At 33.2% G+C, this 60,948-nt stretch overlaps 3 protein-coding genes across 3 annotated transcripts; all 3 read right to left on the bottom strand.

Annotated features, from left to right (window-relative positions):
- Positions 1-348: 348 nt before the first annotated feature.
- Positions 349-1,517, bottom strand: LOC108473024 (uncharacterized). The gene has a single exon (XM_017774592.2). It carries the CDS (start codon positions 1,462-1,464, stop codon positions 583-585), a length of 882 nt encoding a protein of 293 aa, XP_017630081.1. The 5' UTR covers positions 1,465-1,517; the 3' UTR covers positions 349-582.
- Positions 1,518-2,945: 1,428 nt separating this feature from the next.
- LOC108472023 (uncharacterized) lies at positions 2,946-3,866 on the bottom strand. The gene has a single exon (XM_017773550.1). It carries the CDS (start codon positions 3,864-3,866, stop codon positions 2,946-2,948), a length of 921 nt encoding a protein of 306 aa, XP_017629039.1.
- A 24,349-nt stretch (positions 3,867-28,215) lies between these two features.
- LOC108472672 (endochitinase) lies at positions 28,216-29,853 on the bottom strand. The gene is made up of 2 exons (XM_017774225.2): positions 29,214-29,853; positions 28,216-28,714 (listed from the first exon to the last, which is right to left on the bottom strand). Exons 1-2 carry the CDS (start codon positions 29,798-29,800, stop codon positions 28,345-28,347), a joined length of 957 nt encoding a protein of 318 aa, XP_017629714.1. The 5' UTR covers positions 29,801-29,853; the 3' UTR covers positions 28,216-28,344.
- Between the last annotated feature and the right edge of the window lie 31,095 nt (positions 29,854-60,948).

Raw genomic sequence — 60,948 nt, 5'->3', positions numbered from 1 at the left:
TTGGCTACATGGATGCTATAATTTACAAATGGAAAACTTGAAGAACTTTGATAACATTTCTTGCCTTAATTTACAAATGTGTAGACACAAACAAGCATGCAATGAGTTTCTCAACGAGTTTTATCAATAATCATGCCATATTCCAAAGTAAGTTCATCTATTCAATAGATAACGATTCATATGGAGTGTTCCTAATATTATTAGTTTCAACTTGATGGGATCAATTTTTGAAGGTGATTCTTGATTTGAGAAACTATTAAATAAAGGTAGTAATGATTTTTTTTTATTTTCTATTTTTTTTATTCTCCATTTAATTTTATTTTACCTTTTGAACTCTTAAACTTGTATTTTGATAATTTTTTTGTTAAACTTGTACTTTGATAATTTTCTTGTCAAATTACATGGAAGAAATTCAAAACACATGCCAGAATGATCCAATGACGTAACTTATATATCATTCTATAACAATAATTTTTGTGTGTAATGTACAAATTGGTTTGAACTCAGATTGGAATAAAAAATCTCTGGGCATGTCCTTTAAAATTTGGATGCCTCAGCACAAGAAATAGATTTGGGAAATCTCTATTGAGAGATTATGTTCAAGAGAGATGTCCTTGATTTGATCAACTGCCTAAACACGCATTCCAAACGCTTCTCTAGGCCTTCAATCCCACTTTCCAACTCCACCAATCTTTTGTGTGCCATCTGCATCTTCTCAACATCTGAAGTGTGTTTGCAAAGTGCAGCATCCACGCTTTCCAATTCATTTACATTCTCTTCACACGATATTACCCCCTTGTGCATCATCAACTTTGACACCACAGACCATCTTGTTTGCTTTGAGGAAACTGGTGGCGACAAAAATGAGAAAAATGATTGGAAGATTGAAGCACTGGTTGCATTAACTTGTGTTAGGACCCGAATCACAGCTGAGAAATGATGATACTGCTCCTCGTCCTGGTGCTGGTCCAGGAGGAGTGGTGATTCTCCAAGTTTGTTTCCCATTTGCTTCAACTCTGTGATCAATTTCTTTCCTTTCTTCTTCATTTGCTTCCTGAATTTAGTGTAGTTAACAATGTTATCCTCAATGCTCGAATCACCCTTTCTCCTTCGGAGAGCTGACTGAAGAGCATGAACATGTTCCTTGGTTTCATACATGTTATCCCTTGCAATGCCACAAATGTCCAAAAGCCTCACAGATCCATCCAACAATTCATCAACACATTTCTCATGTTGATGATACTGGGAGAGGACTTGTTGTGTCGAAGGCATGCTGAGAAGATCGTCCATGCATTGGTACAAGTCTTCCAATCCCGAAAGACATGTAAAAATCGACTCACATGTGGTCAAAGGTGATGATGCTTCCCAAGCTTTGAGCCTGTTGAGCTCATCTTCGATTCTAAGGGTGGTAGGATGTGACCTTGAAGGCAAGCTGATTGATCTTACATGGTATTTGCCACCCATATTTTTTAGTTTGCTTTTTTTCTTCTTTCGGAGCTTGAGAGTTTGAGATGGTCTCTGTCAAAACCACACCAGGGAATATCTATTTATATAAGTATTGAATGCTAAGCAATTCTAATGTGAGCAATCATGTGAGCCAGCATGGGCTTTCCCACCTTTGAATCCGGATACCATGTCACGTCATTCACCAAAATGATGAAGAAATATGCATGCATGCTTGAGGTGTCATGTTTTGGATGTAACCTAAAGAGTTTGCCTCCCTGCCTGCTTGCCACATTATCCCAACTTCCCAAATTATAAAAAATAGTAGCAGCTGTCTCACTTTCTACATATGTGGCTTACCTGGTGTGTCTCCATTTGTAAGAACCTTATAACAGCAAAAGGTGCTTATTAATAATATTTCTCGAGATTGGGATCTAGATCTGTTACATAAACCAAATGGCAAAGTGTAATAGTTTATTAGGATATTATAATTCCAAGATCTTGATAATAGCATAATTGGTAACCCTTTTTATGCTATTATATTGTGTGCACGAGTGGCTTGTACTACTCTTGTCTCCATCATTTTGTTTTATTTGCTCGCCCATTGGACGTTGTTTAAAAGCAACCCACCTTTTTTCTATCTTTTAAGCCATCCATGGCATATCTAATTCGGGTAATAAGGTAAGACCACGTATTGCTCTATGCCAACACGTGTGCCAATAATAAGGAGTGTAAATCATTGATTTGCCTTTTGTCATCACAGCTGTTGCTCTTTCCATGAAAATCTGGAAATTACCAATCCTCCACTAGTTGGTAGGCTAGCAATATTTAATTTTGAATTTTCTTTTTTAAATATTTAAAACTTAGGCTTCATTTTTTTTGGAAAAAAAAAAACCTAAAAGAACTGACTAAAACAAACAGTCAAACACCCTACCATTCCAATAATTTCTTAAAAGACATTTAACATCTAAGCTACTACCCTTAAAGAATGCCAAATTATTGATCGGACTATACTGTTTTGCTCAATTTATTGATATTTTAATAATTTTTGAAAGATTTCAAGATAATTTTTAAAATACGAATTCTTATTTTTAATTCATCATAAGTTGATACTCATATTTAACTTTTTATAATATTTTATTTAATTTAATGATTATATATCATATTATTATTTATTAACGATTTGCTACACTTATTCATTTTCGGGAAAAATAATTTACCATTACACCTTTTACGCTTTTAAGGCAATCATGCCATGGTACAAGAGAAGAAAATATTCAATGATAAGGCCTAAGGGGCTGGTCTTGTCTCTGCTGACTGCCTTTGTATTCTTATAGATTTAGCCTTAGCTTAAGTCTTTTGAAATTATAATGAAGATGTTTTATGCATTCAATGATTAAACAACCATACGAAAGCAAAATGGAGAGAATTATAGAAGTCTAATTCTATTTGTATTATATATCCAACTTTCAACTAAAGTATAACTACACAACAATTTGGCATCACTGATGAGTGATGATGTTGAGAAAAGTGACCCTGTTTTGAACTAGACACCTAAAAACGCAATCTAATCCAGTTTCAAAGCCATCAATGGTGGCACCAACAGCCTTCAAAGTCCTCTGCAACATCTCGACTTCGACCATGCCACCGCCATTCTTCAACTGTCCGTTGATGGAGTAGAAAGCAAGATCGACGGCCCCAACTTCATTTATCACCTTGTGCTCTCTTTCAGATGAAAGTAATGGAATCAATTTTGTAATCTTTGACCATCCTCCAACCCTTGTCTTCATCGAAGGAACTGACAGGAAGAACAGGAGAGATTGAAAAACAGAGATGGTAATGGAGGTTGTTTCTCTTAGGACTTTGACCACCATTAGCAGATGAGGGTCTACATCCAAGGGTGTGGACGAGGAAACGAATCTGCGTTCTAATTTCTTCAATGCTCCAAGGCACTTGGCTACTTCCTTTTTTACCGTCTTCCTGAAGTTGATGTAAGCTGCAATTTGAGTTTCAATGCTTGAATCTCGACGCCTTCGGCGTAGAGCCGATTGAAGGGTTTGTACATGTTGTTTCATCGCCAACAATAGATCCCTAGCTTTGCCACAAGTGTCTAGAAATGTGACGGACTCATCTAATGCCTCTTCTACGAGTCTCCCATTTTGATACTGAACAAGTGTTCTTTGGGTTTGAGGAGAGGTGATGGTTTCTCGGACACAGTTATACAAATCTGCAAGGTCAACTAGACCAATCCGAATGGTCTCACCGGAAAAACCAGCAGTACTGGTTGAAACTGAGGATGTTTTCCAGGCTTTTAGATGGTTAAGTGCGGCTTCAAGTTTAACACAAGTGGGATGGACCCTGGAGGGTAAACTAATTGACCTAACGGGTTGATGCACATCAGAGATGGGAGGTAAGGCTGCCATTTTTTAGTTACTTTACCAGTTCTGAAAGCTTAATTTGCAAATGATTCGCTAACTTAGCTATTTATAACAAGGGAAACCCTTGGCATATTCGTGTCAAGGTAACTAAACGCATGTGATGGCGTTGTGGGTGACCTAACTTTCTGTAGTATTTTAAGGCAACACCAGGTAACCCGTAATTCTTTTTTAATTCTTACGGTCATAAGATGGGCAACGTTAACGAGATGGAATATTTAGACAGCAAACACAGGCCAATACTCTAACTGCATGCCTCTTTGCCTCTCCAATAGTACCATGTTCTCAATTAACAATAAGTCATTCTGATTCTTTGATGATGATGATAATAATTACTCATATATATACATGTTGATGTTTGAAATTCATGTCTTTCTTCAAAGAACCAACAGCGAGTTGTACCGTCATAGACTAAAGAATATTGGGTTACCTTAAGATAAGATGTTGGAGCATTAAAAATATTAGCCCTAGTCCTTGAACGGAATCTATGGGTAATGGTTGTTACTGTGCAGTTGGTGTCCAAAAGGAGACAAGGAAGCATGAAGCAGAAGATTTTCATTTATCTTGGGAACTGAATAGAGATTATTATTTATAGTTTAATGTCGTATAGTTTTTTGAATGTAACAAGGTCCGGAAAGACATGCAAATTGAGGTCTTGTGTGTTGGCTTTGTAAAACAGAAGTGGAGAACCTGAAGAGATGAACAACATTAGCGGTTGCTTTAGTTGAGGACAAAGGGTGATCTGTAAGGAGTAGATTATGTATGATAAGGTTGCAAAGCACATGCCCATCTAAGAAGAGGAAAGCAAAGATGGGTGTGCAGCAGATGTTTCAGGCAGTCGGTCCCGTAAGGCACGAGGCATACATTAACATGTGAAGGAACTGAGTCCAGAGGTCACTGATTTTTTGTTTCTCAAACATGTGATAAGGCTGGAGAGTTGTGCAGAGAAGCACCTGGCTTAACAAAGTGAAGCAAACGACATTTTTTCTTCTTTTTTTATTTATAAAAAACAAGAGCATGCATGAGCCATGATGATCCGTGGGGTGGCTTTATTCTTTTTAACATTTTCGCTTTGTCTTCTTTGATTTGGCTGATGTATCGCCTCTTATCAGGTCATAAACTAAATTATGTACTATATTAAAATGAGAAACAAAATAATTGAGTTTAAAACCAAACTTAAACATGTATACATCATGTTAAGATTATTGAATGTAATACAATTATTTATCATGGTATTAACATAAATTTTGAGTCAACGTTGTGTTAATTTATAATATCAACTCAAAATAAAGCGTTAAGTAAGTGGTAAAGTTTTATCCATGAAAATGTCATGGGTTTAAATCTTACCATATGTAAATTAGTTATTGGTTTTCTTTGAATATATAAATAAAAAAGACTAAAGTACCTTAGAATAACATATCTTATTTTAAATATGAAATGACATTTTCATAATTTTTCTAATCGAGTTGGTGCCCGATTGACTCATGACACCAACTCAGTCAAAGGTTTTAATAATTAAATAATAATAATATGGTTAAGTGGTAAAGTTTTTCTAGCCCAAATGTCATGGGTACAAATCCTATTATAGTATATTAATTTATTGGTTTTTTTTAAAGATAAAAAATTAAAATACTCTCAAATAATATAATTTATTTTAAATGTAGAATTATATTTTGTAAGATCCTAACTTAGTTGATACCGATTAACTTATAAAACCAACATTATTATTATGGAAGAGTATGCGTAGTACCACTAATAACATTAGGGGTGTGCAAAATTCGGGTAAAACTGAAAAAATTCGGTTAACTGACCGAATTTGGTTAATCGGTCGGTTAACCGAATTAATTCGGTCGGGGGTCGGTTAATAATTTTTTGAGTTTTCGGTTAACGGTTAATTCGGTTCGAAACCGGTCGGTTAACCGAATATTTTCGGTTAATCAAAATATTAATAAATAAATTTATAATATATAAATAATCCACTATTTATTCAAACTCAATTCAACATAAACCCAAATACCCAATCTAATATATATTAACCCAAGTACCCAACCCAACCTAATCATAAAATTACAAATAATGTAATAAATAAAAATAAAAAATAAAAAAATAAAAAATAAAAAATATAATTTTATAAAAATAATTCGTTAATTCGGTAATTCGTTAATTCGATTAATTTTATACTTATTTTAACCAAAAATAAAAAATATATATTTTTTCATTAATTCGGTTAACCGACCGAATTAACCGAAAAAATTTTGGTTCGGTTAATTTTTTCGAAAAAATTTCGGTTCGATTAACGGTTAAAAATTTTAAAGGGTCGGTTAATTCGGTTAATGTTATTTTGGGTCGGTTAACCGGTCGGTTAACCGATTGAACACCCCTAAATAACATCACACAATATTGAAAAAACAAAAAGAAAATATTACTTATGAATAAATAATATTCTTGTAATCTTTAACATATTTTTAATTTCTTTAAATATTATTAACATATTTTATTTATTTATTTTAAAAATATGATAAAATGAGTTTGCATAGAAGAGGTTGCATGAAATACTTTAAGAAGAGGTGGCCGCTCATTTCCTAAAATCAATGGCCAGTGTCGGATTGCTACTTGCAAATTTATATTTTAAAAATATATAATTATTAGTTGTTGGATATGTATCATCTGCCGACTCTAAACATCCATCTTCCCCCACTTGTCAGGTCGGCCATTCATTTTTCACTAATAATCAAATAATGAGAGGCATTAGTCGTTAGCCGGTAGCCCATAATGGATCATCTAACCTGAATTAATGATTAATTAATTTATGTACCTGCTGCCTTGTTTTTGGAGAACCACCTCCTAATTCCATGATTAAAATTGATGATGCTATTATCATTCAAACTCTTTCTACATGTTTTCAACAAGAGAAAGATATATTAAATTTAAACAAACCAATGTTTGTCATGTGTAATCAGCAAATTAATTATAAAAAAAATACTATCTAAGATAATGAATTTAATATCAATTCAAGACCCAAATCAGTTGCATGTGGCTAAATTAAAACCCCTGGACTTGAATATATTGCATCCTTATCCCTCAATAATTTCATTCCGCATCACTGCATGTATTTGTCCAAACATAAGCTAGGTTAGAGAGGATGGCTTACGTGGATCTACCTTTCCCCTCACAACTCTATGTATTTATGTATTCCAAGTGGCATTTAAATAAATTAAAAATATTAATTTTCAAAGTTTGATTCCAAGAATAATTGAAGAAGAGAGAACCTTTGCATGTTTTGAGATGACGATGCATGGTGATAATGCCAACGATGCCCTCCGTCAATTGCCCACGTTGCCAACATGACTCAAAGTCAATGCATTTCACTTTTTTTATTAAAAGAATAGAGATAAGTAAAGGTAGTAATCACTAATTACTTAATTTGAGAGGTGCTTTATTGGTAACAAGTAAAGGTTGTAACTTTAAGATGTTTGAGGAGGAGGATTAACATTTTGAATACAAAGTATTTCTAGCTTGTTAGTTAGGTTATGTTCTTCTTCAAACGAAACTCACCAACCTAATTTAACATTTGCATGCCTTCCTTCACTTCAAATTGTTTGAAACTCTCTATTAAATATCTACGGAATATGACAACTTGCTGTTCCTTTAGGTTAATTGATCGTGAAATGAAATTTTAGACATATATATTTGTTAGCCACTTTTGTTTTAGTCCCTTATATTATCATTTTATTACGAAATGGTCACTCTATTGTTAAAATTTGTTATCTCCCAAATGATAGTCTGACGTGACACTTAAAAATAAATTTTAAATGCCAACGTGAAAGTCCAACTGAGATGAGAAAAGTTAATTTCTTTTTATGAAAATAGAATACAAAATTTTGCCCTAAAACTTAATTTTCCCAATTTAAAAAGAAGCAACAGTTGATTTTTTTTTTTTGTTACAATCAGAGAACAGAATAAAAAAGCAGAAGGACATAGAAGAAAAAGAAGAAGAAATGGACACTCCAACCTCTATACCTGCTTGCTTTTGTGGTTGCCCATAATATACAAATAAACAAAGGGGAAGCATGTATTTTTTGTCTGTCACATATACAAAAAAAAAATGAAAAGATAAACCACCTTTTTGCAAAAAAAAAAAATCTAAACCCAAAACTCAGGTAAATAACAAAACCCCATTACCTACTATAATCCATGCATGGACCTTCCATTGAATTGATTATTTGTTCTTCCATTTTGAATAAAAAAATTCAACTGATTGATGGAGCAGTCAATTTGATTTCTATTGTTTCGATTCAACAAAGATGATTATGAAAATGTATGGTTTTTTCAATCAAAATGGAAACGAAAACTAAAAGAATAAGGAGACCAAGGGTTCTTTTTTTCTAGTCCAAGGATTAATCCAATGCATTGATTTTGATTATTTCAAGAAACTAAATTAACTTTTTCCTTTAATTAATTAACAAAATTCAATTAATTAAATTTATTTAATTAAAAAATCAATTAATTTACTTGGCTGGACATCCACGTTGGAATTTAAAACCCATTACTGTCGTTTGGGAGGTAATAGATCTTGACGGTAGAGTGACCATTTTGAAACAAACGATAACGTAATATTTCAAACATAAGTGACTAAAATGTAACATGAGGCAAACAAAAGTGACTATTTTAGTAATTTACCCTTTTTTTATTCATTGCACTCTCAATGAAAGATTCGGGTTCGAACTTTAGAGATATTATTGGGAAATGTATTCACGAACTCTAAAAGAGTTTGCCTCTATGAACCGTAAAACAGACATAGAGGATACTTGATAATACCAAAAAAATATAATTTGAAACAAAAGACCCATCATGCTACACCCATCATCTTTCATCGAAGCTTAATACTTTTGCCGATAGAATGTCCTGTTGCAGGGATTTTTATTACATTTATTCTTCTCTATAACAAATTTTTTGGATATTATAGAAATGTAGTTGTTATATCCTAGTAACAACATTTGATATTTAGATTATATTTGAACTTTAAAATTTTAATTTTAAAATTATAATATATTAATAATATTAGTTAGTGAGCTTTTGATTATATCTTTAAATCAAATTACATTTATTAACGATTATTTTCATTTAATAAAATATGATTAATATATTTTATATAAATTTTAAACATTTTAAAAGTTAAAATACTTCACTTAAAAATAAAATTAATTTTACTAAAATTTGAAACATGAGGTTGTTACAAAAAATTAATTTAATATTGGTATTATAGATGAAATGTAATTGTAGAAATGCCTATTATAGAAATCACTAAATATATTTTAATCCCTTGAGTTTCTATGTTTAATTAAACAATAAATTGGGATCCTCTTCAAGTTTAGCTCTTTGGAGATTTTTATTTCTCCAATTAGAAAAATAAATTTATAAGCAAAACTTATCAATATTTTTATAATTTTGATTTGTATATAATAATTTAATTAATCTATAAATTTCATTAATCATCAACTTGATATAAGTTAATCATAAATTATTACTTGATATAAACTCAATTGATATATATATTTAGAGGTGCTCAATCGATTAACTGACCCGAATTATCATTAACCGAATTAACTAACAGGTTAATCGTTAACTGAAATGAAGTGAAACGAAATGAAGTATTGAGTTCGATTTTAAATGTAATTTTGATTTGATCATTATAATAATTAATCCCATCGCTCGTACTACCTTAAATCTTGCGGAACCAATCTCACTATCTATCTATACAAATGGATATTTTGAATCTAAAGTGAAGTATAAATATGATATTATAATAAATTGCCCTTCATTAGATTTCAACACGATTGTTGTACAATCGTATCTCTCACAAAATCTGGTTCATGAACAATGACCAATCCTTTAAAATACTGATGCCATGAACAATTAACGAGGTGTACAATTGTGTCCTCGACGTGTAAGGATATTGAAGTAACGACACCCTGTTTCTGATTAGGCATCTAAACAGGCAATTTGAACCTGCCTCTCACCACGTTTTTGTTTATACATATCTGTAACTCTTCCATCTACGTATAACAAAGCAATTTCATGCCGAAGCTAGGCCAATCATTGACCATGTGATGACACTTTACAATCGAAAAGATGCTTGTAGCATATCTAGCCAGCAACCTACAATTGTTTATCATTCTTTCAAGTTACGTTTGAGAGATGAACAATGTATGGTGTCAAATCGCCAACAACTCGTACAGGCTGTGTAAGCCGTATGCTGCCTTGCCTCCTCAATCATTTCCTCAACCACTGTCACGTCCTTAAAATTAGTTTAACGGTCTGGCAATTTCATGATCCAGAATCTTACATTTATGTATATAGGTCGGCCACGACATACAACAAAACCCCATGAATTCTGCAACAACTTGTATAGGCCACCTGCTGAAAAGACAGATTGATGGTTTGTTGAAGAAGGCATTCAATTTTTACAAGCTTGGAAGATGATTAATGTAAAACTAAATAGAAACAGTAGAATAACAAAGCTTAGTGGTTGAGAAAGGGCAAAGGGGCGGCAGAGTGTAATACTGTGATGCAAAAAGTGTAATACTGTAATGCAAAAAATGGCATGGTTCACATGCTCCGTTTCATAGTCTAGGGAAAGAAGCATTGATTCTCCTGATCATTAATTAATGGGGGCACTATTGAAGTTACCAAATGCATTGTACTCAACCAAAAACAATGTTGTTTTTTTCTACCTTTTGTCCAATAGTTTAATTTAGGAAAATGTTGGTGTTTTCCTTAATAACCTGTCGTAAGTCTTATCTACATACATTAGCAGAAGCAGAGGACATCAATCTACCATAAATTTTGTTGTCGAATTTGGATGTAGGTGGACATCTTTTTTTTTTTTAACGTATGCCCAAATGCCATCCGCAAATGAAGATCGGAAGAGGGTGAGGGTGCCAAGATTCTTTTTAGCGACTAAATCCACCATATCCGCGGTTGTCGTACCATAATTTTGAACGGTGCTTTTCTTTTAATATTAAATTTTGCAATTATGTTTTCCTGGATTACAAATCTAGAAATCTACCTTGGTGGTACGTACGGGGTCCTGCTTAGACTTGATTTCATTCATCAAGCTCACCAAGATATTGTTTGTACAGCTAGGAGCTTATATGCCTCAATAAAACTACACGTGATTATGCCTCAATAAGTTTTAAATTAACTGATGTGATTATGGTAATTAATTATGATTAATATCTCTCCCTCTCAATTTCAAGTTCATAATGACATCAAATTAATCTCGTCGCAACATTAACTTTAAAATTGATCATAATCTTTTGCAATCATATAGGGTAATCAGCAAAAACATTAAAATGAATTCTTAAATGATTGATTTCACCTAAAAGAAAGAAGAACTAAAAATTAAATGTAAAGACTTCAAATATTATTACAAAGTCGCACATATATAAATGTTGTCCCTTAATACATAATTATCTCATTTAGAACAATTTAATCAAGGCAAATCATCAATATTGAGCTTCTTGGTGAAGTAAAATATGTACACTAATGCTAATATAATTAGAATGGAATTATTATAGTTCGGTAATAGTACGAATTAGGCTTATGAACATGTAGGTTCAAGACTACTTGGAGTAAACACAAAATCAATTACTCCGGCTCAACAATTTAATATCACTTTGCACATTTTCTATAATAAAAGTCTTTAATTTAACATGTCAAAATGTTAGGCGTCAAATTTCAAGAATTGAAATCTTTTACTTTTCTAAGGGGTAGCACTATTAATAAATTTTTTAAATTAGATTCTAATATTTAAATTAGATAAGAAGAAAAATTAAATTTCTAAAATTAACAAATTTCAAATATACGGAGGATGCAGTTGAATTAGACGACTAGATTATTATGCCAATAAAAATAGGTGAAGTGGAGGTGCTGCTTAAATTTGATTTTTAGACCCAATTGTTTATCAGCCCAAAAAAAATCATCTCAGGCTGAGGATCCTTATTCTGGGCCAGCCGAAAGGAATATCATATTATAAAATAAGAGCCAACATAGCCTTACAAAACCCACGTACACTAGATAAGCAAATGAGAGACAGAGGGTCGAGAGCGTTGTCATTTCATTTTTCATGATTTCTGGATCCGGTTGTGTGTGAGGAGTTGACGACTGAGTACAGATGCCTCTGCTACCGCATCGGGGTCCTTCAAGAGATCACATTTATTGCTTCTCCTGCTGGATTATGGTTGTGGTTGCTGACAAAGTCAAGGTCAAGGTCAAGGTCAAGTTCAAGATATTTTTCGACAAAGAAATTAAAAAGTTTTTGAATTTAAATTCTTTAACATTTTATGCTGATGTCAAAGTTTACAAAATGAGACCACAAAATATTGTTTATTTAAACAAATACATTAAAAAAAACTTTTATCTTTTACCACATATCACAACTTTATTGATTTTAGAAGACAATCTAATTAGTTCAGTGATTAAAACTTGAAATTTCCTACTAATATTTTTATTGATTTAGGGTAAGTTTGGATAGGCGATGTGTTTACTTGCGATTAGTGTAAAAACAGCAGTGGCGATGAGATTAGATACTGTACCACACACCATCGCCTATCCAAATCCACCCTTCATCTTTTCAGTTATTCTCTTAGAGTGGGTAGGGCAATGTTGGAAAGTGGAATAAAAGAAATAAGTTTTAAAAAGGGTTTTGGTAAGAAAGACAAGAAAAATATTAGGATTGAAACTCACTTTTACTATGATTTTTTTTGCTTTTTGCTTTTGAGCATTCAACTTATATATACTATGAAGGCCCCAAGCATGAGTAACTTAGAAGGTATTTCAACTCAAGTGACATGTCCTTCTTGAAATTTTCAAACAAATTTAGATTATTTTCCGTAAAGATCAAATCGTCCACATAAAGACAAACAACCAAGATACCACCACCATCATTCATCTTGATGTAAAGAGCATATTCATGATGACACTGTACAAATCCATTACCTTGAAAGTACTTGTCGATGTGTGTAGAAGCCCAAATTGCCCGGGCCCGATTTCATCAAAACCCAACCAAACCTCTAAACCCACTAAAACCCTTAACTCATGACCCATTTACATCTACCCAAACCCATTACAAAACCTAAATATTAAACCCAATTCAAAAGCCCATTAAGGCCCCCCCCAAAAAAACCTAACCCCCAAAAAAAAAGAAAAAAGAAAAACCTAACCCAAAAAAAAAAGAAGAAAAAAGAAAAACCTAACCCCCCAAAAAAAAACTAAAAAAACCCTAGCCATCTAACCACTTTCCCACTTGCCCCATTTTTCCTCCCATTTTTGATATCCATTGTCTACCACCACCACCTACAAAATAGAAAAAGAAATAATAGAAAATCATGTAAAAATGGCTATAAAAAGCCATTCAAAAATCATGTAAGGAGAGGATTTTACAAAGATTGAAAAAAAAACACAAAATCCTTCAAATTTTGAACACAAAAGAAACATCAATAAAAATGTTGCATCTTTTTCTTTTTCCTCTTTTTTAATCTTTTTTTTTCTTTTTTTTGTTGTTTTTTTTTTTCTTTATATATACATATATTGTTAAAAAATTTACCTTTTCCCACCACCACCACTGGCCGGCATGGGTTGACGACGACGGCGATGACGACGACCGACCGTGACCCCCCCCTTGGCGGATTTCCTCCCCCTCCCTTCTCTTCTTTCCCCTTCTTTTTTTTTAGGTATTTTATATATATTATGTATATATTTTTTAATGCCATTAGTTATATATTTCTTATGTATATATTCTTAAATACTATTATATACATATATATATAGATATTTTAAATACCATATTGTGTATATATTATTATTACAAATTATTACTATTGCTAGTATTATTATAACTATTATTATATTAGTGTATATTTTATGTACATATGTATATATATATATATTTTGCACATATCATTATTTTATATTATTGTTGTAAATTTTTATGTATATATTTTTTATGTACGCTTCCTAATATTTTCTTTTATTGTAGATATTATTATTATTATTATTACATACTTTTATTATATGCATATATATATATGTATTTTATATACATATTATTATTTTATATTATTATTACCAAATATATCATTTTTCCTATTTTATTATTAGTACATGATTTGTTTTTATTTTGTAAATATCATTATTATTGTTATTCTAATATTCTAGTATTCCATGTTAATATTTTTCATTAATGATATCATTTTTTTAAGTCCTTTATCTATTTTTAATTTATCACTTTAGGAATATTTTTCTCATGTTTTAATTAATTTCAAAAATAAGTCAATGTACCGATTAATATTAAGCCATCGATTTCATCGCTATGTTGGGTGAAATTAAATTACTTGTGTTAAAAAACGGACACCCTTTCTAAAAAAATCGAAAACTAAAATTCTCATTTTTCAATCGGATCACGATTAAATATTATATTGAACTCGTATTTTGAAAATCAAGTCAACACATGTTTATGAGATACCAATTTTGGGCGTCGCGAGGTGCTAATACCTTCCTCGCAGAATCAACTCTCGAACCCAACTTTACTTTGGCTTTTGACGAGACCTAAATTCGCCTTCATTTTTGTGCAAGAATAAGTTTTCTTTTCTAAAAAGGATGATTTATTAGGTGTCCGGTCACACCTGGAAAAAAAATCGGTGGCGACTCCCTTTGTTAATAAAATCGAAAGTTGGTTTTCAAATGTTTAATAAATCGCCACAATTAGCGACCAAGCGAAACTAAAATTTTTTTTTTACGTCGTTACAATGTGACTATACCATGCTCGGGGTACTTATTTCAACCTATTTAGTGTCTTCTTTAGCCTTAGACATTTATCTCATTGCCTATTGACTTTGTATTCCATGGGTTGTTCAATATAAACTTCTTCTTCTTCTAAAAACCCATTAAGAAATGCCGACTTTATATCAAGTTGATGTATTTTCCACTTCATTTAAGTCACCAAGGAAATAAGTAAATAAATTATTTCAATTCGAGCAACAGGTGCAAATACTTCACATAATCAATCTCATGCTTTTGCTTGTAACCTTTAGCAATGAGTCTTGCTTTGTATCTTTCAAATTCTCCACTTGGATTCTTCTTTTTCTTGAAAACCCACTTAACTCCAATAGCTTAATGACCTTTTGGAAGTATTGATAACTCCAAATGTTGTTTTTCTCATTAGATTTGATTTTTTCATCCATAGTTACTTTCTATGTTTCTTTTTTCATAGCTTCTTCTAAGTTTAGTGGCTCACTACCTACAAAAAGGTAAAATAAGTCATTAATAACTTCAGTAGAATCATACAAATCATAGATACTTGTCATTTTTCAAGGTTTTTCAATCGAGCTTTCTTTGGAAATTTCTTCATGGATAGGAGCAGGTGAAGATAGAGGATTAACATCTTACACCAATGCCATGGTCTCCTCTTCTTCCTCAGTATATAGAAAGGAATCATAAGAATGTTCTTTTTGGACCTCCCAATTCCAACTTTGCTCATTCAGCAAGCTTAACATCTCGACTTACAATAATCTTTCCCTTGCTTGGGTTGTACAACTTGTAGCCTTTAGAATTTGAGTCATAGCCAATGAAAACATGTTTTGAACTTTGATTGTCAAGATTCAATCTTTTTTGATTGCTATATATGCATAAGGAATGCTACAAACAATCATAAATGACTAACAAATACTGCAAACACTTATAAATGACTAACACTTGTCTTTCTTCCACTCCATGGTTCATGAAGAGTTAGATCATTCATATTCTTCGTTGGTGAGTTACATAATAATAATCCTTTCTACAACTATATTTAGACGGTTACATAATTTATAAAATCATTTACATGTTTCATGACTAACACTTGGCTTTCTTCTTATACTAAACATGTTTTGAACTTTACAATATATCCTTTTTACAACTACATTTGGATGGTTGCATAATTTATAAAATGAATCTCTACATTACACCACTACCACAACACTGTATGCATAATAATCCAACGTGCCCCTTCCTTGGCGTATTCTTGGCAACGTCCCTCCAAACGCAACCTAACATCAATACCTGAAACATAAAGATAGCATAAATAAGTTCAAAGAACTTAGTGAGAGTTGAAATAAAGCATCTTAACGAATACTTATAAAACTAAAAGATCATCCATGCCAATTGCTCTTTTAATTCATTTACTGGCTTGGGCGAATACCATCACAATTTCAAACTTATACTTATACGCCAATTACTACACTTCTACTCTTACCCGTTCTTTATACTATTAAACTGAATTGCAATCTTTCCATTCCTTTCAGTACTCTTATATTGCTTAATACTCCAACAAAGATCTTTTCACAGTACATTATATACTGATCATATCTCCTCACATACACTTCTTTCATAATGGTAATTTACAATTTTAAATATTGGGCGAATAATTTCACGTTTGGAAGATACCTATACAATTTATATATTGTCAACTCTTAACCAAATAGCATTCAGTTCAGTCTCAATGCTTGCTATATACTGACAAAAAATTATTTGAACCAAAGTATCAATATGTCCCGAATAATGGAACTACTCAGATTCTACAATTTCAAGGTAATACCTAGTTTACTCAGATATGGCAAATACACTTTTCATATATACGAATTTTCATTGCTATTCACGAACATCTTCTTCTATCTTATACAATTACACACAGGTCTATTTCCCTCAGTCAACTTCAATTATCTTATCCTTATTATCATCTGATCAAAATTATACTGAATTTACCATACAACAGTCACTCACTTTATTTCATACTTAAAAAACTAAGCACATCAAAGATCTAAACATAATACACCATCAGACTATACCAAGAATACACCTCAAAGGAAAACATACGATAAAAAAAATATGCCATAATGAAATCATACAAAATACGCCACAAATGTGACATAAAGAGTCACGTATCTATTGTCCTAGTGGACTTCACAAAGTGTGCTATGATTTTCTTGTAACAACCTGATTTTTAGTGGTGACAGAATAGTGGTTTCGGGACCATAAATTTTTTTCTTGTTGACTCTTAAATATTGTTTTTAGAATATTTATAGAGTCATTTTAGTCATTTTAACTGCCCAATTTTGGGGCTAGTCGAAACAATGGATTCGAGACCACGAATTCGACACAGTAAAATTTGTTTTTATTATATTTTTATGGTCTACGATTTCACAGATGATTTTTTGAAAATTTCGTTTGAAAATTTTGACGTTGGGTAGTCAATTTAGTAAAAAGGACTAAATTATAAAAAGTGCAAAAGTTGAGTTCTACATGCTAGAGGTGTCCAATTGCTATGAGATTTTAAATTAGAGGTCATTATATGAAAATTAAACCATTTGTTAAGTTAGTGGACAAAAATGGACATGGTGAGATAAAATTTTAAAGAAAGGTATTAAGGGCATTTTGGTCATTTGGTAAATAAAAGAATAAAAAGGGAAAATCAAGTCAAAATTTGCTCATCTTTCTTCTACCTTGGCCGAATTTCATAAGGGCTCCATAGCTAGGATTTCTTCAACTTTCAAGCTTGATTATAAGTGCATCCTAGCCCCGTTTTTAATGTTCTTTACATTTTTGAAGTCCTCGTAACCCGATTTACCTATTTCTACCATTATTTTGAAGTAAGGTTCATGTTTAAAAATTTTCCCATGTGTGACATGCTTGTATTTTGATGTTTGATGGAAGATTTTGTATGTTTAAGGTGTGATAAACAATTTTTACTAAGTGATTTTTAGTAAAAATGCATAAAAAGGAATTATTTATAAAAGTTGTGAAAATGGGTGTTAGAAATGTGATTTAATGAAAAATGTGGGCTATTATGAATATGATTTAGGTTTAGCTAGGCTTGGGTAACAAAGAAAATAGATACATTTCATTTTACAAGCTTAAGGACTAATTTGTAAATATGTCAAAGTTTAGAGGCAAAAATATAATTTTGCCGTAAGTTGATTTTTGGACAGAATTAAGTAATGTGATAATTAAATAAGTTAATTTTTCTATTATAGATCAAGAAAAATGAAGTTAGGACCTTGATCGGGGGAAAAACAAGGTTATTGACGATTAGGTCCATTTCCAACTATTTTTTACCGAGGTAAGTTTGTGTGTAAATAACGCAACGTTATATTATGTATTTAATGCTTAATATTGCATAAATTGTACAATTGTTTCTATGGACATATTCAACTAAGTTTCGACGATGAGAAAATCCCGGTTGAACCTTAGGAATATATTAGGATACAAGTGACATGTCACTAGGAAACCATGTGTTACGTGATCTAATGAATCCGGGTGCTAGTCGTGTACGTCTTACTAGTGGCTGGGTAGTCCGGCATGTGTTGCGGATACTGAAAGCTTGTGTGAGCAGCCCGTGTAGTTACGTCTTGACTGACAGCTTGTGTGAGCAGGCCCGTGATTAGCTCGTATGTGAGCCCATGTGTTATGAGATATGAGGTAGCATTGGCTACGTATGTGGCACTTATGTGTGAGACCTTTCGTGTATCCAATAGTATTCCAAGTGTTCAACAGGTAATCCGAAGAGTATGTCAAAGATGACAAAGTATGTGACTAGGTTACAAGTTGGTACAGGTATGTATGTAAAATTCATGAGTATGGACTTTAGTATGAGATGAACTCTTGGTAAGAATGCAAATGAGTAAGCTATGCCTAAGATACATGATGATATTTATGTTAACTTATGTTAAGTAGTTATATATTTAATGAATGATTTATCTTGCTTATTATTTGCATGCAAACTTACTAAGCTTTAAAACTTACTCCTATTTTCTTTCCATTCCTTATAATATCGCCAGGCTAGCTTGGGGATCGAGGAACATCGGAGCTCGATTCACACTATCAAACGATTGTTTTGGGTATACTTGGTTTCTATATTTTAAGTACGTCATGTATAGGGACTTGGTCATTTTGTTATGTGTTATATTGGTTTAGCCAAATGTATTAGCATTGTAATGGTTAATGATTCATTTTGTATATGGCCATTGGAAGTTGGCTAATATTAATCTTATTGGCCCTTGGTATGTTTATGTGATGAAGCTTATCATGAAGATGAAATTGGCATGAATGGAAAAGAAAGTATATGATGTTAATGCATGATAAATGTTAGTATGTGCGAATGATGTATTGATATCTTGTTGTGGCTGATTTGGTTGTATGTGTATGCTTAGATTGGTGTGGCTTGTTGTTGTGTAGGTTGGGACAAGTAAAGGTGGCAAAATGGCTTGGTAAATAGCCTTATTTTTGCCCACACAGGCAGAGACAAGACCGTGTGAAGGACACGGCCTAGGGACATGGGCGTGTGTCTGGGGCGTGTGAAGTCTGCATTTATTTTATGAAAATTTTCAAAAATTAAATTTGCCACATAGCCTAGCACACGGGAGTGTGACTTGGCTTTGTGACTTCCTTGGGTGCATGATGTCATAAACAGAGAGTTATACGGGTTAGAGACACGGGCGTGTGTGACCACACTGCCTACCCACGCGGGCATGTCCCAAGCCACACAGGTGTGTGACGCTTGTTTTGATGAAAAAATTTCTAAGTATAGAGAAATTTTCTAAAGTTCTCGGTTTAGTCCCGAACCACTCTCAATGTATGCTTTGAGCCTCGTAGGCTCGTTTAAGGGATGATATGAATATTTTCGAAAAGTTTTAAATTTGAGTGGAAATTCATGTCTCGATTTTGAATGTTTGTTTGAGATTAAGTCCAGTAATGCCTCGTATCTTGTTCTGGCATTGGATACAGGTAAGCAGTGTTACAATCGTATTAAAATTTGGTCAAGAAATTTTAACGTTTAGATAGCTAATTAATGAAAAAAGACTAAATTATAAAAAAAAAAGTGCAAAACTTAGTAATTATTACATTTAGATGATTAAATAGTTTAAAAGTTAATTGAGAAAGGACCTATGTGGTAAATTACCCATAAGTATTTTGGTTGGACGACAACTTGAATAAAATGATAAAAAAAAATTAAACTTTTAATGGTAAAATTATAAAAAAGTTAAAATTAAATAATACAAATTGAATCAAAAGGCTAAATTCTTCATTTCTTTTTCTTCTTCATGGCCGAAACTCACATTAATGACCTAGGAAGCTTTGTTCATCTTTTATCCGTTCATTGTACGGAATTTGACCTGTTTTCTTGTAATTTTTATGTTTTTGAAATCATCGCAATTAGGTCCAGCTAGCTCGTACCTTCTTTTTAATTCTTTTAAAAATTTTGGAAGTTTGAATTGATGAATATTGAATGTTTTTTATGAATACCATGTATTTGGAATTTTGGTTGTGTTGTTTGATAATTTTGTAAAGTGATTTTTTGTTAGATTTTGATTTTAGGATTAAATTGTGAAAATGTTAAAATTTTAGGGTTTTATAGTAAATTTAATATTCATTAGGGACTTTTTAAGGGCCTAGTATATTTGGATAGAATTTTTACTTGAGAAAAATGATTAATTTGATGAATTTCAGGTTAAGGGACTAAATTGCAAAAATTGTAAAGGTTTGGGGTAATTGTGTAAATTTAAAAAATAAAAGGGTATTAATTGTAAAATGGATTGAAATGTAAAATATAAGCTGATAATTGAGAAATTTTACATTTTAGATTAAGATCTCGTAGATACTCATGGAAAAGGAAAAATGGTGAAATAGTCTCTGAACTTCTGCAACTATTACAATTAAGTCCATGTAAGTTCGTACGGTTTAGAATTTAATATATTTATGAATTGTTGAGTAAAATAACATGCTACAACATATATATATTAATTGTTGTTAATGAATGATTATTTGATATATACTTTTGAAATTTGATGCTCGGTTTGGATTGAACGCGGGATAGAGTACAGTCGTGATTTGGTGTGTTATGAGGGTTTGGAGTAGAGATGACTTTGGAGGGTTTGTATATTTATATTACCCGAGTAAATTGAGGTTCAGTATTTGTTGCGAACTCTCGTATTATACTCTTTATTTGGTGTGTTCAAGAGGGACTAGCTTTTTTGAGCATTGGTGTGTTTCAGTTGGATTGGCTCGTGTGAGCATCTAGTATGTTTTGGTTAGATGACGATGTACTAAGCTTCTTATAGCTTACTTCTGTTAATCTTGGTTTTTTTTTTTTGTAGATACTCGGAAGGTTCGACACTAAAGTCACACTATCCAACTTAATTTCGATAGTTTTTGGAATGCCCTTTTCAGTTTATATGGCATGTATTATGAATGTATGTCTTTATAAGTGGTTTGGATGTGTGTAATGTTAAGTATGACTTATATTCATGTTGTTAACTATAAGACATATGTGAATGAAGTGGATGTTACAATGCAAATAAAAATGGTATGTGTTATTGATATGTGTATTTAAAGTACCTATGTTAGGTACATTGGTTAAGTGTGAATTTGATGAATTGATAAGTTGTGTTTAGCTTTCATTTTGATATACAATTGTATATACTTGTGGTACTAATGAGGGTACATTGGTTAGGCATGTAATAGGTTGATTTGGTATGTTTTTGGCTTGATTAATGTCACATTGAGTAGGTATGTTTGAATGATTGAAATTGAGGTGCCTTGTATGGCATATTGGTTGAATGATCTTAGAATTTTGAATTGGTCATTTTATGTAGATTTTGGTCAAGTTTTGATGCATGGATGATATGTACAAGAGGTTTTTAAGTGATTGCATGATTTGGTATTGAGAATGGCTTGAATTTGGGCAATTTTGTGTCCACGCGGCCTGAAACATGGACGTGTAACTCAGTCACGTATGACACACGGCCATGCGACACGGCCATGTGTCCCCTGTAGGTTTCATGGTTTCTTTTTGAAAGTTACATGGCCTAGCAAACAGCCTGGCACACGGGCATGTGAGGCCATTTCGAAGGTTACATAGCCTGGCACACGGGCATGTGGCTTGGCCTTGTGACCTAAGTCAGAAAGTTACATGGGGAGGGACACGACTATGTGTCCCTATTTTGAAAGTCACACGACCTGAGACGCAGGAGTGTGCTCAGCCATGTAAGGCACACGGCGGTGTGACCCTTGCAGTCTAAATTTTTCAATTTTTTCTTTAACTTTCTAAATGTTTTTAATTTAGTCTTAGATTGTTTCTATAGTATTTTTAGGACCTCGAGGGCTCGATTAATGGGTATTATGAATGTATGTGAATGAAATTAGATTATGTTTGCATTGATGTATGAATTGAATGGTTTATTGTTCTGTTTGTTTGGTAATGCTCTGTAACCCTGTTTCGGCGATAGATACGAGTTAGGGGTGTTATATTTCTTCCTCATTGACTTATACATAGATTCATGTATCATAATCCGCCAATTCAATTTACATATTTCGAAAGCTACACTATGAACTATCGTATAGACATATCTTGCCATGGGTTTTAACCACATGATCTTATACACATTCATGTATCGTGTTCTGCCAATCTAGTATTCATTTTATTGGAGGCTACACCATGAATGTTTCCATATCATTTAAGATGCCATGAATCATAATCACATGGTCTTACTCTTGCTTTTCCAAACGTGATCCATCGATCTTGTTAGAAAGATAGTTGTTATACCAAAGACAAACACAAAAGGAACATTCTTATAATATTCACTTATCATACCATCCATGTTTCCTGATCATTCACATTGTCCTTACCTACGTACTTACCAATCATTGTTCTTGTCAAAAGAAACTTATACATTTTATCATGGCACTAAATTTCCCCTTTTCTATACTCTTTCATTTACCAAGTATCATATGCATTTTATCATCCTTTATGTATATACTTTACTTGTAATCTACACACAAGAGTCAGAGTAAAGACTCACTTGATAACTCACTTAAACTGTATCTCGAAGCTCCATACTTGAACATCCAACACGATCCAACAATCACAACTGCTTACAGAACATAGGTTCACCATTACAACTTATTCACATACTATATATTATCATCTCAAATGCTGACAACCTTCATGTAAAACCTTGCACTTACAATCTAACTATTATTATACTTCTTAAAGACTTATTTAATCAAAATCTAACATACAGAACTATCATATTTACTTGGAAATAGAATAACCATTGATTAAATCCAGAATAATAACTTCCAATTTAATCAGGAAAAGGTACATTTTAAATTTTTAGGAAAAGAACCAGAAAGTTACATTTCTCAAGAAGAAGAAGAATCTTCTATAGAACCTGTTGTAGGCCAATTTTGACCTCATACATAAAACCCACACCCAAAACCCAACTAACCCAAACAAATCAAACCCAAACTAAACTAAAACAGCCCACCTAACCACTAAACCAAACGTCCCAAAAATAAAACCTTAATAGCCCAACCCGAAAATAAAACAAAAAATAATAAACCCTAGCCCTCCTAGCCACTGTGATAGCCTAACCACCGTCCCATGCCGTCTGCCACCACCACCCACCGCCACTTGCACCTGCAAACCAAAGAAGAAAAGACAGCAAATAATAAAAAATTGATGTAAAATGGCTATAAAAAGCCAAACAAAAATCATTTGTAGGGATTCGGCAATTTTGGAGAAATACAAAAAAAAAGATTTGATTTTTCTTTAAGAACAAAAAACAGCAAGCAAGCAGAACACAAAAAACAAATTCGTCGCGTAAAGGTTTGATTTTTTTTAGTTTACTTTTCTTTTTTCCTTGAATATACGTATACATATTTCCTTTATTTTCTTTTTTTTTTTTTAAAGCAACATATATATAGATATATACAAAATACAAGAAATAAAAAAAAGAATAAAAAAAACATACCTTTTTTATTTTTCACGGTGGCCGGCGGCGGCGATTAGCAATGGCGACCGGTCGAATTTCTCACCGGAACAGGGACCTCTGCAGAGAGCAAAGAGGAAAAATAATTTTTTTTTTAAAAAACAAAGTAGAAATGAACTTTTTAAAAAAAATTGGATTTATATAGGCCACCAAAATGACGTCGTTTTGGGACTGGCCTTAAACGCCCAAAACGACGTCGTTTCATGCCTGACCCGTGCGACCCGACCCGCTCCGCTCAGGATCCGCGTGTTTTTCATTGGAAGGGCTAATTGCGCTTTTAGCCCTTCCGCTTTTCTGATATTTCGCAATTAAGTTTTTATGGATTTTTAATTTTGCCCCGGATTTATGCTTGGATTTCAATCAGGTCCCTTGCGATGCTGCGCGTTTTGGAGGGAGGGTTTATTGCCCGATCTAGTCCCTCTTATTTGTTTGCGCATGCAATTTAGTCATTTTCTCTTTTATTTACTCTAGATTTGACCCAAAACTTTTGTTTTAAGTTCGATTTAATCCCTTTAAGTCATTTTTGCTATTTTATTATCCCAAAATTATTATTATTATTATTATTATTATTATTATTATTGTTATTATTATAACTATCGTTATTGTTGCTATCATTACCGTTGTATCATTACTATTATTATTTATACATTTTCTTTTCATGTTTACTTATATGTTGACGTTTTCATATCAAACTAATATACATGTGTACTTTTAGCACACTTATATTATTTATACATCATCACTCCTTTATTATCATTTCATCATTTGTATCTTTGTAAATAATTTCAAACTTTAATTATTTGTATTATTGTTATTAGTACTATTTATTATTGCTATTATTATTACTATTACTTTTATTTGCCATTATTATTATTATTATTTTCTACTACGCCGTTATTATTAATACTAATATTAATATTTTATTATTACTATTATTACCACTAATATTATTATTTTTTGCTACTATTATTATTATCATTATCACTATTATTACTTTATTATTGTAATTTAATGTATTATTATTATTATTATTATTATTATTATTATTATTATTATTATTACTACTACCATTATTTTTATTAACATATTATTTTTTACCATATTATTATTTCCTATTTTTATATATTATTATTGTTATCAACATATATTATTATTAATGTACTATTATTTTCTATTATTTTATTACTAATATCACTGTTATCATTTTATTTATTATTATTATTATTATTATTATTATTATTATTATATTTTCATTTTCTTATTACTCATCTATTATATTTCTTATCTATTTATATTTTCATTATTATTATATTTTAGATACTATATCTATGTTTGTATTTAGGTATTAATATCATTATTTTACTATTGTTATATTTTCATATTATCATTATCATTATTATTAACATATATATACATGTGTATTTTTCATGTACATATTAGTATTTTCTACTATTATTACAAATATATTATTTCTTTTATTATATTATTAGAACATTATTTTTATTATCATTTTCTTTATTTTGAATATTATTGTTATTTTTATTCTAATATTGCGTTTTAATATTTTTCATTAATTGTATCATCGTTCGCATTATTTACAAATTCCTATTGCAAATGATGTTATTTTTTTATGTTTTTTAATAAATAAGGCAACGTGCCAATTTCAACACTAAGTCACTGATTTCATCGCTATGTTGGGTGGATATCATTGGCTCGTGTTAAAAACGAGATGTCCTTCTAAAAGACCAAAAATTTCAAATTCTCGTATTTTAATCGGATTGCAATTAAATATTAAATTAAACTTGTATTTTTGAGAATTAAGACAACGCGTGTTTAATAAGATACCAATTTTGGGCGTCGCGAGGGTGCTAATACCTTCCTTGTGCGTAACCGACTCCCGAACCCTATTTTTCTCTAGATTTTCATGTAGACCCAAATTCGGCCTTCATTTTTGTTCAAGAATAAATTTTCTTTTCTAAAAAAGAAGATTTATTAGGTGTCTGATCACACCTAGAAAAAAGATCGGCGGCGACTCCTTTTCTCTTTAAAACCGAAATTTCATTTTCAAATTTTCAAATAATCGCCTCAACTAACGACTAAAGCGAAATTTTTACGTCGCTACAGAACCTTTCTTGAACATATAAATATGACCCAACTTATTTGGTGGAACTTAATAAGTGTCACACATTCTTTGAGTTGTCCTTAATAATGGTTTACAGTTTCTGAATAGAACATCAATGATGATCTTAAATAATAAATATCAGATCAATCTATCCAGTTGATTCCTAACTAGATTACCTTACGACTTAACTAGTAAGGTAACTCAAACTAACAGGGCGTGTTATACTTCTAGCGTACACCTATACCATATTACATTTTTAATTAATAATTATCTCTCTTCAACTAACAAAGTGATCTGACATATATACTTACACAATTGTTGTTATACGCCCGTCCTACACGCCAAAATTAATAAATAATTGGGCAGATAGGACTTCGCTAAATAGATTATTTTTCCTATTAATGCCTAATCTTTGACCATTAGACTTGAGGTGTGACACAAAAAATTCCAAAGTTATCTTGTTCCTTAGTAAAGCAATACCCCTATGCATACGAGCCATTTGGTGCACTTGCCCTGTTGTTTCATGAGAAGTTCGAGCCAAGAAAGTTGTGAGCTCCCTCTTTCAGGTTGTAAGGTCTCCGGTTGTGCCGAATCCATTAAAAGATCGAGCAGCAGCAATGAAAGCATTGTAGGTATAAAAACCATTACTGAAACATCTGCCATGTTTTGATATTTAAGCATCTAATTAAAAAGGTCTTGAGTGATAATGCTGGCAACATCGTCGCCACCGCTAGGGAGGATAGGGGTTGGAGTGGAGCCACTACACTGGCTCTGGCAGCCAGTTCCACAATACTTAGACGGGGTGCCACACCACCCATGTTGACTGCAACATGGTCTATTTGGACATAGAGCACCTCCTACTTGTCTTCCGCACTGTTCTGCTGATGCCCCTAGGCATAACAAGAGTATTGCTACACTACTTGATGTCAAAAGAACATACAACTTTTTCGTATCCATTGATGCTTGGTGTGGATTCTCAGTTTGGGATTGAACAAGTACGAGGGTATAATAAATATTACATGGAAATAATTGCTGGGGTTTTCTTTGACTTTCCCATTCAAAAAAGGCTGGCTGGCTTCCTTCTGGACCTATTACCCGATTTTAAGAACCACTCCGTTGTGCAAACTATCAATTTCCTTGCCAAAACAAATACGATCATATTTGTTGGGTTTTTTTTTTTAATTTCTTTTCGTTGTTTGTACTTTGAATGAAAAATGAAGCTGCAATGTATCGCAGACGCTTCACTTTTTAAATTAAGTTTTGAATTTTAATTTTAATTACAAAATTATTTTTTATGAACTAAAAATCCAATGAAATTTGAAATAGATTGATTTTAGTCTAGCAGTTTAGTAAATCTGGTCTTTGATTTTGAATTTTATAATTTCTTTTTAAAATTTAAATATTTGTAAAAGTTAAAATTTGTTATTTATATATAAAAAATCTAAGTTTAAACTTAAATTGAACTCGAAGAGTTATTGAAGTATTTAAATAATCTCAAAATTATTTTTGAATTCAAATTATTTATAGTTAAGATTCATGTTGAAGTTTAAATCATTTCAATCTTGATATTTTTAAATTTAACAATTTTCAAATAAAATAAAAAAATATTAAGCTTAAATCTAAATTTATTCAAATCTAAAAGTACCTAATTTTAAAATAATCTAAACCTAAAATCAATTTCAACTTAGAAATTTTCTAAGTATAAAGACATTCAAACGTCTTCTAAGTATAAAGATTCAAGCTTAGATATTACTATTATAAATAACATATTTTAACTTGAAATTTATATGATTTTAAAATTTATTATAAAATAAATTTAAATAAAAAGGTCAAGGGGCTGCATTTTTCATTCAAACTTAAACAAAAAAAAAATCAGATTATTCCTTCAAGAAAAAAAATAAAGGGTGAGTGGCAAGTTGACCCAAATTTTGTTGAAAGAATCTCACCATTTAAAAGTGGCGAAATGTTTTTAAATTCGAATAGAGTTTTTCTCCCGAAATACATAATTTTACATATTTAGTATTTTTGAGAAAAAAATCAATATTAACATAAAAATTCAGTATATATGTTTCTTTTTTCTTTTTGAGATAAGGACATTAGATCATTTTTTTTAGTATATATGTGGTGGAAATTTTGAAATTTTATCATATGCTGTATTTAAAAATTATGATCTACTTATTAAATTAAAATTTAGATAAATTTCAATTTTAAAATGATTAATGATGTTTTTGGCTAAAAGCTTTGGAGAGAGACGGAGAAACAGAAACTAACTAAAAACATGATTGTTAGATATTGGTTGCAATTCAACGGTCACATCAAAAATTGCAAAATATTAAAAATTAAAGCGTAATTAATTTCTCTATTTTTTACTTTTTTTTTATTTATTTTAAAATTTATTAGACAATCCTGTTGATTTGTTTATTAACTTCCACTCAATAGTGACTTTATTCTGTTGGAGTGGGGTAGTGCAGTTCACAATTCAGCCAAAAGGCCTTTGGTTATAGCAATCCAAGTTGCTTCCGTAGTTTATACCCAAGATGTCACAGTACCTCCTGTAGAAACCAATCCTGCTAGCCACCCTGTTATCAGGACCACGACCGCACTCTAGCCCACCATTAATTATGTTAGTGATGACTCCATAACCAGGGACCCGGCCTGCTTCCGTGTCTGCACCGGACGGTCTCCATTGCCCGATGATTACGCTATGGCATGACGGTTTGTTTCCCTGTGGAGTCATCCAAAACCATATGGCTGTCTTAAAGGATATTATTGCGTTGGTGGCTACAATGTCCGGATTATTTATCAAATCTTCTCCAATGGCTCTTCCAGCTGGTCCATAGTTGTAGTTGCTGAGGAAATTGAGCCCGTTAACAACATGCACTAGTACTTCATTTGGAGAGTTATGCATAACTATAGTTTAGTTTTTACATATCCAAAACTTTAAAAAGTTGTAGTCGAGTTCTCAAAGTATCATTATTTTACTAATCAAATTATTTTGTCAACCTGGTTAATTTAATAATTAAATGTCAATTCAAGTCATACGTAGAGTGTAATTAAAATATATGGATCAAATTTTAATAAAATTGTTTGTTTTTGAACACGTTATATCCAAGCTACTTATATAGTAGATACATGTGCTTAAAATTTGATCTATATGTTTTAAACATGATCCACATCATATTCGAGTTGACATTTAATGCTCAAGCTAACAGTTAAGTTGACAAAAGAACCTAACTGATATAATATTGATACTTTAAGCACTCAAATTAAACGTTTTGAAGTTGGGACCAATTTAGAATGCAATTTATTATATATTTATATCAATTATCAACAGATTGAGAAACTTACTGAGTCAATTGAATGGGTCCTCGTCCAAAATACAGTCTGCCAGGAGCGCATGGCCAAGAGCCAGGAGTACAGTAAGGACCTGGGTTGTTTTGTTCCCTAATAAAGCAATATCCCCATGCATACGGACCATCCGGTGCAGTTGGCCATCCACCTGTTGTTTCATGAGAGGTTTGACCAAAGAAAGCAGCGAGCTCTCTCTTTCTGGTTGCAAGGTCTCCGGTTGTGCCAAATCCATTAAAAGATCGAGCAGCAGCAATGAAAGCATCATAAGTATAGAAACCATTGCTGGGACATCTTGGATCATTTCGATACTTAAGCATTTGATTAAAAAGGTCACGAGTGATAATGCTGCCAACACCATTCCCACCAATAGGGGTTGGAGTGGAGCCACCACACTGGCTCTGGCAGCCAGTTCCACAGTACTCAGGTGTGCTGCCACACCACCCATGTTGGCTGCAACACAGTCTGTTTGCACAGAGTGCACCTCCCGCTTGTCTTCCGCACTGTTGTGCTGATGTTCCTAGGCCTTGCAAGAGAATTGCTAGACTAGTTAAAGTCAAAAGACCATACAACATTTTTATATCCATTGATACTTGGTGTGGATTTTGTACTGAACAAGTTCTAGAGGGTATATATAACTATATAGAAATAATTGCTGGATATTTCTTGGACTTTTCCATTCAAAAAGGGCTGGCTGGCTTCATTCATTTTGTGGGCCTATTACCCTAATATACGAATTTAAGAACCCATTCGGTTGCAGGAAATTTCAATTTATTTGCGGAGAAAGAGTTTAGGATAAATATTGAAATTATATATAAATTTTAGTTTAATGTGTAATATTATATATAAATTTTAATTTTGAGTCATTTTGTACATAATTTTTTTTATGTTTATATATTGTATGTGTCATATAAATAATTATATTAATTTAATAAAAAATAAATATATTTATTTTTTGGTGAAAATTTTAACGTTAACTATGGCATAATAAAAATAAAAATAATGTATAGTACGATAATACATTAAATTGGGTGACTGAAAGTGATGAAGAGTTGAGATGTTAATAAATCTGAAATTTTAATGGCATATAGATATTATTGAAGATTTTTTTGCAGTCTATGTTCATTTATTAAAGATGAGATAATGAAGGAACAGAAATTTGACAAATTACACATCAACATTAAATTATATTTAATTAGGTCAGAGTAACCAGTTGAGCTAAGTTGGCGTTTAGTTAAGATCCAAATATCTCAATTGGTGAAAGAAAAATCACTAATCTCTAATAATTTAACTTATAGTCTATTAATTTACTTTCTCCTGAGATATACGGGTTTGTTGTGTAAATTAATTTTATAATTTTAATTTTGTTTCAATTTATTAATGAATTAAAAGGGATGTAATTATAAAATATTTTTAAAAGTGTTTAATTAATTTAAAATCAATTATATTACTATTATTTAATCTTAAAATATTAAATTATTAATAACTTTTCTATAAGTTATTTATTATATTTTGTTCAAATAAATCTCAAAAACTATATATAAATTATGGTTTAATATGCAATTGTATAAATAAATTTTGATTTTGTGTAATTTTATACATAAAATTTAAATTTGACCAAATTTTGTAAATTATTAACACAATTATTGATATAATATCATTTTATCTTTAAGATAATATCAATAATATCAATTTTTAGAGTAATTTGAAAATGATTTTTGAGTTTGAATTGATATTTGAAGGCAAAATCAAGCGGTGCTTAGAGCAATTCCAACTACTTCAAGCATTAGTAATGAAAAGTGCATAAAAATAAAGAACACAATAGATGTTTATGCAGTTCAGTTCCCTACATCTATAGGATCTTGCCCAAATAGAATATTTACTATATTAACACCTTGTACAACAATATTTTTCAAAACTCTCACCAGTTTAGACTACTCACTAGATAGAAAACGAGCCATTTTTTTTCTTTTTTTCCTCAAATCTATTTTTTGCGCCTATATTTTTATTCAAATCTTTCCACTTTTTTAACAGAGTCATCTAGAATCATACGCTTGTCTTGAAGGATATTATTGCGTTAATGGCTACAAGGTCCGGATTATTTATCAGATCTTCTCTAATGGCTCTTCCAGCTAGTCCATAGTTGTAATTGTTGAGGAAATTGGGTTAGTCAACAACATGCAACATACAATAATATTAACAATATAGTAGGTACACGTGCTTAAAATTTGATCTATATGTTTTAAACATTATCCACACCATATTCAAATTGACATTTAATGTTCAAACGAATAATTGATGTCGAAACCATTCTTTTGAAAACGGGGATCGACTTTGTTTGAAAGTGAAAATTAAAACGGGAGTCGCCACCAATCTTTATCAGGTGTGATCGGATCACCTTTGTTTTAATAAATCAATTTTAGTTTACTAAAACAGGGCCTTTGGTCTATGAAACTTGAGAGAATGAGTTCGGGAGTCGGTTACGTGCGAGGAAGGATTAGCACCCTCGACACGCCCAAAAAATTGGTACCGAATTGATTAGTTAGTGTCTTAATGTCGAAAATTAAAAATCGGGAAGGGACTTGAAATACGATCTTTTCTATTAATACTGATTTTAAAATTCTTGAATTAGCTTAAATCGATTTGTTTAAAGATTTCCTTATCTCGAGATATCGGAGTATCACATCCCGTAAGTTAGGACACAATACCATGAATTCCCGAGCACAAGGTCGTCTTTTAATTTAAATTGGAAATCCGTGCATTTCAAAACTCAAAAGGATATTTAGCTATTTAGAACCAACAAGAGAACCGAAACCCCGTAAGTTAGGGCACAATTCTTCGATGTTCCAAAATGCGAAACATTGCCTTATTTATTGAAATTAGTAAAAACATGAATAAAAATCTTTAAAGTAATGAACAACGAGAATGATATAAAATAGGCGGAGACAAAAATAAACGAGTTGGAAATACATTGAAACAAATAATAAATATGACAACAATATTAAAACAATAACAATGCACGCGATATATTAAACGTAATAATAGTATCCAATGTAAAATAAAAACAACGAATATAAAAATAATAAAGATATTAAGTGTATGTACGTAAAATATATATATATTTATAAATAGTAATAGTGTTAGAAATATACTATATATAGTGTTTGAAGTATATACATAAAATAGTGAAAATATAACTAGTAATGTTAAGATATATATAATATATACATATGTATAAAATAGATATAAAAAAATATGTACATAATATAGTGTAAAAATACATACATAATATAATTAAAATATATACATAAGATAACATGTAGAAAAAAATATATAAATAATATAGTATTAAAGATATATACATAAAATAGTATAATATATATATACGTAATATAGAATTTAGAATATACCTAATATATTAAAAGAATATATATATATAATATAATATTAAGAAATATAATAATAACAAAAAAGAGAGGAGAGTGGGTGATTTAAGCTACAAGGTCGGTCACCGTCCTGTCACCGGACCATCACAACCATCAAATCATGCCATTTAGACACTGCAATGGGACCTCAAAAAAACTTTTTCGATAAAATGGAAAGCTTCCTCCTTTTATTTTTACTTTCAGATAAAAGAAACAAAATAAAACTGAAAGGAAAATAATAAGCAAACAAAGAACTTAAAACGAGAATAGACCAAGAAACCTCTTTTGCTTTGATATTTGATTAATCTCCAAAAAAAAAACTAGCCTCTCCAAAAACTAGCCTTTACAATAACTCTTCTCCTTGATTACTCTCAAAAAACCTCTCAAAAATCATTTACAATAACTTTTTCCCCCAAAACTTCTTCCTCCCCTAAATACAAAATATGAGAAGGCTTATATAGCCATTTACAAAATATTTTTTATTGTTTATGTCTTCATTTGTAGGTACAAGTGGTGGTGGAGCAAGTGTGGCTAATGGAGTAGGTGGTGGAGCAAGTGTGGCTAGTGGAGTTGGTGGTGGAGGAAGTGTGGCTAGTGGAGTCGGTGGTGGCAAAGGCTAGGATTTAGTTGAGAAAAGTTTAGGTTGTGGGCTAGGGTTTTTTTATTTTAATTTGGGCTTAGGGTTTGGGCCATTGGGGTTTTGATGTAAACTGGGCTTTGGGTAGTTAAGATTTTGGGTTTTGGGTTTAATTTTGGTGGGTTAGGTAAGGTTAAATTGGGTTTTGATGTAAATGGGTTAAAATTGGCCTACAACAGCTGCCCCTCTTTACTTATTATCGTGTAACGGAAATAAAGCAAAGACACAAAGAAAGGCCAATTTTGCCCGGTCTTACTAAGTATGGACTTCTTTGGTGCTCTTCTCATCCAGGTAGTCTATTTCCAAACCACTGTATCTTGTTGTCTTGATCAAATCCACTGCATCTTCTGATATATGCCTTGTAGCTTCGATTTACTCCAAGGTGACTTCAAAAAGATAAGATCTTCAGCTTCAATCTGCTCTTCCATCGCTTTAGTCAGATAAAATTTGTGGTCTTCTCTTCTGCAACTTTTAGAAAGGCAAGATCTGATATCATCGATCAGCTCCACTGCAACTTCAATTAGCTTCACTGTAACTTCAGGGATATAAAATCTGTGTCTTCGATTAATTCCAGTCTTTATTCTTTACTCGGCATGTGATCCTGAGCTTAACTCATTTCTCGCAATATGAATTGACTCTTTAAAACTAGACATTAAAAACAGAAATTGAAAATAGCTCAGCACGTGAGCCAAGGCTCAACTCACTTCTCGCAATATGAGTTGATTTTTAAAACAAAATTTGTAAAATATATTTTGAAAATACCTCGGTATGTGACCCGAGGCTCAACTCACCTCTCGTAATATGAGTTGATTTTTGCAAAGCATAAATTGAAAAAAAAAATCAATTGAAAATACCTCGGCGTGTGATCTGAGGCTTAACTCACCTCTCGCAATATGAGTTGATTTTTTTGACAAACATAAATTGAAAAAAAAAGAAATTGAAAATATCTCAGCGTATCTTGAGGCTGAACTCACCTCTCGCAATATGAGTTGATTTTTTGGAAAAACAAAATTTGAAAAACAGAATTTGAAAATACCTCAGCGTGTGAGTCAAGGCTCAACTCACCACTCGCAATATGAGCTGATTTTTTTGAAACACAGAAATTGAAGAACAGAAATGGAAAACACCTCAGCGTCTTGAGGTTCAACTCACCTCTCGCAATATGAGCTGATTTTTTTTTAAAGACAGAAATTGAAAATACCTCAACGTGTCCTGAGGCTCAACTCACCTCTCACAATATGAGTTGATTTTTGACAAACAAAAATTGAAATTACCTCAGCGTCTTGAGGTTCAACTCACCTATCGCAATATGAGTTGATTTTTTTGAAAAACAGAAATTGAAAATACCTCAACGTGTCTTGAGGTTCAACTCACCTCTCGCAATAGGAGCTGATTTTTTTTAAAGACAGAAATTGAAAATACCTCAACGTGTCTTGAGGCTCAACTCACCTCTCGCAATATGAATTGATTTTTGACAAACAAAAATTGAAATTACCTCAGCGTGTCCTGAGGCTCAACTCACCTATCGCAATATGAGTTGATTTTTTTGAAAAACAGAAATTAAAAATACCTCAACGTGTCTTGAGGCTCAACTCACCTCTTGCAATATGAGTTGAGTTTTGACAAACAAAATTGAAATTACCTCAGTGTCCCGAGGCTCAACTCACTTCTCAAATATGAGTTGATTTTTTAGAAACATAAATTAAAAAACGAAAATTGAAAATACCTCAACAGTGTCTCGAGGCTCAACTCACCTCTCGCAATATGAGTTGATTTGAAAAGCAGAATTTGTAAGGCAAAAATTGAAAAACAGAAATTGAAAATACCTCAGCGTGCCCTGAGGCTCAACTCACCTCTCGCAATATGAGTTGATTTTTGAAAAACAGAAATTAAAAGCAGAAATTGAAAAACAGAAATTAAAAATACCTCGGCGTGCCCCGAGGCTCAGCTCACCTCTCACAATATGAGTTGATTTTTGAAAAGCATAAATTGAAAAAAAGAAAATTGAAAATACCTCAGTGTGTGACCTGAGGCCCAACTCACCTCTCGCAATATGAGTTGATTTTTTTGAAAGATAGAAATAAAAACATCAAAATACCAAAAGATGTCATCTGGTGGAACTCAGGTGTCCTTTCCTTTGATTCAATATAGCTATCATCGAAATCTCTTGTTCTGCTGAAATACATGTATATGTCATCCATGATGTTATCATGAAATGCACATGTTTGCCTTAAATGCCTTTATGCCTACATGATCATGCTATGTGCCTTGGGCTTGCTTGTCATATGTCCCTTTCCGTCATGATTTTTGATGATCTGCGTTCATTGCTTTGGCTCTTGACTTTCTCTTCAGGCCCTGTACCCATCCTCTAGCTTCACGACTAATCTGCGTTTCTCAGATATCGCTCTTTTGGCCCTGGTTTAACTTTCTCCTTATTTTGAGGCTCTTGTACTTATCAAATTCTTATCCGGGTAATGCTTAGCACTTCTTTTGTTTAGAGTATGTCATTTCACTATTTATCATGTAAATGAACCACATAATGAGATGCATGAAAATGGTCAGGTAGGGACAAAAGGATACCTCACATTTATTCATTTCAAATGTAGCAAACAAAGAAAGTTAATCAATGATAGTAAAAAAAAATGTCATAAAGAGAAAGGGGATCGCATTTCAACAAATACAAATGCTCTAGATATTCAACGCATGAACTCTTCCACGTTCCTCAATCAAGAATCTTTTCGAGCATGGCTTTCTTGCGTAAGAGATTTGAGTTTTCGAATCGCTTCAAATCTCGTAGTCTCTCTGTTTGACCCACTGCTCAAAACGCCTTGCTTTTTAAGCCAGTGCTTGCTTCATTAGAACGCCCTTTAGGGTTTTCATCCTAATATTTTGTGTTAATCAAGACGCCCTTTTCGGGTTTTCACCTTGATCCCTCTCTCTTTTTATTTTTTTCTTTTCTTTTCTCTTTTTTTTAAGATGCCCTTTTTCGGGTTTTCATCTTGATTTTCTTTTTTTAAGCATAATATTTCTTCACAACATCTGAATTCACTGGATTCGGTAACTCCTTCCCATCCATTTCAGTGAGAATCAAAGCTCCGCCCGAAAATGCCTTCTTTACGACATATGGACCTTCCCAATTTGGTGCCCATTTTCCTCGTAAGTCCTTTTGTATTGGAAGAATCTTTCTCAACACGAGTTCTCCTTCGTGGAATTCTATTGGCCGTATTTTCTTGTCATGGGCCGCGATCATTCTCTTCTGGTACATCTGTCCGTGACAAATTGCCTTTAAACGTTTTTCTTCGATGAGGTTTAACTGGTCATATCGAGCTCGAACCCATTCTGCCTCCTCTAGTTTCGAATCCATTAAGACTCGTAAAGAGGGGATCTCAACTCCGATAGGTTGCACAGCTTCTATTCCATAGACCAGAGAGAAAGGAGTTGCCCCCGTAGATGTCCGTCCAGATGTGCGATATGCATACAAAGCAAATGATAGCTTCTCGTGCCAATCTTTATATGTCTCGATCATTTTCCCAATAATCTTCTTAATATTCTTGTTGGTCGCTTCAACACTCCGTTCATTTTCAGGCGATAGGGTGACGAGTTATGATGCTTTATTTGAAACTGCTCACACACTTCCTTCATCATTTTGTTGTTCAGATTCAAGGCGTTATCTGAAATGATTCTCTCAGGCAAACCATATCGACAAATGATTTCCTTTTTCAAAAATCTGCAAACTACAGTCTTTGTCACATTGGCAAACGAAGCAGCTTCTATCCATTTTGTGAAGTAATCAATAACCACAAAAATGAACCGGTGTCCATTAGAAGCTTTTGGGGAAATTGGCCCTATAACATCCATGCCCCACATAGAAAAGGGCCACGGAGAAGTCATGACATGAAGGGGCGAAGGGGCTACATGAATCTTATCGCCATAAATTTGACATTTGTGGCATTTTCTTGCAAAACTAATGCAGTCGCTTTCCATCGTCAGCCAGTAGTAACCGAGTCTCATAATCTTCCTGGCCATAGTGAAACCATTGGCATGTGTCCCACAAATTCCCTCGTGGACATCTTCAAGTATTTTTCTGGCTTCAACAGCATCTACGCATCTCAAGAGTACTTGATCTTTTCCTCTTTTGTACAGGATGTTCCCATCAAGAACAAATCCTGCTGCCATTCTTCTGATTGTTCGTTTGTCATTCTCATTTGCTTGTTCGGGATACTTTTGGTTCTTGACATATTCTAAGATATCATGGAACCATGGCCGTCCATCCGCTCTTTTCAATCTTTGAAACAATGTGCGGGGACTTCATATATACTCATTTGAAGAGGCATTATTTCTATTTCTCTGTTTGCTTTGAACATTGAAGCCAAAGTGGCCAGGGCATCAGCCAATTGGTTTTCTTCTCGTGGGAGGTAATTAAAAGTTATTTCTTCGAATTCTTTAATCAGCTCTGCCATTAGATCACTGTATTTAACCAGTTCGAATCTCTCACTTCCCAATCTCCACGGATTTGGTATATCACGAAGGCTGAGTCTCCGTATACCTCTAAAGTCTTGATGTTTCATCCAATTGCTGCACGAAGTCCCATGATACAAGCCTCATATTCTGCTATGTTATTGGTACAGGAAAAGTTCAGCCTGGCAGTGAATGGGTAATGGTTTCCTTCTGGTGATACTAAGACTGCTCCAATCCCATGCCCCAATGCATTCGATGCACCATCAAAGCTCATCTTCCATGACTTTTCTTTTGATGACTCACATTCTTTTTCTGTAATGCACATCAAGTCTTCATCTGGGAAATCAAATCTCAATGGCTCGTATTCCTCCGTTGTTTGAGTTGCTAAGAAGTCAGCTATTGTACTCCCTTTTATCTACTTTTGGCTCACATAGACGATATCATATTCTGATAGTAAGATCTGCCATCGTGCCATTCTTCCTGAGAGTGCAGGTAATTCCATCATGTACTTTATTGGGTCCAACTTTGAAATTAGCCATGTCGTATGATACAGCATATATTGCCTGAGTCTTCGAGCTACCCAAACCAGAGTGCAACAGTATTTTTTTATGGACGAATACTTTGCCTCATATTCAGTGAACTTTTTGCTGAGGTAGTAGATCGCCTTTTCTTTCTTTCCGGACTCGTCATGTTGCCCCAGTACGCAACCCATTGAATTCTCGAACACAGTCAAATACAATATCAATGGTCTTCCCGACATTGGTGGTACTAGCACTGGAGGACTAGACAAATACTGTTTTATCTTGTTAAAAGCCACTTGGCATTCATCGTTCCATTCTCCGGGATTATGTTTTCGAATGAGTCGAAAGATTGGGTCGCATTGGTTGGTAAGTTGAGCGATAAATCGGGTGATGTAGTTTAATCTCCCTAAAAATCCTCTGACTTCCTTTTGCGTGCGCGGAGGTGGTAACTCTTGAATGGCTTTTATTTTATCTGGATCAACTTCAATGCCTCTCTCGTTGACAATGAAGCCAAGCAATTTTCCTGAGGTAGCCCCAAACGTACATTTGGCCGGATTGAGCTTTAGCTGGGACTTTCTCAGTCTGTCGAACAACTTCTTCAGGTTCACTACATGCTCTTCTTCCTCTCGGGATTTAGCAATCATATCTTCGACATAGACCTCTATTTCTTTATGCATCATGTCATGGAATAACGTCACCATAGCCCTCTGATATGTTGCCCCAGCATTCTTTAACCCAAATGGTATCACCTTGTAGCAGAATGTTCCCCACATTGTTACGAATGTAGTTTTCTCCATATCCTCAGGGGCCATCTTGATTTGATTATACCCCGAGAATCCATCCATGAAAAAAAACAATGAATGTTTTGCTGTGTTATCCACCAACGTATCAATGTGTGGTAAGGGAAAATTATCTTTAGGACTTGCTCGATTCAGGTCACGATAATCCACGCGCATTCGTACTTTGCCGTCTTTCTTTGGTACCGGAACTATGTTGGCCTCCCACTCTGGATATTTGGAGGTTTGTAGGAAGCCAGCATCAAATTACTTCTTGACTTCCTCTTTTATTTTCAACAACATCTCAGGTCTCATCCGTCTTAGCTTTTGTTGAATGGGTTTGCATTCTGGCTTCAATGGGAGCTTATGGACCACTACATCTTCATCTAATCCTGGTATATCCTGATATGACCATACGAATACATCTTTGTACTCACAGAGCAAAGCAATCAAATTATGCCTGGTGCCCCCTGAAATAGAGGTCCCAATCTTCACTTCTTACTTCCTTTCTTCAGCTCCCAAGTTTATTGTTTCAACAAATTCTTGATGAGGCAAAATCTGTTTATCCTCTTGTTCCACCATTCTTAGCAAGTCAGGAGACGAGACATAGTCTTCAGCATTTTCTTCGGCTTTGAATTCTCCTAAACAAACAGCCTTCTCAAAATCGATTTCAGGACTCGTAACGGGTTTGTTCATGCAATTGATATCTGAGCACCTGAAAGTTGAATGGAAAAGGAAACTATAGAGGGGCATCCAAGTATTGAAACCAACAAACTGAATGTTATGGTATGGCATGAGGCAAATGTAAAGATAGGCTATGAAATGATTATGGAATTAGTGATAATGCGAAAAATCGTGACAAAATGTATCTTCATTAATATTCATTTAAATGATAAAGAGCAAATGCAAGCTCTTACAAAAGAATTCTATTATATCGAAGGACATAACAGAATGTTAACGTTTGAGCATTACTCTGAAGACTTATAAACTACAAGAAGATCCTCGGCAGTCCAATTTTTCAACATGAAACCCGGGGGACAAGGGCGTATCTTTGAGACGTCTTTATTCGCGTCAGCTCCTTTGTCAATGACATTTATACTGATATTCTAAAAACTCTCTTCGATCATTAACATTATGCTTTGTGCACTATACTGCCCTGGGTATATCATTCCCGCAGACGTAAATGTTCTTGACAAATGAGGGAATTCCATGGGCTCCCATTCTGGTTCTCGGCCTAATGTTCTCGCGATCCTTCTTTCCTGATCTTTCTTCCACTGCTTTCTTCTTTGACGCATGTCCAGTAGGAACCCTAAACCATATCGAGCCTTGTGGTGTCTGGCTTTAGAGCCCTGACTATTCCTTGCAGATATCTCCCTAAACCTCTTCTCGCTCGAGCTCCCCTTCCTATATTCAACTTGACACCCATTCTGGTATTTCTCGGCTTTGGCACCAAATTCTATTTCCTCAATGACAAAAGTGGCATTGACAAATTCAAGGATCGGAAGGAACATTCCACTGCGTCTTTACTTACTTCAAGATATGGCGCATCAGCAGAGATAGATGCGATAATGTCTTCTTCTCCCTCGACAGTGACCAAATAACCATCCATGATGAACTTTACTTTTTGATGGAGAGAGGATGGAACTGCTCCAACAGAATGGATCCAGGGCCTTCCCAGAAGGCAGTTATACGAGGGTGTGATGTCCATGACTTGGAACTCGACATTGTAAATGTAAGAGCCCACTTCTAAAGGGATATCAATCTTTTCCATAACTTCACGCCTTGTCCCATCGAATGCCCTTACCGTGGAATGACAGGGCCTTAAATAGGACAGATCTATCGGAATTCTGGAAAGCATGGCCAAAGGCATGACATTGAGTGCCGAGCCATTATCGATAAGCACATTCGGTATTATGTAGCCCTTGCAACGCGTCGTAACATGTAGTGCTTTCACGGAGCCTCTACCATTAGGTGGTATTTCGTCATCACTAAAAGAAATGAAATTATCCGTATTCAAGTTGTTCACCCATCTGTCCAGCTTCTCCATGGATATATTGTTTGCCACGTAAGCTTGATTCAACACCTTCAGCAAAGCGTTCCGGTGTGGCTCTGAATTTAGCAGCAGAGATAAAACCGAGATTCGTGCTGGTTGCTTATTCAATTGTTCCACCACATTTAATTCACTGTGTTTGATAAATTTCAAGAACTCCTGTGCTTCCTCCTCATCCACAGGCTTTTTAGTTTCTTGCACGGGTGGAATTTTTTGCTCGACTTCGGCCTCATGCATCACTGCTTTCTCTTTTTGCTTCCAGTCACTGTTCTTCTTCACTAGTTCGACCTCTTTCGAATAACATCTTCCACTTCGGGTAAAATGACCTACCTCTCCAACATCTCCAGTTATGGCTTTGAGCTTTTCATCTTCCGGTGTGATGATATTGATGTCATATTTCTATAGTACAGCTTTGTCGTCCTTGTATGGGAAAGGAGACGGTACTTCGATTATCATTTTTGGTTTCACCGGCTCTTTCGTCACGTCATAATAAATTATTAACTGTCGATCCGCGCTATACTTCTCTTTCGTTGGTCTCTTCCCTCTTGTTAAAGACTTTAATCTCCTTATTATCCATCCGGTCTTGAAGCAACCTTTTAAATTCCTCACACGACTGAATGTCGTGTCCTACAATTTCATGAAAATTGCAAAAACTTTGACCTTCTCCTCCGAGAATTCTATCGGCGTGACAAAGCAATCCTTTCTTAACCAGTACCTCTCAGATTTTCTGCAGAGGCGTCCTTATTTTTGAAACACATCTTCTGACTTTCCATTCGTCCTCTTTCCCCACTGTGCTCATATTCCCTTCAGCATGGTTAGGGAACGGGTTCCCAGTTGCGTTACTGGCACTATCGAATCGTAGGATACCCGCGTCAATGAGTCCTTGAACTCTTCTCTTAAAGGCTAGGCAATTCTCCGTGGAATGCCCCTGGTTCCCCGCGTGGTATGCACAACTAGCGTTTGGATCGTACCACTTTGGGTATGGAGGTTTAAGGGGTGCCATGTAATGGGGAGAAATCAGCTGTTTCTCCAGAAGTTTTGGGTACAATTCCCCATACGACACAGGGATAGGAGTAAATTGCGGTCTCTCGGGATTAGGCCTTGCTGGTCTTGGTTCGTTTCTGGGCTGGCTTTGAGCGGGTACCGTGTTTTGTGGGAATGTGGTGACGGGTCTTTGGTTGTTCGTGGCGTATATGGGGTAGGAAGGAGGTGGTGCTTGGTAGTAAAGGGTTTGAGGGGGATAATAGAAATTTGGAGGCGGATAACTTCGAGGTCGGGGTTGGTTTGGATATGGATTAGGGGTATAACGACTTCCCATTCCCACCATGTGGGCTTCTAGTTCTTTCTTCTTCATGGGTGCTACCGTTTTGAACTTTCTTGACCTTCCATTCTACCACTCTTGACGACGTTCTTTATAAGCTCACCGGATATTACAATATCCACGAAGTCCTTCGTGGCGCTTCCCACTAGTTTGTCATAAAACGGCGTCTTTAAGGTGTTGATAAAAAGGACGGTTTTCTCCGTTTTCGTTAGTGGGGGTTCCACTTGGGCTGAGACGTCCCTCCATCTCTACGCGTACTGTCTAAAAGTTTCTGATGGCTTTTTCTCCATCATTTGTAAAGTCATCCGATCAGGCACCATATCTGATACATGCTTGTACTGCTCACAGAATGCCGACGCCAAGTCTTTTCAAGATCGGATCCTTTCCTTACTGAGCTGGTTGTACCAACGAAGAGCCGATCCTACTAGACTGTCTTGAAAATAATGTACAAGTAGCTTATCTTCATTCACGTAACCGGTCATTTTTCGGTAAAACATGACAAGATGTACTTTTGGACATCTTGTCCCATCGTACTTTTCGAAATCAGGCACCTTGAACTTCGGAGGCAGGATTAGATCAGGTACCAAACTGAGTTCTTTAGCACCTAGTACCGAGAAGACTTTAGTGCCTTCTATTGCCTTGAGTCTTTCTTCCAAATTCCTATACTTCTCTTGAGCCTCGTGATCATCTATTTTCAACTTGGCTATTTCAACTGGATCATCTAAATCTGGAACTACAGGATTGACAGGGGTTGTTCCGGGATTTGACATAAATGTTCCTTACCCTAGATGAGCAAATGGCATAGGTTGTTGTTCCAAGCTTGTGGATTCCCCTTGAGTATACCCTCTTTGTGCTACGTGGGCATGTGGTGGAGTGAATCCTGGGGGATAGAGTGGATCATGGTCATGATTAATTCTTGATTGAGGTTCCATACTGTCGGGGTTCTGCATGAGTCCTTTTCCTTTGACCAAAACTAATATCATCTCCATCATTCTAGCCATTTGATCCTTTTGTTCAAGTGATTCCCCTCGAGATCTTACTATCAAATCCCTCATTTCTTGCTGTGACTTAGCCAGTTGTTCTTGTAATTCCTTCTGGACTCTTTCTATCCTTTCGATTCTTTCATTGAACTCAGCCTCCATTGCTCTAGCTTGTCGACGCGTTTTATACGAATGGCGTGGTTCTAGATTTGAAGTGTTGCAACTGCGAATTATATGATTCTAACATTAGCGAATGATTATGGGATATGTATATGCAATGAATGGATGAATGGATGCAAAAAGAGGCGTTAATTCCAATTCAATTTCATTAGAAGAACTTCACTAGAAGAAAATTTTCTTTACATAGAACGGATGATTACATATACGACTTCGCCCTAATGTCCAAAGTCTTAACTTTCCTAAGAAGCCAAGCTAAGCTTCGGCCTCGGTCTGATTCCGACTCATACTTTAAGCTCAATATATCAGCCTGAACTGCCAAGGTTTGCAAGTGATCAGCTATCTCCCGAACCTGAGCTATAGCTTCGCCCATGACATAATCTCTATATCTAATCTGGTGAGTGGTGAAGCTGTTCTCTGTAATGGTCATTGTTTGTCTCAAGAAGTTCCACTCGAATTTTGCTATCTCGCAGTACGGTCTTGATTTCTTCTATTTTCTCTTTCAACTCTTCGATCCTGCTCAGACTAGCCTTTAGCTTAATTATCGAATTATGGCTACGATGTTGCTGAAGTAATCTTTCCAATTCAGCCACCCGAGCTCGTAACTTCTCCTTTTCATTTTGGGTTTCTAACAAACTCTTCTTCAGAGTGTCCTCTCATACTCAGGCATCTTGAAATCTTTTCTCCCAATGGTCGGCTCTAGTCTTTTCCTCTTTAATCTCTTGACGCCATTGCTCCGACGTTTTACCTAATCCGGCAGTTTTTATTGTTATACGAAGCTTCTTGTAATCGGTTTTCAGACTATTTAAATCTTCCTCGGCCTTGTTCTTTCTTTTCCTTAACTTCTCGGCCTCTAGCTTGTGGATATCGACGTCTAACCCCAACTTCATTTTATTTTCTTCTAGCTGCTCTATCTTCTTCCCCAACTCTGAGTTTCTTTTATCAAAATCTTGCTTAATGATCTCTAACTCGGATGGGATGACCCGTAAATGATCCTCTATCGGTTGTGTGTTCCCTTGATTCTGCCTAGGGATGTTGTCGTTGACTCTCCTACCCCACCACCATTCATACTCGGGGGTCGTCATCGGGCCTGCAGTGAATCCTTTCATTCTTCGAGTTTGGTTCCATGCATCTGATATCTCGCGAACCCTCTTTTTATAATTGTTGTCTTTATAGGGGAACTCACATTGTGCCAACCTTTGTGTCACCGGTATAAACTGCCTTGATCGATACTGCCTTAACACCATCAGTGGAGCGTATCCAATGGCTCCCCATATTCCAGCCAGAGAGACCCAGTCAAAATCACCGCACCTATATAAGATCTCGTCAGGAATCAACCACGGAGCCCTCCATTCAACGTCTTCGGTCCGTAAATTTTGGAGAATAGTTATCCACCTTTCTTCGAAGATGTCGTCCCGCCTCGATGTGCCCACTAATTCTCTTAATGGGGAATAATCCTTAGAGAATACCCGATAGGAGACCTTTTCCACCTTCCAAAATTGACTTTGGAACTAAACCAAAAGAAGCTGTGCGCAACCAATAAATCTTCCCTCGCACGCTCTCCAGCATGTATTCAAGGATCGGAAAGTTTCTGCTAGAATTGTCGGGACGGGTGTGGTACCTTTATCAAGTCGATCGAATAAATCTGAGACGGCTTCATCTATGTGTCCAAGTGCTTTTGGAAAGACGATCAAACCGTAGAGACTTAAGGCAAAAACATCAACCATTTTCTTCGAATCCGGGTGCGCAAGAATAAAATCCTTCAAATTCCTCCAAGGAATACATTTACTATCCCCTTTTTGCTTGATGCAGGTCGCAACCCATCGCTCGCTCATCCCCGTGATATTCATCAATTTCTTCAAAAAGGGAGGGATATTAACAGGTCTTGAATAGGCCTTATCGGCCTGAATATTCGCGCAATTAAGTAACGCCATGTATTCCTCCACCGTAGGTACTAAATCAACTCCTCCGAAAGTGAAGCAACTGTAAGGGGGGTTCCAAAATTGCGCGAGGGCCCGGAACAAGTACTTGTCCACCTTTACATCGAGCAAATAGGGTAGGTCGCCGTAGTTACAGTAAAAGAGTTGTTTGACTTCGCCATTCCAACTATTCCATATATCCCTTAACTCTTGCAGGTCGTTCTGAGTCACACTGATGCGAGTGAAATCCCACAACTCCGATTCATATCCCTTGGTCAAACTATCTCCTTTCTCCTGTTACGTTCTCTCAGACCACACTCGGACGGCCGCATTATCCTCCATTCTATTAAGAAATCCTTTTTCCATGCTAAACTCTTCTAATTAGTAACTGAACGTAAATCAACACCCTTTTATGATGAAATGTCATGCGAAAATGATCAAAATACAAGAAGTTAGTATTATATACAAAGAATAGAATTCAAAGCAAATAGTGAGTAAATAAGCACCTAATCAGGTAACCACTAGGGTTTGGTGTGGTTCTACCTAGGGTAGGCTCCTAGGGCTCATTACATGTAGTTTGGTTCTAAAGTAAAGGTACCTGAACTAGCAGATTCCTCGATCCTCACCCATTATAGGTTCATACAGACCGAGTTCGATTCAGGGGAATACATTTCCCTACGGCTATACGGAGGTGAAAACCCCACGAAGACGCAGGTACGGATGTATCCCGAAAGCGATCCACTATCCTATACGGAGGTGAAGACCTCACGAAGGAGTAGTTTTTCACTTCCACTTAAGAGAGTGAAATCGACCAATAATGCAATGCGATATGCAAAGATACCTCAAAGAATTAAACCACTTAAAGCAAGCATATTATGAAGAAAGTCGCGAAAATAACAGACAACATGCAATGCAGTAAATTTAAAATCGATTTTCGATTTTTGACAAAAGACAAAAAAATAATCAATTTAAGGCTCGACTCTCGAAGTCCCCAGTGGAGTCGTCAAGCTGTCGAAACCATTCTTTTGAAAACGGGGATCGACTTTGTTTGAAAGTGAAAATTAAAACGGGAGTCGCCACCAATCTTTTATCAGGTGTGATCGGATCACCTTTGTTTTAATAAATCAATTTTAGTTTACTAAAACAGGGCCTTTGGTCTACGAAACTTGAGAGTATGAGTTCGGGAGTCGGTTACGTGCGAGGAAGGATTAGCACCCTCGACACGCCCAAAAAATTAGTACCAGATTGATTAGTTAGTGTCTTAATGTCAAAAATTAAAAATCGAGAAAGGACTTGAAATACGATCTTTTCTATTAATACTGATTTTAAAATTCTTGAATTAGCTTAAATCGATTTGTTTAAAGATTTCCTTATCTCGAGATATCGGAGTATCACATCCCATAAGTTAGGACACAATACCATGAATTCTCGAGCACAAGGTCGTCTTTTAATTTAAATTGGAAATCTGTGCATTTCAAAACTCAAAAGGATATTTAGCTATTTAGAACCAACAAGAGAACCGAAACCCCGTAAGTTAGGGCACAATTCTTCGATGTTCCAAAATGCGAAACATTGCCTTATTTATTGAAATTAGTAAAAACATGAATAAAAATCTTTAAAGTAATGAACAACAGAATGATATAAAATAGGCGGGAGACAATAAATAAACGAGTTGGAAATACATTGAAACAAATAATAAATATGACAACAATATTAAAACAATAACAATGCACGCGATATATTAAACGTAATAATAGTATCCAATGTGAAATAAAAACAACGAATATATACATAATAAAGATATTAAGAGTATGTACGTAAAATATATATATATATATTTATAAATAGTAATAGTGTTAGAAATATACTATATATAGTGTTTGAAGTATATACATAAAATAGTGAAAATATAACTAGTAATGTTAAGATATATATAATATATACATATGTATAAAATAGATATAAAAAATATGTACATAATATAGTGTAAAAATACATACATAATATAATTAAAATATATACATAAGATAACATGTAGAAAAAAAATATATATAAATAATATAGTATTAAAGATATATACATAAAATAGTATAATATATATACGTAATATAGAATTTAGAATATACCTAATATATTAAAAAATATATATATAATATAATATTAAGAAATATAATAATATCAAAAAGAGAGGAGAGAGTGGGTGATTTCGACCACAAGGCTTCATCATTGGATGGACATGGCCATCATCGTCGGTGCCACCGTACACTACAGTAGAACCTCAAAAAAACTTTTTCAAGAAAATGGAAAGCTTCCTCCTTTTATTTTTACTTTCGTATAAAAGAAACAAAATAAAACTGAAAGGAAAACAATAAGAAAACAAAGAACTTAAAACGAGAATAGACCGAAAAACCTCTTTTGCTTTGATATTTGATTAATCTCCAAAAAAAAAAACTAGCCTATCCAAAAACTAGCCTTTACAATAACTCTTCTCCTTGATTACTTTCAAAAAACCTCTCAAAAATCCTTTACAATAACTTTTTCCCTCAAAACTTCTTCCTCCCTTAAATACAAAATATGAGAAGGCTTATATAGCCATTTACAAAATATTTTTTATTATTTATGTCTTTATTTATAGGTACAAGTGGTGGTGGAGCAAGTGTGGCTAATGGAGTAGGTGGTGGAGCAAGTGTGGCTAGTGGAGTTGGTGGTGGCAATGGCTAGGATTTAGTTGAGAAAAGTTTAGGTTGTGGGTTAGGGTTTTTTTATTTTAATTTGGGTTTAGGGTTTGGGCCATTGGGGTTGTGGGTTAGGGTTTTTTTATTTTAATTTGGGTTTAGGGTTTGGGCCATTGGGGTTGTGGGTTAGGGTTTTGAGGTAAATTGGACTTTGGGTAATTAAGATTTTGGATTTTGGGTTTAATTTTGATGGATTAGGTAAGATTAAATTGGGTTTTGATATAAATGAGTTAAAATTAGCCTACAACAATTAAATTGACAAAAAAAACATAATTGATATAATACAGATACTTCAATAACTCAAATAAAAAGTTTTGAAGTTTGGACCAAGTACGGTTTATCATATATTATATCAATTATCAACAGATTAAGAAACTTAATCAATTGAATGGGTCATCGTCCGAAATACCGCCTGTCAAGAGCTCCTCATGCATACGGACCATGTGGTGCAGTTGGCCATCCACCTGTTATTTCATGAGAGCTTTGACTAAAGAAAATTGCGAGCTCCCTCTTTCTAGTTGTAAGGTCTCCGGTTATACGAAATCCTTTAAAAATCCAACAGCAGTAATGAAAGCATCCTAAATATAGAAATCATTGCTGGGACATCTTGCATCATTTCGATACTTAAGCATTTCATTAAAAAGGTCTCGAGTGGTAATGCTGCCAACATATTCACACCACTAAGGGTTGCAATGAAGAGACGACAACACTGGCTCTGGCAGCCACGTCCACAGTACTCACGTGTGCTGCCACACCACCCATATATATATATATATTTTTATGATTTTTTTAAAGACTAATTTGAAATTTTAATGCTATGCATATATTTTTGTAGATTTTTTGCAGTCTATGTTCATTTATTAAAGATGATATAATGTACAGAGAAATTTGACAAATTACGCATCAAAATTAAATTACAGTTAATTAGATGAGAGAAGAAACTAACGTTATCATTAAATTTTGGTTACTAAGTGAGATAAGTTGGCTTTAGTTAAGATCCAAAAGTCAGTATCCATCTTAACTATATGTATATTAAATATAAGTCAAGTCTGATATTATATCAATTGGTGAAAAATAAAAATAAAAATAAAAAAATAAAAATCTATAATAATTTAATTTATAGTCTATAATATATAAAACTATTAGTTTACGTTTTTGTACGATATACGGTTGTGTATATTTATTTTAGATTATTTTTATAATATTAATTTTTGTTTAAAATCATTAATAAATTAAAAAGTGATGTAATTATAGAATATTTTTAAAAGTATTTAATAAATTTAAAATCAATTATTTAATATTAAAAATATTTTATAATTTTATATTTTATTCTATTTTAATGAATCAAATTAACTTCTATTGGATTCAATTTTATTCTTAGGATAATATTATTTAAGATAATATACATATAAAATAATTGTAGTAGGCCAATTGTGTCCTGACCCTATTCACAATAAAAATAATAACTAAACAAGACCAAAAAAAAAATTAATCCAAATATTAACAGTCCGTCAAAATCCAATTATATAGCCCAAGAAATTCAAGGCCCGAACAGCCCAAAACATGTTAGAAACAAAAAACCCTAGGGTTTCTACTTCTTGCGCCAGCACAGTTTAACCAGTAGCTCAGACGCTCTAGCGCTTGAGAACCACGCCCACGCCTCAGACGCAAAGACACACACCCCCATACACGCGCCACACACACCCCGTACTTGCAAAAAGGGACGAACGAACAGCAAAACAAAAACAAAAACAAAGAATATAGTATTTTTTTTATTATTTCTATCATTTTTATCCCTTTGGCTATAAAGCCAAGGGATTTCATCTTTGTAAGGTTACGCACACAAGATATCAAAAAAGAGCATTTCGAAAGCAATTTTTAAGAGGTGTTTTCATATTCCTTTTTGGATTCTTTCCTTTTTTTTCGATTTGTTTGCAATCTTTCGCATGAGAAAAATGGAAAAATACCTGAAACGATACCTATGGAAGCCCAAATATCTCAGAAGTATGGAGATACGGGCGATGGTCGAATGGTGTTGAAGCATTTCCCTTCAAATTTTGCTACGTTTTTTAAGAATAATGTTGGATTTAAAGGTTTTTTTTTTTTTTAAAAAAAAAGAAAGAATAGCTTACCAGATCTCCATGGGCGTGGCCTTCGTTGGCAAGATCTGGACACTGCTAGTGCACCATCGATCATCAAGTTAGATGATGGTTCAGCGGCTGCTAAATGAAACCCTAGCAAAAATCAAAATTTTGGTTCATTTGAATTAAAGGGTTTGTTGTGTTATAAGAAAGAAATAAATGAAAAGAAGTTTTAATGGCTGATTTAAAAATGACGCCGTTTAGGGGAGGGGGTCTGCGGGTCGACCCGTTCCAGGACCCGAATCCACGCCTTTGTGCTTCAAATGGGTTATTTGCGATATAAGCCCTTCCCCTTTTGCGCTGCATTTCAATCAGCTCATATTTGCATTTCTTTTGTTTTTTTTTTAAATTTTCCCTGTAATTTGCACATGTTTGCACTTTGGTCCGTGCTTCAGCACTACGTTTTGGGGTCAGGATTATTTCCAGATTTGGTCCCTGCGCATTCGCACATGTTGCATGCTGGTCCCCTTTTTATTTTAACAGTTCATTTCATTTATAATTTGCCCCTTCCATTTTAATTCTATTTTAATTGAGTTTCCTTTTTTTTTTTATGGTTCATTATCATTTTTTAAGATACATTCAACATTTTTTTATCCTTGTTTACTTGTTTTTTTTTTACATTTTAAGTTATTTTAATGATTTTATTTTGTTTTTAAAATCACTATTGTAATGTTTTTATATACACTATTATACATATATATATATACTTTATAATAAAGTTAATTTTATTTCATGCACATTATTAATCTTATATTATTTTATACATATAATTTCTTTTAAATTTATTCTTATATTATATTACATAATCCTACATAATATATCCTTTAAATTATTATTATATATGTATATATATATTTATTGATGCCTATGTTTAATCTATATATATATTACTAAATCCATGTATTTTATACCTATAGTTTTCTTTGTACATAAAAGTATGTTTTTAAGTCTATTATATATAATTTATAATAAAATTAATTTAATATTAAATTCATTATTAAGTGGATGTTCTCTTTGCAAATAATTATTTCTAAATCTATTTATGCATATATATGTTTTATAAATCTATTGTGTGTATTTCCTAGGATTATATTTTATCCATTCTCACTATTCTTTTATATTACGTATATTATTCAAAATTTCTTTTATTGAATGTATTTTAACAAATGTTTTAACACTTTATATATTATGTGATTTAAAATATTCATTCAATAACACTTATTTAAATGATTACATATGTATCTCTAGTTTTTTTTAAAAAATCATCAATTCATATTATATATTACACATTTATCATTATTTCAAACTTGTTTTATACCATATTGTTCTTTTAATTTTCATTTTGTTTTGTACATCTTGTATTGATTATGTTATATTAGGCTTTGTATATTATTGTGGTATATTATTGTGTGTATTGTTTTGTTTTGATTTGTTGTGATGAATTGTTATCTTATTATTTTCGTTTTGGTATCGTTATATCAATTATTCTCCATACATGATTGAAATTGGGTTATATTTTTAGGTTAGTTATATTTAATTATTTATTTTGTTAGTTGATTAAATAAGATATATTATCCTCATTCATCAAGTATTGTATCTTATGTGTGTATTGTAACAGCCTAATTTTCAGTGGTATCGGGAATAGAGATTTGAGATCACTAAATCCGACAGGTGAGTTAAAAATTTAATAAATTAATACCTATGAGTCAAATACGAATATAAAAGCATTTTTGAATTAGTGAATTTGGTGATCTAAAAAAAAAAATTAATTAGGTAAATTGGGTGAGAATGAGGTATCGAGACCTCAACTTCATAATCGAGCCATAAATATTTTAGAAATATTTATGGAGTGTTGGTGAGGTAGTATTAAAATTTAGTCAGAAAATTTTTACGTTTGGGTGGTTAATTAAATAAAAAGGACTAAATTGAAAATGGTGAAAAAGTTGCTAGAAGGATTAAACAGCTCAATTGTCAAATGAGGAAGGACCTAAAGTGAAAATAGTCCTAAAGGAGATATTTTGGGCGGCAATAGCTGAGAAAAATCAGGAAATGGATGAAATAAGGGCAAAATTGGAAAATTACCAAAATTGGCTAAATAAAATGGGACTAAATTGGAATATCTAGAATTCTCTTCATTTCTCTTCATATTCATCAGCTGAAAAACAGCCATGGAGGAGGGTTCAAGCTGGTTTTCATACTCTAGCTTCATGTAAGTTTAATTCTTGCTTTCTCCTTGAAATTTTTATGTTTTTGTGACTTTTACAACTAGGTCCACTTGTTGAATTCATTAGTTTTTGATTCTATGAAAGAAATTGAAAGTTGTTATGAATATGTGCTGGAAGTATATGATGATTTGGCATGGAATTAGAGCTTTAAATTATTTATATGCTGATTTTATTGAAAGAATTGAATAGAAAGTGAATGTTTGGAACCTAATTGTAAAAGAGTTTGAAGTTAAAGTTTCATATGGAAATTCTGAATTTCAAAAATTATGAAATAACTTATAATGTCTAGAAAAAGTGTTAATTGAGAAAATTATCTTAATTGAGGGGTTAATTGAGCAAGGACTGAATTGTATGAATTGTGAAATTTGGAGCAAAATGGAAATAAACATTTTGCACTAAAACTGTTTTAGACAGCAGCAGTAGTCTAACTTTGAAAAATCACTAAAAATTATAGAAATCGAATTAGAGGATTAATAAAATATGAAATTAAAGCTTATTGAGTCTAGTTTCTTATAAAAGAAATTATGTAAGCAATGGAATTGTAAATCATCAGATACAATAACTTTTGTGAGACAAGGTCAGAATGATTTCGAGTTCCCCTGTTCTGACTTTGTAAAATCATAAAAAATTGGATAAAAATAATTATGGGCTTAAATTTATATGTTTAGAATCCTGAATGAGTCTATTTTCAATAGAAACAAACGAGGACATCATTCGAATCCTTTACAAGAAGATAATTAATTTTTAGTGAAGAAAGGTCGGAACTGTCAGACAGCAGAACAGGGGAGACTTCAATGAATAAACTGTATTAATTGGCCCAACCAAAAATTATGAAAATTTTATGGTAAGAAGGTATATGAGTCTAGTTTCAGAGAAAATTAGCGGATCTTAATTTGGAGTTCTATAGCTCAAGATAAAAATAATTTAGTGACTATGATACGGATGGATAACTTGAATATTCACATAAGTAGATAATGAAAATTATGGATAATGTTACTTACAAGTGTGTTGTTTATACTAAGGATGTGGATGGAGAGGAGGAGGAGGAAAAATGTACATATATATGAATGACTCGTGTATAAATTGATCACATGCCCGGTTATAATCGATGAGTGTTGGATTAGAAATGATATAATGTTTTATTTGGAATATTTATTATGAAATTATGATTATCGTTATAATACAAAAATTGAACTTGTGAGTTTATATGGCTAAATTTTAGTGATTATTTGTTAATTTTATGAATTTTATGATGAGTTATTTCATATGTATTGATGATAAAATCGTGAATAATGTAAAAGCATGAAAATTGAATAAATGATCAAATTGAGCATTTCAGTTCAGTGACAAGATGAATTGAAGGAAAAGACCATGGTTGGACCATGGAAACAAGTGATAAGTGATAGCTTCGGCTATACTTATCTGATCAAGGACAAATGAAAGTGATAAGTGATAGCTTCGCTACACTTATCGATCAATGGCAAATGACAACTGAAAAGTGGTAGCTTCACTACGATCGATGAAAAGTGGTAGTTTCAACTACGATCGGTGAAAAGTGGTAGCTTCTGCTACCTAATCAGTGAAAAGTGGTAGCTTCGGCTACCTGATCAGTGAAAAGTGGTAGCTCCGGCTACCTGATCAGTGAAAAATGGTAGCACCAGCTACCTGATCAGTGAATAGTGGTAGCTTTGGCTACAAGTGACAAGTGACAAGTGACAAGTGATTTACGATAAGACCATATCTGGGATATGGCATCGGTGTGATATATGCTACTGTATAAGACCATATCTGGGATATGACATCAGTGAGATATGTGATTATGTGTAAGACCATAGCTGGGCTATGGCATCATTATGTAAAGATGTGTAAGACCATAGTTGAACTATAGCATCGAAAAAAACGAAGTACTCAATTTCGTAAGATGTTCACTAATTTGAAGAAGTTTGGTAAGTATTACATGGAATTATGTGACATAAGGAAATACGAGTTGATGAGACATGAGCATAAAACTTAGTTGATTGATGAATTCATTTGTGATTATATATTTCTATGCCTTGAGTGTATTATCCGTATGAATTGGTACTCCAAATGAGTTAATGAGAAAACTTCTAGTATGAAATAATCTGAGTTCGAAATGAAATATCATGAAAACGTACTTGAAATACATTGGCATGTATTGTATATGCCATTTGAATTCATAAATGTGGAAAGCAAATGTACGTGGAAATATAAGATGATGATATTTGTACATGGAATTTATTGATGAATACGTACATCAAAATTTATATGATAAATTTTAGTGAACATTGAAATTGGGCTCAATAAGTGATTTGGAAATTTAAATCGTAATTGGTAGGAAGAGTTAATGAATTGCATATTTATGAATTGTTACACGTATTTGTCTGAAATACGAGGAAGTGATGGTAATTGATACATGGAAATATGAAACTATGATATATATATAAAAACATGGAATATGTTTGATAAATGTGTTCATTCATAATTATAGAATTATGTACCTCATGTGTGCTATTTGCATAAAGATGATATTTCAAATACTTTAGTGAATAAAGCTTAAATATGAAATAGTATGAAATCGAAACAAATTGTTATGAAAATGTATTTAAATTATCTGTAAGTGTTTTGTGCTTCTCGGTAATGCCTCGTACTCTATTCCGGCGACAGATACGGGTAGGGGGTGTTACATTTATTGGTATCAGAGCTTCGGTTTAGCCGATTCTCGGATCAAATGAGATGTGTAAAGTGTTTAGAGTACATGCCGTATAAATCTGTGATAAAGTGATGTGTATAATCTGATCAAATTTTTATTTTACTTATAGACATAAATACTTTTCAATCGAGTTATTTCGAAAGTGTTGAAAGTGACACTAATGTGTCGAGTAAGAATGTGTTTATGATGAGTTGAAACTTGGAAAGGTATGAAAAAGAGTTCATGATATGGATGTGATGATGTATGAAATGAAATAAAAGTTTATCTTGTGATGAGCACGCCTATGTTGTTTGGTATTTATATGATGTTATGTTGTTGATAAATGATATGTTGGATGTATATATATATATAAGAGCTAAAAGTCTAGGCTTTACAATCTTCACCCCCTATCATTATGGTATTATATAATAAAGTTTATGAAATTTATATTGAATAAGTTCACAAGTGTGAAACAAAAGAGTTCAAAAAGTGGAATAATTAATAATGTAGTCACAGATTAAAATGGTTTAGCAAGTAAAAACGGTTCTGGAAGAGATGATAGACTGTTTGGAAAATCATTCAAATTAAGTGATGCCACAGTTAAAGAAGAGGACAATCAACTTATCCAGGTATGATATCTAAAGAATGTGTTATCAGGAATTCTTCGAGTTTTCTTAAGAAGATTGGCATTGACAAAGTGTGGATTGTGACTGTTCAAGCTAAATTTTTATATTAATTTCCTTTTATTAGGTAATATTGATTAATGTCAATGAGATAAATCGAGATGTGGTGTTTTGTTTGAACTAATGCCGTTAGTAAAGCTTTTTGACTAGCATATTACGGAAATTGTGAAAGATTATGTGTTTGAGTTGTTCTAACAACTTGAAGAGGAAATTGTTTTGAAAGGTTAATATTGTTTGACAGTTAAGATGGAATTAGATGTTTTAATCAGAACAAGTTATTCAGTTAGAAGGTAAATTGAGATATATGTATGTAAATCGATCCTCGAGTTTGGAAATGAATTTTATGTATTCATGGGTAAATAGACGGATAGTCCGGAAAATAAAAATAAAAAATAAAAAAATAAAAAAAATAAAAAAAATTCTTGATTCCAAGAGTTTAAAGTGTCGAATATTACAGAAAAATTTGAATTTAAGACAGTGATGATGATTTGAGTTGTTGAAAGATTGTGAGTAGCTATCGATTAACCTTTGAGAAGAGTAAACGTAGATATATATGCTCTGAGTAATGAAGTTTTGTTTACTTTGCGAGTGATGATTACTTAATTAATATTGTATAATGACATTCAGAAAATTTAAAGAAATCGAGTACAGTGTAAGGTTCTTAGGCAACATTACAGGATGGAGGATTTATGCTGAAACCTTAACCTCTTTTCTGATAAGATTTTCGGGGACGAAAATCCCTAAAGGGGGGAGAGTTGTAACAGCCTAATTTTCAGTGGTATCGGGAATAGAGATTTGAGATCACTAAATCCGACAGATGAGTTAAAAATTTAATAAATTAATACCTATGAGTCAAATACGAATATAAAAGCATTTTGAATTAGTGAATTTGGTGATCTAAAAAAAATTAATTAGGTAAATTGGGTTAGAATGAGGTATCGAGACCTCAACTTCATAATCGAGCCATAAATATTTTAGAAATATTTATGGAGTGTTGGTGAGGTAGTATTAAAATTTAGTCAGAAAATTTTTACGTTTGGGTGGTTAATTAAATAAAAAGGACTAAATTGAAAATGGTGAAAAAGTTGCTAGAAGGATTAAATAGCTCAATTGTCAAATGAGGAAGGACCTAAAGTGAAAATAGTCCTAAAGGAGATATTTTGGGCGGCAATAGCTGAGAAAAATCAGGAAATGGATGAAATAAGGGCAAAATTGGAAAATTACCAAAATTGGCTAAATAAAAATGGGACTAAATTGGAATATCTAGAATTCTCTTCATTTCTCTTCATATTCATCAGCTGAAAAACAGCCATGGAGGAGGGTTCAAGCTGGTTTTCATACTCTAGCTTCATGTAAGTTTAATTCTTGCTTTCTCCTTGAAATTTTTATGTTTTGTGACTTTTACAACTAGGTCCACTTGTTGAATTCATTAGTTTTGATTCTATGAAAGAAATTGAAAGTTGTTATGAATATGTGCTGGAAGTATATGATGATTTGGCATGGAATTAGAGCTTTAAATTATTTATATGCTGATTTTATTGAAAGAATTGAATAGAAAGTGAATGTTTGGGACCTAATTGTAAAAGAGTTTGAAGTTAAAGTTTCATATGGAAATTCTGAATTTCAAAATTATGAAATAACTTATAATGTCTAGAAAAGTGTTAATTGAGAAAATTATCTTAATTGAGGGTTAATTGAGCAAGGACTGAATTGTATGAATTGTGAAATTTGGAGCAAAATGGAAATAAACATTTTGCACTAAAACTGTTTTAGACAGCAGCAGTAGTCTAACTTTGAAAAATCACTAAAATTATAGAAATCGAATTAGAGGATTAATAAAATATGAAATTAAAGCTTATTGAGTCTAGTTTCTTATAAAAGAAATTATGTAAGCAATGGAATTGTAAATCATCAGATACAATAACTTTTGTGAGACAAGGTCAGAATGATTTCGAGTTCCCCTGTTCTGACTTTGTAAAATCATAAAAAATTGGATAAAAATAATTATGGGCTTAAATTTATATGTTTAGAATCCTGAATGAGTCTATTTTCAATAGAAACAAACGAGGACATCATTCGAATCCTGTACAAGAAGATAATTAATTTTTAGTGAAGAAAGGTCGGAACTGTCAGACAGCAGAACAGGGGAGACTTCAATGAATAAACTGTATTAATTGGCCCAACCAAAAATTATGAAAATTTTATGGTAAGAAGGTATATGAGTCTAGTTTCAGAGAAAATTAGCGGATCTTAATTTGGAGTTCTATAGCTCAAGATAAAAATAATTTAGTGACTATGATACGGATGGATAACTTGAATATTCACATAAGTAGATAATGAAAATTATGGATAATGTTACTTACAAGTGTGTTGTTTATACTAAGGATGTGGATGGAGAGGAGGAGGAGGAAAAATGTACATATATATGAATGACTCGTGTATAAATTGATCACATGCCCGGTTATAATCGATGAGTGTTGGATTAGAAATGATATAATGTTTTATTTGGAATATTTATTATGAAATTATGATTATCGTTATAATACAAAAATTGAACTTGTGAGTTTATATGGCTAAATTTTAGTGATTATTTGTTAATTTTATGAATTTTATGATGAGTTATTTCATATGTATTGATGATAAAATCGTGAATAATGTAAAAGCATGAAAATTGAATAAATGATCAAATTGAGCATTTCATTCGATGACAAGATGAATTGAAGGAAAAGACCATGGTTGGACCATGGAAACAAGTGATAAGTGATAGCTTGGCTATACTTACGATCAAGGACAAATGAAAGTGATAAGTGATAGCTTGGCTACACTTATCGATCAATGGCAAATGACAACTGAAAAGTGGTAGCTTGACTACGATCGATGAAAAGTGGTAGTTTCACTACGATCGGTGAAAAGTGGTAGCTTCGCTACCTAATCGATGAAAAGTGGTAGCCGGCTACGATCGATGAAAAGTGGTAGCTCGGCTACGATCGATGAAAATGGTAGCACCAGCTACCTGATCAGTGAATAGTGGTAGCTTTGGCTACAAGTGACAAGTGACAAGTGACAAGTGATTTCTGTATAAGACCATATCTGGGATATGGCATCGGTGTGATATATGCTACTGTATAAGACCATATCTGAGATATGTGATTATGTGTAAGACCATAGCTGGGCTATGGCATCATTATGTAAAGATGTGTAAGACCATAGTTGAACTATAGCATCGAAAAAACGCAAGTACTCAATTTAAGTAAGATGTTCACTAATTTGAAGAAGTTTGGTAAGTATTACATGGAATTATGTGACATAAGGAAATACGAGTTGATGAGACATGAGCATAAAACTTAGTTGATGGATGAATTCATTTGTGATTATATATTTCTATGCCTTGAGTGTATTATCCGTATGAATTGGTACTCCAAATGAGTTAATGAGAAAACTTCTAGTATGAAATAATCTGAGTTCGAAATGAAATATCATGAAAACGTACTTGAAATACATTGGCATGTATTGTATATGCCATTTGAATTCATAAATGTGGAAAGCAAATGTACGTGGAAATATAAGATGATGATATTTGTACATGGAATTTATTGATGAATCGTACATCAAAATTTATATGATAAATTTTAGTGAACATTGAAATTGGGCTCAATAAGTGATTTGGAAATTTAAATCGTAATTGGTAGGAAGAGTTAATGAATTGCATATTTATGAATTGTTACACGTATTTATCCGAAATACGAGGAAGTGATGGTAATTGATACATGGAAATATGAAACTATGATATATATATAAAAACATGGAATATGTTTGATAAATGTGTTCATTCATAATTATAGAATTATGTACCTCATGTGTGCTATTTGCATAAAGATGATATTTCAAATACTTTAGTGAATAAAGCTTAAATATGAAATAGTATGAAATCGAAACAAATTGTTATGAAAATGTATTTAAATTATCTGTAAGTGTTTTGTGCTTCTCGGTAATGCCTCGTACTCTATTCCGGCGACAGATACGGGTAGGGGGTGTTACATGTATATTATCCCATGATCATTTTTTTCCGTTTGGTTTACGAAACGTTGTTTTATAAGGTCCAAATCTTTGAGATTAATTCTTCCACTTTATTTCAAGTCGAATTAATGCGTTTTAAGCTAGTTTTATAATTATTTATTCAAAAATTCTTTAAAACGAAGGCAATGTTCGATGTTCGGCAATTCGGGGAATCGTGCCCTATCGTGCTGGGTTACAATTTCCCGTTTGTTCAAAATAATCGAATATTCCTTTGGAATTTTACTCATGTCTTTAAAAATTCTTTAAAACGAAGGTAATGTTCGATGTTTGGCAATTCGGGGAATTGTGCCCTATCGTGCTGGGTTGCAATTTCCCGTTTGTTCAAAATAATTGAATATCCCTTTAGAAATTCACTCATGTTCTCTAAATTCTAAAATAAGGCAATGTTCAATGTCTAGAAATTCGAGGAATCGTGCCCTACTGTGTTGGGTTTCGGTTTTTTCGTTAGACTAAATAATTAGGCATCCTTTTGTGATTTTCAACATATAAACTTTTGGAAGTTGAAATTTATCGTGTTTTCGAGGGTATAAAGGATCATGTCCTATCGTGCTGGACGTGATGTTGTATTCCTCTGAAACAAGAGAATTTTGACGACCAACTTGGGCTATTCAAATGTTTATAAAAGGAACCACATTTCGAAAACATTTTTAAATCTCAGACATAAGGACAATATTTAATCAATTTGGTACCAATTTTGGGTGTAGTGAGGGTGCTAATCCTTCCTCATACGTAACCGACTCCCGAATCCGTTTTCTCATATTTACGTAGGCCAAAATTGATTTAAATGGGATAAAATGTTTTGTTAAGGTGACCAATCACACCAAAACAAAAAGGATTGGTGGCGACTCCATATTTCGTTTTCAAAGTCGATCCACGTTTTTGTTTTCAAATTTAAAAATG

This window comes from Gossypium arboreum, chromosome 11 (genome assembly GCF_025698485.1).
Source record: "Gossypium arboreum isolate Shixiya-1 chromosome 11, ASM2569848v2, whole genome shotgun sequence".
NCBI classification, from domain to species: Eukaryota; Viridiplantae; Streptophyta; class Magnoliopsida; order Malvales; family Malvaceae; genus Gossypium; species Gossypium arboreum.
The sequence above is the reverse complement of the archived record's forward strand: the minus strand, read 5'-3'. Positions and strand labels throughout refer to the sequence as shown.

Coding starts and splice junctions, on each gene's coding strand:
- LOC108473024 (XM_017774592.2), bottom strand. CDS start 1,464: ATGGGTGGCAAATACCATGTAAGATCAATCAGCTTGCCTTCAAGGTCA.
- LOC108472023 (XM_017773550.1), bottom strand. CDS start 3,866: ATGGCAGCCTTACCTCCCATCTCTGATGTGCATCAACCCGTTAGGTCA.
- LOC108472672 (XM_017774225.2), bottom strand. CDS start 29,800: ATGGATATAAAAATGTTGTATGGTCTTTTGACTTTAACTAGTCTAGCA. Junction 28,715..29,213: donor GGACCCATTCAATTGACTCA/GTAAGTTTCTCA, acceptor CAATTTCCTCAG/CAACTACAACTATGGACCAG.